A 70,265-nucleotide genomic window follows, 5' to 3' on the forward strand; every position below is an offset into this window, starting at 1 on the left:
TTGTAGTTGCTTTTTTTTACTCCTGTTATTGCTAATCCAGGTGTGTTTGTTGCCTGTAGTGGTAGGAAACTTGCTTATGCACTGGTAGAAAACATGCTTATGCAGTTATGCAGTTTTGCAGTGGTAGAAAATTTGCTTATGTAATTATAAAAATCAATACAACTCTGGGTTGAAGACCACCATCTAGGTTTGTTTATGCATATTGAAAACATGAGGCTATGTCTTCCTAGGTTCAAGTCTAAAACCAATCACACCTTATGAATTTTATTAGTTTTGATTCAGTTGTATATTGAAAATAAAGGCTAGAACCTATACTTGAGTTTTCTTATAGACTGAATGAAGAGTTGTATTGATTTTTATAATTTTGTATTTTTGTTTGTTGCTCAACTAGATTTTTTTTTTGTTGCCTTGTACTGCTATGTTTTTTTTTGTTGCCTGTAGTGATATGTTTGTTGCTCTAGTGCTATGTTTTGTTGCCTCTTGTGCTATTAAAGTTGATATGCAGAATGAATCTTTTTTGTTTTGCATAGTTTGCTTTTATTTGGGTTGTTATTGCTCAACTTTGCTATGTTTGTTGTCTGTAGTGCTAGTAAAGTTGCTATGTAGATTCAGTTCTTCCTCCTGTAATTTTCATGTTGATAAGGTTACCTACTTATCATTTGTTTTTTTAGCAAATAGGTGTGCTAAAATGGTAGGAACTGATCCGTCTGAAGTAGCTGGGTCTTCTTCAGGTCACCAGCAAGTTCAGGTTAGTTTTCCTTTTAATCTCTTGTTTTTTTGCTTTTCTGCATTTGTATTCACTTAAATGGTTGGGTCCTTTTTTCTCCTACAAACTTTTATATGTTTTTATATGTGTGTTGACTCCCCAATGCAGCCTACCAGTCATATTGCAATGAAACAGAAGGCTGCAGCCTGTCGAGGGCATCCTCCAAAAAGGAAGAAGAACAAGGAGGTACCACAAAAGACTGGGGATGCTGGAGTTCAGAAGAAGACAGCATCGAAACAGAAAGAAAAGGAAGTTAAGAAAAAAAAGGATAGCGCAGATGTAAGTTTACTGTACTCACGATGCATCATTTCTTACACAGAGCATTTTTGTATAATTGTCTGTTCTGGGTAGGTTCTTTTTGTAACATGCAGTAAATTTAAGAGTTGATTGGACTTTTAGGAGTAACTTTTTTTTCTTTTTTCTATTTTTTGTGCAACTTGGCTATGCAGGAAATAAGAAACAGGGCATCACCATCCCGTTTCTTTGCTCTAAATGGTGATCTTAATGCTGATCAAAGGATTGCCATACTAAAGATGGACTTAGGTGGTCTTCTCAACATCGGTGCATGCACTATGCCTATTGATCTCAGCCAATGGGTTATGAAGTGTTACAATCATAAGAATTCAGAGTTAGTGATACCCAACAGGGGGAAGATACCAGTTGACGCTGAAAGTGTTTCAAGAGTTTGGGGGCTACCAAATTCTGGGCTGAAAGTTTGTTACGAGATGAAGACGGACATCATCAAAGCAATCAATGAGGACTACGGTTTTCCTGGAACGAATGCTCCTGAAAAGACTGCATGGTGTAAGATGATAAGAGATATGAAAGGTGCTGCTGACGACCGATTTCTCCGAGCTTGGGCTATTGTTGCTTTTGATTGCTTCCTTGCGCCTACTACCGGCCTTAAAGTTAGCCCACGCTGCTACCCTGCTGTATATGATACCAAGCTTCTTCCTCAGACAAATATATGCCAGTTTGTTGCTGATCAGATTAGGGTTGCTTTCAGCGCCTTGGGAAATAAGAAGTCTGCATTCTTTGCGTATTTCATTTGGTGGTAAGTGTATTATTTCCTATGATGAACACAATACAGAGAATAGCATATATGAGGGAAATTATTGTTTACATTCAAACATTTTTAGTTGCTAGTTTTTGAGATATGACCAGCCTGTGTGTTAATTCATGGTTCCACTGTATTTAATCTATGCAGTTGCTTTTTGGTACATAGTTTTTGCACATGTACTGCTGTTAGTTGCCTTGTTCAAGTCATAAATTGCCTCCCAACTATGTATTGCATAATCCACCAAGAGCTCTTTTTCTGGTTTTTTATCAATGAATTTGTTGCCTTCAATCCATATTTAGTTGCTTAGAAATACAGTTTTTTAAGTTGCCTCACATGAAGTTTTTTGCTTTTTCTATTTTTTATGATGTTTTTGTGAGCCAACAAGATTTTTCGACAGATTTCATATATGATGTTTTTGTTGCCTATATTAGTTGTGAAGTTGCATGAATAGGAGCTGTAGTTGCCTATATTGGTTACAAAGTTGCTATTCACTTCAGATATCGATTATGAATTTTGCATGAAAATAGCTACTGTATTTGCCTTGAATTTTGCAGTCACTTTATAATCTCATGAAAATAGCTACTGTTTCTTGTTTCTCCAATGCTTCCAGACCTGGACCTCGGGAGTTTCATCTTATAATTCCCCTCACACATCCCTTTTTTTTGATGAGCAGATGCTGTACCTTGATTCACTAGAAGTTGATGAGGTTATAAGTGACTGCAATCCTCGTGTTGATGCCTGGGACAGCTCATTAATCAGCAAGGTGAAGAAGAAGGATAGGATTAGCCCTGGAGTTTTCGGCAAATTACAAGTATGCAATAGACCATAAACTTCTTTTTAATTTTGCTAAGATAACTTTTTCATTTCTTAGAAAGTTCACAGTCTTCTTTTTTATTGCCCTTACACTGATACATTTTTTCCAATTTTCTTTTATGAATTTAAAAACCAGCTGAAGGAGAAATACAGGGACACTCAACAGGGTGGTCTTTTTGGAGGATTGCTAAAGGCTGAATAGTTTACTGCGTCTAATCTGCCACGAGACTACGACCAAAGTGTGAGCACCTAAAACAATAATTATTTCTTAGTTGTAGCATAGTTTTTATATCATTCTTTTTCCACAGCTTATAATTGTTAAGAATTTTGTTTTCCTGATTTCAATTGTTACAGAAGAAAAGGAAAATTTCTGCGTTGCTTTATGGTCTGTGCTCTGAATTTGAAGAGTCGATGGCAAAGTTTGTCCAGGGGATTGGCAATCTTGAGCAACGTACTGCTGCTGGAAGCACTACTCGTGCCAATGTAGTACCGAAGGAAAAACCACAGAGGCCAAGGAAGAGGCAGCGTATGAGTCAAGAAGAAGAGGCAGCACTTCAAGATGATACTGATGACTCCGCAAATTCTGATGACGATGAAGCTGACAACCTGGTATTGAATGATGATGATAGCGACGATGACAGAAGGCAAGTAATTATCAAAACTCAAATGCAAAACATGAAACATTATAACAGGCAACTTCATGATCATTTAGATGCAATTTTAATTACTATTACAGGCAACTAAAAGTACAAAGCAGGCAACTTCATTACCATTTGTAGCAATTAATTTACCAGTACATGCAACTAGAACTGCATTTATCTGCAACTTTCCCAAATTTATTTTCCACTGCAATTATATTGTCTGCAAGTAAACTAATAAACACAGGCAACTTCATGACCATTTTCCAGCTATTTTTTTAATAGCCATTACATGCAACTACAACTGTTCAAACTGCAACTTTACCAAAATAAATAATCTATGCATAGTTTTTTGATTCCCCTTTTTCGTGTTAACAGGGAAGAAGATACCGAGGATGACAGTGAGAATGATAACAACGATGACAACCGAGCTGACGCTGAGGATGATGGGGAACAACGTGATGACGCTGATGAGGAGGAGGTTGAAGGGAATGGGGACGATGACGAAGAGGAAGAGGAAGATGAAGAGGAAGAGGAAGAGGAACAGGGAGATGATGATGAATTTGATGGTAAAGGAGGTGATGACGGAGATGATGACAGTGATGGTGATGGAGGCAACAATGCTGCAACTGGCGGTCAGGGGGGACAAAACGACGATATGTATGATGATGAAGCTAGTGACGATTCTTTGACCACTGCGCAGTACTATCTTAATACCAGGAGTAAAAGGGGCAGTACAGGTACGGGTGACAAGAGGAAAAAGAAGGATGATGCCGATGTTTTGCCAACAGCAACAATGGAGGATGCATCAGTGCCTGACTTGTGCAGATTTGAGAAAAAGAGTAAGCTTGCAGACATCCCTCCAACGGAAAAACATGTTGTTCTTGAGGAAAGGTCACATAATATCAAAGAAAATGTGTCCAAAGAACATTCAACCCCCAATGCTGCACATGAGGATGGATTGGCTTTCATCAATGATATGCAAGGTAGCCCGGGGGCATACATGGAGTTTCTTGGTCGAACTCCTAGTCACATGACAGAAGATGTGCAACATGATGAGCCCACATTGGGTAAACATGCAAGTGCCATGAAAAACATCAACAAACAGTCAGCTACTGAAGCTGTTCATGCAGGTTTGCAGGGAACACATTCAAATGCCGGACTGAAGGCAACATCAGTCACAGTTGTTGCAACTTCCAGTAGTATACAGGCAACTAATGCTGGAACTGAGGCAACTACAGCTAGCCCAGAGACAACTGCAAATCCAAGAGCCTTTCAAAGATGTTCGTCAGTCCAGCTGCATCATCCACCACAGCAGGCAACTCCTACCACCATGCAGGGGAATACACTGAGATGCCGCGCAACTCATGCTGCCAGGGAGGCAACAACACCTGGACCTGTTTGTACCTCACCAACTGATCATGCAACAAGTGTTGCAAACAAGGCAACTACCAGTTCACCTGCAACAACAAGCCCTTTGGAACATGCAACTCCAGCCCTACAGGTGCCAGTTGTGCCCAGCAATAGGGTGCAGTTTAGTCCTCCTACACGTCAAACATGCCCACCGCCATCTCCACACACAGCTCCTCGAGGGTCTTTGTCGCAGGATGAGGTATACAGTTTGATCAACAAGAGCATCGCGTCACCGGACATGCCCCAGCATATGCAGCGCAGCAAATCTGCTGAGACAAAGTGGAAGGAACAAGGGAATTATAAGATGAAACTCCCGAGGTCCAGGTCTGGAAGTGAGCTTCTGGAAGGGTATTGCAACGCGCCAACATTCAATCTTGGCCCGGAATTCGATTTGACTGAAAATCAAAAGGCTGCAACATGTGCATCCGCAGATGAAGAGTATGATGCTTTGGAAGGAATTGATCCTGCAGAGATTGAGAGGGTTTGTATTGCTGCCGAGCAAGCACGCAGACCTGTGCACGAGCAACAAAGAACTGAACAGAATTCAATATCTCCAAACAGCTTTCAAACACCTATGAAAGAAGCAGAGAATGTAGCAACTGAATCAATATCGGGTGGTACAGGAAGCTCAACAGTTCCTCATCAATTCCAGAGGAGGATAATCAAGCTTCCACCGTGCAAAAAATCTCCATTTGTCAATGTTGATAGCACCAAACAGTTCCAGTGCTCAGCTGAAGTGAACAAACTGTATGCTATGGTAATCCAGTATGCAGTAAGAAGCACTAGGCAACAGAATTCAGATGGCAAAAGGTTTCTCCTACCTACAACATGCACTAGTTTTCTTCCATGAATCAATGATGCATGCTTAGTTGCAAACACTTTTTTATTGCAACTTATCTAATTTGGGGTTGTCTTTCTCCCTTCAATTTCTTTACAGCCCTCATATCGTGGACTTTGGTGGATACCATATTACGGCCAAGGAACTCGCAAACTCAATGAAGCCAGGTGGTTGGCTACATAGTGCAGTTATGGAAGTGGGAATTCAGGCAATCACAAAGAACATGACACCATCATCTAACAAGGTCATCATGCCACTGAGGATAGGAGTAAGTACAAGTCATGTACAGTATGAGAAACTTTCTTTTGTGTTTTTGGACATGAAAATGCTGATTACTATTTTTGTTTTTTTTGTTTCGTTTGCAAAGACTTGGTTGCAGAACCTCGACTTTAACCGCCATGAAATGAAGGAGCTGTTCAGTTATGAAAGACGTTTAGATAAGAAAGACATGGTATAACTTCCTTTCTTTTCTCTGTTTTTTTAAAAAAAATCTATTGTTTTGCATTTTTTCATGGTTGCTGCTAACCATGCAATTCATGCTAAAAACATGCCATTCTATACTTCAGAAGCAACTTTCTTTACATACAAAGTAATTTCAATCCCATTCCAGGCAACACTCTACTGTTTAAGAAGCAACTACTTTTAGTGACTCCAGTATTATTTATCACCAACAAAAACATTTACAGGCAACATTCTTTTCTTTTGTATAGCAAATACTTCCAAACAATAAGTAATTTCAAACCATACCCATCCAACATCCTTATTACTACTATGTGTAATTTAGAACCAATTCAAGGCAAATACAGTAGCTATTTCCATGCAAACTCATAATAAATATGTGCAACTAATAATTTTTTTTAAACATGTTTTGTACTTCTGGTGTTAAGATAGAATGAAAAGAACTTTGTACTAAATTTCATGCAACTTCAAGGCAAATACAGGCAACTACAACTACTATTCATGCAACTTCACAACTAATACAGGCAACAAAGCACATGTCTTCTCATGAATAACCTTTTTTTTTACTAAATTTTTGCTCTGTTTTTATTTTAAGCTCTGACCAAACAGTAATTATATATGTCAAACTACCAGGTCGTGATACCTGTCTGCGAACCACTAAACAAGAAGACAAAAAATGAACCTCTCGTTAACCACTATTGGTTGTTAACTGTGAACATGAGGGACAAGAGGTATCAAGTGCTCGATTCATGGAGGTCATTCAATGACAAAGCTCTAAGGGAAACTTACAAGAAGATCCGCACTACTCTGTCCATTCTATGGGAGGAGAACTACAACAAGTCTAAAATCAAAATAGATGATTTCATCTTGCAAGAAATAGCAGTGCCAAAGCAAACCAATAAGTAAGCAATACCACTTGTTTTATAAACTATGTTTTTATGCTTTCTTTTCCACTTTGTGTTTAACATTCCATGGTCTTTTACTCACTGCCTTTTTATTTACTTGTTCTTTCTTTTGGTGGTAAGTGTATTTTTTTTCCTATGATGAACACAATACAGAGAATAGCATATATGAGGGAAATTATTGTTTACATTCAAACATTTTTAGTTGCTAGTTTTTGAGATATGACCAGCCTGTGTGTTAATTTATGGTTCCACTGTATTTAATCTATGCAGTTGCTTTTTGGTACATAGTTTTTGCACATGTACTGGTGTTAGTTGCCTTGTTCAAGTCATAAATTGCCTCCCAACTATGTATTGCATAATCCACCAAGAGCTCTTTTTTCTGGTTTTTTATCAATGAATTTGTTGCCTTCAATCCATATTTAGTTGCTTAGAAATACAGTTTTTTAAGTTGCCTCACATGAAGTTTTTTGCTTTTTCTTTTTTATGATGTTTTTGTGAGCCAATAAGATTTTTCAGGTAATTCAATTCTGTTTTGTGAGCCAACAAGATTTTCTCAGATTTTCATATATGTTTTTGTTGCCTATATTAGTTGTGAAGTTGCATGAATAGGAGCTGTAGTTGCCTATATTGGTTACAAAGTTGCTATTCATTTCAGATATCGATTATGAATTTTGCATGAAAATAGCTACTGTATTTGCCTTGAATTTTGCCTTGAAATAGCAGTGCCAAAGCAAACCAATAAGTAAGCAAATACCACTTGTTTTATAAACTATGTTTTTATGCTTTTTTTTCCACTTTGTGTTTAACATTCCATGGTCTTTTACTCACTGCCTTTTTATTTACTTGTTCTTTCTTTTCTGTCGCGTCTTATGGTGTTGCAGCCATGATTGTGGGGTTTGCACGCTCATGAATGCGGACGGCTGGGGAGGGAGATTGCCACCAGAATATAAAGCCGAGGATATCCCAAAGATAAGAAAGTTGCTGACGCACAGTTGGGTTACTTCAGAAGATAACAAAGGAAACTGGAGGCAAATTCTAAACATTTGAAGAACAAGTATGCAGACATCAATTCCTTTTTTTTGGTTTCTACTTTTTAATAAATGTTATCAGTGCATCATTTTTTCTACTTACATGTTATAATTCATCTCCTAATTCAGTTTTTCATACTCGCCAGTACATGTCTGATATCAATGTTCTCATAGTTGCTTCATTGTCATCACAATTTGCTTGCACTAGTACTGCATTTTGCATCGTTTTAACCTAAAAGTTGCCACAACACATAACAGCAAGGAAATTTTGTCATATTTTTCAGAGTTGCACACTAGACTACAATAAGGGAGGCAAAGACTTTTCTTTGATTTTTCAATAAGTCACAACTAATGTAGACAACTAAAAGAGAAAAAAAAATAAAGCTCGCGGAGAACTACAAAGGACTTGTGTTTCTGCAGTACTACAGAAACCTAAGCTTGCAAGTTGCAGAATTGTGCTCGAACGAACCACAAGTGTGACACTGAACTTTTTTCTTTGGATGCAACTCAAGAGCTGAAACTGTACGGTGCTCCTTAGTCCTCCCTTTAGTCGTTGTTTTTGCCGGGTCCCTAGGTTTCGTAGGCTGATCGTGTGCACTAGTGGACGGACCGCTTTGAGACATGCTTCTTCTTCTTGAGCGACTTGTTCAAGTGAGATATCTCTGTTGCTGCAGCTCTCAAATGTTTGTTAACAATGGCAGTAGCTGCGTCTGTTCTACTAGCAATACGGGCAAGTTTTGTGAATCCCATATTAAGGTTCGCGTGCCGCAATTGCACTTGTGATTCTGGAGGCATAACATCTGTCGTTTCAAAGAATCGCTGCTGGCACATAACCACTCAAAGCACCTTGAGTCCACCTTTTTAGGATATACCTATCTGGTATCTCATCAACACCAAGGTGGGTGAAGATCTTTAAGATGTGGCAACAAAGTATACCATCCCTGTCCATCTTGGAGCACTCACAGTAATACGTCCCTTCTTCCTTATTAGCGGTTACCAGGTAGGTCCTAGTACCATATTTTGCGCACCATCCCCTGTTTGGCTCAAGCTTGTAAAAGTTGCAACCAAATGGTAACACATTGTACCTCCCAATCAGCTCAAACTCGTTCCGGAACCTCAAATATATGTCTCTGCAGTAAACTTTGAAAGCATGTTCCTCAACAGGGAATGGTGACCATGGACGAAGTTCCAAACAATTCGTCCTGTAATCATTACCCCCTTCTTTCACAAGTACATGAGTCTGCAACTTCTCATACTGTTGTACAAAGTGTAGTATAGACTTTTTTGGGTTCGTATAGCGTTTGAGAATGGCATTAAAGCCCTCACTTCGTTGCGTGGACTGCAGGAATGGGAAGAATCTGTGCTTGAAGTAGCATGGTACCCACTTAGCACGATTAGCATAGAGAGTCGTAAAGTAAGAATTTGCACCACCAACAACTGGCCACTTGCCTACAAACAGAGCCCATTTTGCCTCAAACTCCTCTGGTGAAAAGCTGAAATCGATGCAATCATTGAAATCTTCAGCTAAACCAGGGTTCCTGCCTTGATGTAGGGCCACATTTCAACTGTGCGTTCTGCATTATGTGCCAGCGACAATTACGGTGAACAGAAGATGGGAACAATCTGCCAATCGACACCGCCATAGCACCATCTTGGTCTATGATAATATTGTCCGGGGCAAGACCATTCATGGCAATAAGGAAACTCTCAAACAACCAATCATAGCTTGTTGCCAATTCTTGCTTAACAAATCCACAACCCAGCATGATGGACTGCCCATGTTTATTTATCCCAATGAATGGTGCAAAAGGCATACTGTACTTATTTGTCAAGTAAGTTGCATCAAAGGAGACACAGTCATGGTAAGCCTCTGCATATGCCTTCCGGGCAGCTCCATCAACCCAGAAAATGTTTTCTACCTTGTCTTCGTCGTCCAATTTTAACCGGAAATAAAAGTCTGGATCCTTTTCTTCTTTAAGCTCTACAAAGTAGCTCACAACTTTAGCCAGATCCCCATCTTTTGTTTCTTCTCTAGTCAGAGTTGCACAGTAGTTGGTGATTGTTTTGGTTGTGTATGGCACAAGCAACTCTGAACCATAAAATTCTGACATGATTTCCATCATTTTACCTGTTAATGAAAAAAAGTAGGAAATGGTTAGTTGGTTGTATTATAGTCCACAACTATTTGCCTCACATTTTCGAGCATTACTTTCCAAACTATTTTCTACACGCATTTTCTCCAATGACAACTTGCACAACATATCCTGGAATTTGACAAATAAACCAGGCAACTACCTAAACAATCCATGAAATCATAAAACCTATCTAGGCTAGTACCAAATCAACTGTCTGCAAGTAAATTAATAAAACAGGCAACTTCATGGCCATTCGCAGCAACTTATTAACCATTACAAGCAACTAGTTATCATTTTCATGCAACTTTTACAAAATGCTACTGTATCATTCTTTTTTTACTTTTCCAAATGATTCTTACCAGCTGAATTTTATCTTTACACATGCAACATACAAATATTAGCAGTATCAAAACTGAAAAACTTACCAGCTGTCAAATTTGTATTGTGAAGATTCTTCACAAATTCCTTTTCCTCCTTTGGCATGCCTTGGTGTGACCTGAGATATTTTGTGAGAGATGGTTTGTGGATAAGCGGATGGTTATGCTCAGGCACAAAGTGGATAACCTCCCATCTTCCATCAATTAACTTCACAACCATCTGGGCCTTGCAAAACGTGTGCACAATATTTTCTCTTTTACGCTTCTTGGGCGCCTTTTCTTTTCGCCCTTGAGCAGCAAGATCAGCCACAACGGAAGCAAGCTCTGCATTTTCAATATCAGCCTCATCTTCAGACAAAGAATCAGGAATTGGCCCAACATCAACTTGCAACTCAGCCCCACCATCATCTTTCCTTGGTCTCCTGAATTTGTTGCAAGTGAACTGCTGTTTCTGTTTCTCTCCGGTGATTGTAGATCTCCTGCTACTATTTACTTTCACAGAGAAACCTTTCCTTGCAGCATGTGCATTGTAGTGCTCCTTAGCACCCTCCAACGTATCATAGCGCATGCCAACATGAGGGTCATTTGGCTGGGACGAAGCCTCATCCTCATTTCCATCTTGTGCTATTGTAGTAGTGTCTGTAGTAGCAACAAGAGGACCTGTGTATGTATTTGTTGCAGCAGGTTCTACATTAACAACCGGGGCATGAGTGTTCACAGGTGGCTGTGGTGACTCGTCAATTGCCTCATCCAACAGTTGTGTAAAATAATTGGGAGGTAAGATACCAGGTTCCTCATTGATATCAAAAGGAACCTCATTTAGATCAAGGAAATCCACTCCATGAGTACCAGGGACCTAGAACAAATGACCCATTAGCAAATACAACAAACACAAAATCTTAGGCAAATAGTCATCGAAAGCATGCAACTAACATGGGCATGGAAGCAACTAACATACACAAACAAAGCAACTAACAACCACAAACAAAGCAACTAACATGCACAAACATGTAGCAAAAAACAGGTGGGATTTGTAGGGAAGATGATGATGATGACAGTGAGTACTTTTTTGTTGCTATCAACATAATACTAATTTTTATGTTCATGCCTTACTACTTATGTATTACATCTGCAATATTTACTTCTTATAACTACATTTTTGACTTGGAACTAACACCTTGTTCTATAAACACATAGGCATCGTTGACAAAGAAGATATAAAGTGCAACAGGAATTGCAAAGGACAACATCATGACTTCCTCAACATCGATTGCTACTTTACATAGAACAGAGTACACTTTTCTTGGCTAGGTGCACGCTCTAGTTTGCAGATATGTAGATTTGTACATAGCATGGAGTTCTTCTAGATGTCAAGACCACTGTTGAATATGTGTTCCTTTTTCTGGGTTGATGGATCCTTACTTCTACTTTCTACTATGTGACGTAGTGCAGACCTGCAAATTACTTGTTGCCTGGAAACATTTACTTGTTGCTTCTATTAAGCATTGAATTTGCCTGCATGGTTTTACAAAAGTTACCTGCTTCTACTTTGTGTCATTCTACATTACTTTGTTGCCTGGGGAACATTTTTTTGTTGCTTCTCTAATGCATGAAAGTTGCATGCATAGGCTAAAAAGTTACTTACTCTAATATTTTCATCTTTTTTTTACAAGTTGCCAGTGAAACATTACTTGTTGCTTGTAATAGGCAAGGAATTTGCATGCATGGGTAACAAAAGTTGCTTCCTTTTGCTTGTTCATCCTAGAATTATTACCAGCTTCCTCATAGTACTTGCTTCAAATTGGTACCAGTTGCATATTTTTGCCCAGGTTTTTTGCCTACTGCTACGTGGGCACATAGTATGCAGGGCTAACAAGAACAAAAGTTGCCTGGTTGTTTTCCAATCTACATGGGAAACTTCAATCTAGATGCAGGAGCAAATCCTACTCATGTATAGGCAACAAAGTTCACAGACACTAGCAGGTATGTCCCATAGCTTCTCTTTGATGAAAAAAGAAGGCTATCAGGAGAGGAATAGGAGGATCTATAGGCAATTTCTGAAGGTTTCTGTTCAGTTTGTGTTACCTGATCTGAAGATCCCACTGGAAATCTTCCTGTTCTGGAGATGCCTGGTTCTTGGTTCGTAGACATGGAGAGCTGGGAGGTTGACGAAGGGATTTGGGGGAGCTTGACGAAGGGAGCTTGGAAGGATACGAAGGGAGATGGGGAGCTCGAGGCAGACGAACGGCCTGAACGGAGCTGGGAGCTCCAGGTTGACGAAGAACTGGTAGGTTTTTCGTTCTGTTTTTACGACAGATCTGGGCGTTATATTGGATCTGGGATCTGGGGGGAGCTAGGTTTGGGCGGGGATTGGAGGGAGGATCTCCCGCCCTGTTTTTTCGGGATCTGGTGCGTGCCAGAAAGAGCCAACCGGCACGCAGGTGGTGGACCAGGTGGCTTTCCTTTTTCAGCCAACCAGACAGGTACTTTCCTTTTTGGGCCGGCCGCTCGGTTTGACAATTGGGCATGCGGCCGCCCGCTAGTCGCGTCCTTAGAAAATTCGCCGAGGTGAAGCTTCACAGCCATGTAAAACCCGTGGCAATTTTCTATGGAAATTTATGTCTATCGAGGACGAGGGAGTGTGTGTGGTGAACTAGCGTACAATGGGCCTAAGCAGGTGCTGGACTCGGTGTTCTTGACCTCGTCATGTTCAACAGGGTGCTTCCCCTTTGTCGGTGAAGATACATATACACAGACATTGAATGAACCGTGGATTGGGACTATGGTACATTGTGATCACTCGAACAATTCACATTCTGTTGCTTGTATTACTGCAACGATTTCGAATGGCTCCATGACTAAGTGGCTCAACGGGAAGGCCTGACATAGATTGCCTATTCTCTATTCAATCAACATCACTATGAAAATAATTTGACAGTAGCTCTAGCCCTAAACATGGACCAACAGATGACTAACTTTCACCACATTTCTACTCATGCCCTCGTCTATGCGTTCTTTGACATGGTGACACTACAACTCTGACAGATCCGATGGGGTGCTCGTGGATACATTGCCCCGTCAGGGCTTGTTTGGTTGCAAAGGGCAGATGACCCCGAAAACCGAACTCCCATCGGGGATTTCGCAATTGGGATCCCCTCCCATCTTGGGGAAAATGGAGAGTGGGGTTTGTTCCGTGCACAAAATCTACATGTTTTCTTTGCGTGCTAATTAGTGTTGGATTCTGAAAGGAAAAAAGTCTATTTTAAACCCTGAATTCATAGAGGTTTGACGAATCAAATCCTAAACTCAAAATTCATGTCGTTTGTACCCTGAACTAATCAATCCCGGTCTAAATCAAACCCTAGATATGTTTGGTGCACCGGGAAAGGAAAGATCCCGGCCGGGATTTTAGATGACCCTCACTCATATTCATCTTCCTTCCCCAATTTATCTCTTTTATTCGCTAGCAGCCAGTTAGAGACCACCCGCACGGACGCCAGGGCGCCACAAATGTCACGCAGGGAGACATGACGCGTGTCGCTGCTGCTCATCTCCAGCCTCGATCCTCTTGGTCTAGAACGGACGGCCTCCGTGGGTACCTCGCCGCCGTTCTACTGGTGCCCCTCTCCTGGTGCCCCTCTCCTGGTGCTCGCCATGGCCGCGGCGCTCTGCCACGCCCGCCCGGGGGAGGGCGAGACGAATTGGTACGTGACCACCTTGTTTTGCAGCGCCCGGCCATGAGATCGCCCAGAGGGAGCAAGCGATGGACTCCGGGAGGGGCAGCAGGTGGTTGAGGAGCGCGACGGCCTCCGCGCGGCCCTTCCTTCCCTGGTCGGAAGCGGCCACACCGGCGCGCAGGAAGATCCATAACAGCAGCAACACCTAGCCTCGTGCCAACCCTCACGACGGAATTGTTTGACTTTGGAAGGATATTGGAGGTGGAAGATGCGTATGGCACGTGGGCCACCTTTATCAGTGAGGGGCCACAATTATTTTATATGAATTTTTCATTTATTTTTTCATGCAAAATACATCTGGGGTTCAATTTAGACCGGGAATAAATAGTTCAGGGTACAAACGGCAGGGATTTCGAGTTCAGGGTTTGATTCGCCAACCTCTACCAATGCAGGGTTCAGAATAGACTTTTTCCATTCTGGTAACATGATGAAACTGAATGATATCTAGCAAGATAGATTTAAATTGGTAACATGATGAAACTGAATGATATCTAGCAAGATAGATTTAAATCGTGGAGCAGCGTGGATCGGACCACACAAACATGCACGGTACGGTTCCGTGCATGGAACAAAGACATTTCTGGAAAATTGACCCACCCCATGTTGACATTTGGTATAAATAGGGACGGGGAAGAAGTGAAGGCACAAAAGTATAAGAAAGTTTGAAAAATCATGGGAACTAAAATATACAACAAAAAGTTCTGAATTTCTACATCTTCCCCAAATAAATAAATGAAAAGGAAAATAAATATTTCTTTTTGAGAAATCAAAATAAAAAAATCACCAAAATCAAAAGAACCAAAAAAAAATCTTTGATAGTAGAATAAGACATGATGTTGTAGTGTCAGTGTTGTGTACCACGATGTACCCCCAACGAGGTAGTGACTCACTTCCGCACCCGCCCCACCAATGGGAAGCCCACCGTCTCCCTGTTCTTCAGAGGCTTCTTGTCCCACTTAAGGCATACTCCCTCTGTTCTCAAATAATCTACATTATATCTTCAAAATTTGTTCTAAATAATCTACATTCTAGCTTTTAGTAAACAATTAACAATACTGAAAATGAAGTGGTTTTGCTATTTTTATTGAACATTGTTATTTTCAATGTAGTTTGGATTGGTTGTTCACATATATAATTAGTACTGATAAATGCAACACTAGCTTAGAGTTTGGAGGCGATTTGCACAAAAATAACCCAAAAGTGAAAGAAAAGCACAGACTGACCCTCCGGCGAAACTATTTCACCAATCTAACCCTTTTGTGTGGCGCCCCTCCCATGGGCGCCACACATGCCCATGTGTCGCCCCTCCTGCCGGCGCCACACTCCCAGCCGACGTGGCCCCCTCGCCGCTGAGCTGGTGCGCCCATCCGACGTGGCAGCATGTGTGGCGCCACTCCCAACGGCGCCACACATGCACTTGTAATTGCCCCAAACATACTGTGAGACAATTCGTCTGGGACTTAGCCGTTTTGCGAGGCTCGATGTGTGGCGCCGATGCCACGGGCGCCACACTAGCCTGTGTGGCGCCGATGCCACGGGCGCCACACATAGAGGCTCACACATACATTCATATCTAGGCATTCCTAACAAATATGAGTTATTCCATCAAGAATACTAGGCATATGTAACACATTTGAATGCATTTGCTAGGCAAATATTAGACATTTCAACACATACATACATAGAATTTGAACAAATCTAGGGTTCATATCCAAATCCACTAACATATCTAGGGTTCCTACACATACACATTCAACACATACATACCCATTTCAACACATACATAGCCATTTCAAACATCTTTGGTTCAAACACAACCAACATTTCAACACATACATACATAGGATTTCAACACATACATGTCAAATTTCATATCTAGGGTTCCAACAAATCTTTGGTTCAAACACATATACTACAATGTAGATTCCACCAACATAAATTTCCACACATCCAAATCCAAGAAATCTACCAAATCTAGGGTTCATACCCAAATCTACCATATCCACCAACACTATTGGATGAATCGGAGGGAATCGAAGGGGAATACCTTGAGGAATGGAGGAGGAAGGAGTTGGCCGGATAGATCTGATGATTCCTTGGTTGATTTGGTGGGGGGCGAAGGGGAGGCGTGCGGCGGCGGCGGTTGGGGAGGAGAAGGAGAGAGGAAGAGAAAGAAGAAAGAAGGGTCGGGCTGGGCGCGGGCGCGGGCGCCACACTTAAGTGGGCGCCCGTGGCATCGGGGCCACACATCGAGCCTCGCAAAACGGCTAAGTCCCAGACGAATTGTCTCACAGTATGTTTGGGGCAATTACAAGTGCATGTGTGGCGCCGTTGGGAGTGGCGCCACACATGCTGCCACGTCGGATGGGCGCACCAGCTCAGCGGCGGGGGGAGGGGGGGGGGCACGTCGGCTGGGAGTGTGGCGCCGGTAGGAGGGGCGCCACATGGGCATGTGTGGCGCCCATGGGAGGGGCGCCACACAAAAGGGTTAGATTGGTGAAATAGTTTCGCCGGAGGGTCAGTCTGTGCTTTTCTTTCACTTTTGGGTTATTTTTGTGCAAATCGCCGAGTTTGGAGTGGTCTGTAGTCCCTATAATTTACAAAAAAGGACCATAAAATCAGTAGTGAAACGTCATCAGGTCCTTCACCACCGGCAATGTCGATGAGTTTGACGCCATAACCACCCGCACCATCTATGGGGATGGCACCACTTTGAGATGGGCTGGTGTTGCTTGCCGCAACAGTGCTTCAAAAGACCCTCCCCATTTGGCATGCCGACCAGGAGGAAGAATAAGCGATGCCACCAGCACCAGGTTAGCACCACGGCTTGGAGATGCTGTTGGAGATATGCCCAAGAGGCAATAATAAAAGTGGTTATTATATATCTTTATGTTTATGATAAATGTTTATATACCATGCTATAATTGTATTAACCGAAACATTGATACATGTGTGATATGTAAACAACAAAGAGTCCCTAGTATGCCTCTTAACTAGCTTGTTGATTAATGGATGATTAGTTTCATAATCATGAACATTGGATGTTATTAATAACAAGGTTATATCATTGTATGAATGATGTAATGGACACACCCAATTAAGCGGAGCATAAGATCACGTCATTAAGTTATTTGCTATAAGCTTTCGATACATAGTTACCTAGTCCTTATGACCATGAGATCATGTAAATCACTTATACCGGAAAGGTACTTTGATTACATCAAACACCACTGCGTAAATGGGTGGTTATAATGGTGGGATTAAGTATCCGGAAAGTATGAGTTGAGGCATATGGATCAATAGTGGGATTTGTCCATCCCGATGACGGATAGATATACTCTGGGCCCTCTCGGTGGAATGTCGTCTAATGTCTTGCAAGCATATGAATAAGTTCATAAGAGACCACATACCATGGTACGAGTAAAGAGTACTTGTCAGGAGACGAGGTTGAACAAGGTATAGAGTGATACCGATGATCAAACCTCGGACAAGTAAAATATCGTGTGACAAAGGGAATTGGTATCGTATGTGAATGGTTCATTCGATCACTGAAGTCATCGTTGAATATGTGGGAGCCATTATGGATCTCCAGATCCCGCTATTGGTTATTGGTCGGAGAGAGTACTCAACCATGTCCACATAGTTCGTGAACCGTAGGGTGACACACTTAATGTTTGATGTTGAAATGGTAGAACTTGAATATTGAATGGAGTTCGAAGATTTGTTCGAAGTCCCGGATGGGATCCCGGACATCACGAGGAGTTCCGGAATGGTCCGGAGAATAAGATTCATATATAGGAAGTCATTTTATAAGATTTAAAATGATCCGGAAGATTTTATGGAAGGTTCTAGAAGGTTCTAGAAAAGTCCGGAAGAAATCACTAAGGAAGGAGGAGTCCCGGAGGGACTCCACCTCCCCATGGCCGGCCAACCCTAGAGGGGGGAGTCCACCTTGGACTCCACCAAGGGGGCCGGCCACCCCCCCACATGGAAGGGGGGAATCCCACCCCAAGTGGGATTCCCACCTTGGATAGGTTTCCCTACTACATGGAAGATTTTGGGTTGGGGTCTTATTCGAAGACTTGTAGTCCAACGCTTGGAGCTTCCACCTATATAATGAGGGGCCAAGGGGAGGGGGCCGGCCACCCCAAGACCAGAAGGTGGCCGCACCCCCTAGTGGCCGGCGCCCCCTCTCCCAAACCCTAGCCGCCCCTCTCTCCTCCACCACTCCCGCACGCTTAGCGAAGCTCCGCCGGAGTTCTCCACCACCACCGCCACCACGCCGTCGTGCTGCCGGATTCAAGGAGAAGCTACTACTTCCGCTGCCCGCTGGAACAGGGAGGTGGACGTCGACTTCATCAACACCGAACGTGTGACCGAGTACGGAGGTGCTGCCCGATCGTGGCACCGTGATCAAGATCTTCTACGCGCTTTTGCAAGCGGCAAGTGATCGTCTACCGCAGCAACAAGAGCCTCATCTTGTAGGCTTTGGAAATCTTCAAGGGTGAGTCTCGATCATCCCCTCGTTGCTACCGTCTTCTAGATTGCATCTTGGCTTGGATTGCGTTCTCGCGGTAGGAAATTTTTTGTTTTCTATGCAACGAATCCCTTCAGATGCTGCCCTACGACCAGTACGGTCAGCAGCTGAACGGAAGAACTCTGTCGAAGAACTACTGAGGATGAGCTCCAGATGATTCGTTGCAGCCTTGATTCCCTGTCCACCAGATTTGGCCAAGACTAGTGCCACGGTCGCCTCTACTTTGCCCCCACCTCGACGACAAAGAAAGAGGAGAACTAGAGCGCAAGAAGTATCCAAATATGAAGGCCCTAAGAGCTTATTTAGAGGACATGGCACGAGAACCTCACTCACCAACCACCGCCAGCATCCACAGAGAGCTGCTCGTTTGCTCCCGAATAAACAACCTGTTTATTAGAAGAAAAAAAAGGAGTGAACGGGCACGCAACTTGGACAGAGAGACCACCAGAACGAGGCGACGGACGGAGACCACAACCGCCGATTTTGTTCACACCACACCATCGTCGTCGTCGACCGATCTCCCCCTGCCTCGTTGTCGCCGTCGTCGTCGCCGCCGTTTATTTATCCGCCCCTCCGCCACCGAGCGTCCTCTGTTCCGTCCCCGCCGCGTCCTCGCTCCCCGTCCCGCTCCGACTACGTGCGCGCGCCCGGCGGCGGCGACGATCCGGCGACACAGAGGTGAGTGACCGACCGCCCTGGGCGGGCCCCACCTACCTTCCATAGATATCTCCGCCCTCCTCCGCCGGCTGGGTCTGGTCTTGATAGCCTATCCATCAGATTTTGCCAAGACTAGTGCCACGGCCGCCTCTATTTAATTTGCTCCCACCTCGACGACAAAGAAAGAGGATAACGAGAGCGCAAGAAGTATCCAAATATGAAGGCCCTAAGAGCTTATTTAGAGGACATGTCAAGATAACCTCGTTCACCATCTTCGGCTCAAACCACTAGAGCGCCATCGATAGGAGAACCACCGCCAGCATCCGCAGAGAGCTGGTCGTTTGCTCCAACGACCATGTGCCTTAGAACATAACGCCAGACTCCACTAAGGGAAACAAAATACAAAAAGGAAAACCTACTACCAGTACTATGAACAAGGGGAGACCGGCCTACCCTCCCCTTCCCACTCCGGCTGGCGAGGCTGCTGGAGGAGATGAGTCGGAAGGAAGCTGGTGACTCTCAAACCGGATAGCAGAGAGAGGGTGTAAGAGAAGAACATTATCTGTAACGTGTTGGTACCCCCGGACAGGTTCATGCACAAATCGTTGAAGAGATGACGTGTATGTGCACTCTATCCATCTTAAATTTTGGCAGGAGTACACCTTATCCTAACCAGAGCTGCGGTTGAGTTGGTGAGGGATGGAGATGGACACCGGCACGGTTCGAATGCCATCGGTTTCTCCTGCCGGAGTTTGATGACCCCAACGCTCCACACGGACCGTCGATTGGCCCCGTCTCAACATCCACGCCGTTGACCACACGTGGCACGCCTCCCGAATAAACAACCTGTTTATTATAGAAGAAAAAAAAGGGAGCGAACGGGCACGCAACTTGGCTCGTCACGACACCAGAGAGACCGAGGCGACGGACGGAGACCACGACCGCCGATTTTGTTCACACCACACCATCGTCGTCGTCGACCGATCTCTCCCCGCCCCCGCCTCGCCGCCGTCGTCGCCGCCGCCGTTTATTTATCCGCCCCTCCGCCACCGAGCGTCCTCCGTTCCGTCCCCGCCGCGTCCTCGCTCCCCGACTACGCGCGCGCGCGCGGCGGCGCCGACGATCCGGCGACACCGAGGTGAGTGACCGACCGCGCCGGGCGAGCCCCACCTACCTTCCATAGATATCTCCGCCCTCCTCGGGTGGCTGGGTCTGGGCTCCGGCCGCTCGAACTCGCCGATCCCCGCCAGTTGCCCTGGCCTAGGCTGCGTTGTGGTTTCGTGCTCCTCGCTCGCTCCCTCTTGCGTACCGTACTTCGCTTGCTTGCCTGCCTGCCCGCCTGCCTTTTTTGTGTGCGCGCCGATCGTGATGCTAATAGTAAGGGGCGGGTCCGATTGATTAAGCTCGGGCGGCGGCGCCATTGCTGCGCTCCACATAGATTCCCCAGTCAGTAATAAACTCTGCAGCGTCAGTCGTCAGGAACCTGCTCTCTCCATGTGGAGTTGGGCGCAGTAAATTGCTCGTCATGTACTGTAACTACTTGGTCCAGGGGCGGATTAACTGAGCCATCTGTTACTGCACTTGGGATCATTGAATGGTAGTAGGGAAGTGGTGCTATCAGGAACGGTACTTGTTGGGGCGCACAGGGTGGGTGGGGGAGGGGATGCGCACCGCAATTCTCACATTATTATGCTGCTCTTGCTCCTCTGCAGCTGCCCCGCTCCCTCTACTGCGACAGCGGGCAGATTTGGGGTTGGGCGAGCTGGATGTCGCACCTGCTTCTCATTACGTACCGGTTTATTTGTGGGGCTTGTAGTCTGCTGATGATGCTAACTGCACCATTGTATTGGCTGCTAGGGAGCAGGGGAATTTGCAGGGTGCTCACTGCTCAGTTGCTGCACTCGGTTTGCATACTGGCTAGGTCCTGTGGGCATGGGCAACATGCAGGCATGCAGCTCCTTACCAGCGTTCTTCATGATTGAGGGCAGGGCGTAGAGCTCAGGTTACATTACCCTGTTGAAGATATCAGTTGTTTCCCCTCCCAAAACTTTCCCAACATGTTGTGTTCAGCTAGCTTTATGGGCTGTTTAGATCTTCTCGGTTGTCAAGCCGTCTTCACATTTTCCTAGCAAACATATCTGCAATGCAATCCACTATGGATCGCTGTATAACTGTGGCCTTTTAATTTTTGCAGATTCAAATTGGATTCATCTATGCTGTACTGCGACAGGCGGCACCCTTGCTTGCCAACATTTCTGTCCTGTTGATCGTCAAGATATCCATACAGCTTAGCCTTCTAGTTTTCGCTGTCTATTTCTCTGCTTCGAGGGGGCAATCTCGCAGAAATGTCATCGCTTCAGCTGCTGCAACTAACAGAGCATGGGCGAAACCTCTTGTCTACAAGAAGGTGTGCTGATCACCAAAACAGTTTCTCTGGATTCAGTTAACCAATTTCTAGTTCTTATTAAGTTATCTTATGCTTCTTCCTCTCAAACCACATTCAGGAGAACGCTTGCAGTTGTTTCTGGCGCACTACTTGCTGGTGGAACTTTAGCATATGCACAGTCAAGTCGACGGAGGAAACATAAGGAAGAAAAGTCTTGTACTGATGCAAATGGACATACTGGGAGTAAAGCCAGCACTAGTCAAAATGGCGTTGATGGTAAAGTGGTAAAACCAAGGAAAAAGAAGAATCTATTGAAATCGTTACATTTCCTGGCTGCAATTTTAGTCAAGAAGATTGGTCCAAGTGGAACGAATTACCTTCTCGGCTTAATGTTAACAGCAGTAAGTTCTTAAATCTCTCCAGTCTGCCCGTTTCCTTCCTTGACATATCGATAGTGCTTCTCTGAGTATCAGAATTTGTATGGTCCGTAGGTACTATTTGAAGATCCCCCCTAGCATATTCTATTTGAAGATTCCCCCTAGCATATTTTGATGTTTAGTGCATTCCCAATTGTAGTCTATCATCGCCGATGTTGTAGAGTTTAATAATATTTTTTTTGTAGCTTACTAGATCTCTGACTATTTATAATAAGTTGTATCATAGTTCAGTCATTACGGAGCTTATCTGTATAAAGTGATACTGTATCCAGGCTTGTGCAACTGCATGCAGAGCATTTTTAACCAGTGAACTTTCTGCAGGTGTTGCGGACAGCCATCGGTCACAGATTAGCAAAAGTTCAAGGATATTTGTTCAAATCCGCGTTTCTTCGGCGTGTTCCGACCTTCACACGCCTTATTATTGAAAATCTTCTATTATGCTTCCTTCAGTCCACGATATATCAGACCTCAAAGTATTTGACAGGGTCCTTAGGCTTGCGCTTCAAGAAAATTTTGACAGATCTCATCCATGCTGATTACTTTGAGGTATATTGCTTATAAAGTTGAAATATCCGTACTATATGCACTGTCATATGTACTGCAAACCTTTGTTACCCTCTGAGATGAGCCGACATAATTCAGTTTGTCTGTGGAGCATTATTGGTGAATTATGAGATCATAGACTTGCAACCAGCAACTAGTGCTACACATGACAGCTGAAAGGACTAATATTTCTATTGGCCATGATATACCTGATCATGCAAAAATAATATAGTGCTGAAGTATATGGACCTGGGATGTACATTGACATCTTTTTTAGCTCTGTAAACTCTCCCTCCTAGGAGGAATGTAACAAACTCTTTCTATTCAATGAAATGAAACACAAAGGTCCTTTGCGTTTTCTCGAAAGGAAAAGAAAAGTATATGGAGGCTATGTAACTCAAGAGTTAAGTGAAGTCACTTGTCTTTCTGCAATTCACAGAAAAAAGTGAATGAAGCGTTCTATGCAATCATCGTATCTGTTCATTACCTCTTATTCTAGAGATTATCATGTGAAATTCGATAACTTTATTAGTTCATAGTTTATTCAATTGCTGATTTTTCCTGCTTTGAACCACATATTTCCTATAACTTACTGATTTTCCTTCTTTTGTCCAGAATATGGTTTACTACAAGATCTCTCATGTAGATCATCGGATCTCAAACCCAGAACAGAGGATTGCTAGTGATATTCCAAAGTTCTGCTCAGGACTGAGTGAACTTGTACAGGATGATCTGATTGCAGTTGCAGATGGGTTAATATACATCTGGCGCATCAGTTCTTATGCAAGTCCGAAATATGTTCTCTGGATTCTGGTAAATAAATTCAGTTTGAATGGCTGTTGGCCTTATTGATTTTAGTATGATGTGGAAATTCTTATGGTTAAAGAAAAATGCTCATCTATTCAGAGGGCACTATGCTGCCCTAATGTTAGTGTATAGTGTGATATTATGGCAACTAGCCTACTCCTTAAATAGATACAGTGTTAATATCCAATTGCTTTCAGGCATATGTACTTGGTGCGGGTGGCTTAATTAGAAAGTTTTCTCCTGCTTTTGGGAAGTTGAAAGGCATGGAACAACAGCTAGAAGGGGAATATCGGCAGGTTCATTCACGACTGAGAACTCATGCTGAGAGTGTGGCATTTTATGGTGGTGAGAATAGAGAAGAATCACACATTATGCAGCGGTTCCAGGCTCTTGTGCGGCACTTGAATATTGTTCTTCATGAGAACTGGTGGTTTGGCATGATTCAAGATTTTCTTCTGAAGTATCTTGGTGCCACTGTGGGAGTTATCTTGATTGTTGAACCATTCTTTGCGGGTCATCTTAAACCTTCTGATTCATCTACCTTAGGACGGGCAGAGATGTTGAGCAATCTTCGATATCACACAAGTGTGATAATATCATTATTTCAGTCTCTTGGTACCCTTTCTACCAGTTCAAGGCGTTTAAATCTTCTCAGGTAAATGTACTATCCCCTTGGGCACCTATGTCAAGGTTGATATTTTTCCAAGCTAGTAGCTGTAAATTTCTGTAATTTCATTGTTGTGAATGATCTAATGTATTAATGTTTGCATATACATGTTCATGGCTTCCATTGACTGTTTGCGCACAATATTTTATAATTCTTATGACATCATTTGACTCATATTTCGTATCTTTAACTTTTATTTACGCTTGAGATGATATTTGTTTATTTAAAGTAGTTATCTATTCACCAGTCACGTCATCAGTAAGAATCTCTCTAGTACTTTGCTATCCAGAATTGGTCTCTAGGCCCCTCTTAGGTACTTTCCTGGAATTAAATATAAAAATATTAGTTTCTGGCTTTTAAGTACTCCTTCCGTCCCATATAGGACTATACTGGTTATTATAACATCTTGTATTATAGGATGGAGGGAATACATTGGTAATTTGCTTTTATGTTTCTCAACAGTGTTAAAAATTAGAGCATTAGGCAACTTAAGGTTGTGTTTTCTCTTCAGTTAGACTTCCATCCTGCTAGTATATATAAGTTCATGCTGATAAACTCTCTGCTTGACAGTGGCTATGCAGACCGTATACATGAGTTACTGGATGTTTCACGTGAGCTATCTGGGGTTCGCGACAAATCGTTGAGTCAAAATTCTTCTGCCAAAAATTATATTAGTGAGGCAAACTATATAGAATTTTCAGGTGTTAAGGTAAGTATGATGTTGGGAGCATATACCGATTCTTATGTCTGTTCGATACCAAGATATAAATAACTGTTTCTTACAGGTGGTGACACCCTCTGGGAATGTCTTGGTTGACGATTTAACTCTCCGGGTGGAGTCGGGTTCTAATCTTTTGATCACTGGTAACGTCTCTAATTATCTATCAAATATTTGCCCCCCGAAATCTGTTCTGGAATCATGGCTGTAATGGGAACTTAATCTTGTTATGTGTCTGCTGTTATTTCAGGCCCCAATGGTAGTGGAAAAAGCTCTCTTTTCCGTGTTCTTGGTGGCCTGTGGCCACTTGTGTCTGGCCACATTGTCAAACCTGGTGTTGGTTCTAATCTTAACAAGGAAATCTTTTATGTCCCGCAGCGACCATATACAGCTGTTGGAACACTTCGTGACCAGCTAATCTATCCACTTACAGCAGATCAGGAAACCGAACCACTTAGCTACGGTGGTATGGTGGATCTTCTAAAGAATGTAATCATACTTAAACTAATATGCTGGCCGAGCTATATCCCATTCATTTTGTTTGTGTGCTTTCTTTATCCTGAGTAAGTAGTTAATAAACTTTTCTGGAGACTTACTGTTGCCTTTTTCTTTCTCAGGTTGATTTGGAATACTTGCTAGAGCGCTACCCTCTCGACAAGGAAGTTAACTGGGGTGATGAGTTGTCTCTCGGTGAGCAGCAAAGATTGGGAATGGCCAGATTGTTCTACCATAAGCCCAAGTTTGCCATCCTGGATGAGTGTACTAGTGCTGTAACAACTGATATGGAAGAACGATTCTGCAAAAGGGTTCGAGCAATGGGCACATCATGCATAACAATATCTCATCGTCCAGCATTAGTTGCATTTCATGACGTCGTTTTGTCCTTGGATGGTGAAGGAGGGTGGACAGTTCAACATAACAGGTTATATTCATGAAAGTTTGATTTCCTTTTTGTTTCTTTGACATGATGGTTTTAAAAATCTTAATTTTCTGTGATCCTCTTGTTTTTGTAGAAATGGCTCCTTCCTTCGTACTGATTCCGAGGTTGATATATTGAAGTCATCAGAAACTGAGCGCAAATCTGATGCACTTGCTGTTCAAAGGGCTTTTAGGTCCAATTCGAAGGTAGTTATGATTTCATATTGTCTGTTCTGCTATTGTTGTTCTTTGACTTGTCACTCTTTAACACATTTCATTTGCCAGGGAAATTCTTTATCGGGTCCAAAGGAACATTCTTATTCAACACAGGTCATAGCTACTTCCCCTAATACGGAAATAGAATCCACAGAACAACCACATCTGATCCCACAGTTACAGTGCTCACCGAGACCTTTGCCTGCCAGAGTTGCCGCAATGTCTAAAATACTGGTACACTGTTACATTTCCTAATCTATTGATGATTTTTATTTGACATTTCATTCTAATGATATTCTTGATTATTTGTCAGGTTCCTAAAATAATTGATAAGCAAGGGGGTCAATTGCTTGCTGTTGCAGTACTTGTACTCTCCCGGACTTGGATATCAGATCGTATAGCTTCACTAAATGGTTTGCTCTTTGTGTGTCTTCCATTACTTCAAGAGCTGGAACTTCTAGTGTACCATTAATTTACATTGTGCACATCTTGACAGGAACTAGTGTTAAGTATGTCCTGGAGCAGGACAAGGCTGCCTTCATTCGGTTGATTGGGATCAGTGTAATGCAAAGTGCTGCAAATTCAATTGTGGCACCATCACTGAGGTAAATTTTGGTTTCACGATTTTGAAGTTTGTTCCCAGGAAGCTTTGAACTTTGATAATGATAATGCGCCCGTCACAATGTTTTCTTCTAACTAAGCATCCAGACTTTTTTATATTTACTATCCATTTGACAATAATACTCCCTCCGTACTAAAAAGGATGTCTCAACTTTGTCTAAATTCCCATGTATCGACACAAGTATCTAGACAAAGTTGAGACATCCTTTTGTGGACAATGGGAGTATTATGCTTTCTGAAGCATAATTGTATGTTACCTCATGTGGTCTTGCTACAAGAACCAGCACCACTTTCATGGTCACATTTATTTTACCATTTTCTTACATTGGTAGTTGTTTTCACACAATTGATTACATGGCCTGATTAATTATTTCCTTACAGAAACCTTACCTCAAAGATTGCTCTTGGATGGCGAATTCGCATGACCAACCACCTACTTGCATATTATTTGAGAAGAAATGCTTTTTACAAGGTAAATTGCCCCAATAGAATGTACTATTTACAAGTCATGTTGTTCCAATCTGTAGCAGTGTTTCCCCTTTAATTGATGCTAGTATTTCTGTCATGATGCGTAATAGCTGAGTAGCTTGATCTCACTTTTGCAGGTATTTAACATGACAGGCGTAGATATTGATGCAGACCAAAGAATAACACGTGATGTGGAGAAATTGACCAATGATCTTGCTGGCTTAGTTACTGGAATGGTGAAACCACTAGTTGACATTCTTTGGTGAGTACTCCGTGGACTTTTGTGTTGCTTAGGTGTTCTTCTGTTAATCAGTTTTTCATAGTTAAGCTACTGCCGTTCGCCAGGTTTACATGGAGAATGAAGGTTTTATCTGGGAGAAGAGGAGTTGCAATTCTGTACGCATACATGTTGCTAGGGCTTGGTTTTCTAAGAGCCGTTTCCCCTGACTTTGGTGATCTTTCAAACCAAGAACAAGAGCTTGAAGGTTCTTTCAGGTTAGTCTCATAGTTCGTTGGATATCTGCGAATTTGGTTTCTTGTAACATAATGAGCTCCCATTATTGACCTTGTAATATGTGTACAAGGTTCATGCATGCAAGACTGCGGACACATGCTGAGTCAATTGCATTCTTTGGTGGCGGATCAAGGGAAAGAGCTGTGAGTTATTCATGCTCCTTAAGATTTGTGCACTTAATGTATTCTGATTCTTGTAAATATTATGTTTATTTTTATTTGTTGTGAAACTTGGAATCTTTATTCTAAATGACTCATATGTAGTTCAATCACCAATATCTTCTGCAAATAGATGTGAATAAAAACTGAACTCTGTAGCTTCATCTCCACATCTGGCATGTGTTAGTAAAATTATATGCCCTCACTTTGTTATTATTTTCTTATAAATCAGATGGTTGAAGCTAAATTCAACACATTGCTTAACCACTCGAAGATTCTTTTGAGGAAAAGATGGCTTTATGGTATTTTTGATGATTTCGTGACGAAGCAGTTGCCTCATAATGTGACATGGGGACTGAGTATGTTATATGCTTTGGAACACAAGGGGGACCGAGCTTTGACTTCAACTCAAGGTTGATAAATCTTGAAATGGATCCATTTTTTCGAAATTTTGCATATATAATTTTACAATATCTCATTTTGAAATTACAGGAGAGTTAGCACATGCACTGCGGTTCTTGGCATCTGTAGTGTCACAAAGCTTCATAGCTTTTGGTGACATTCTCGAGTTGCATAAGAAATTTCTTGAACTTTCTGGTGGTATTAATAGGATCTTTGAACTCGAGGAGCTTCTACAGGCATCACAAAGCAGTAAGTTTCAGTGGACTGAACTTCATTGCCAGTGTGATGTCATGCCAATGATCTAATTTTTATTTTAAATATTCTAATTTATTACCAACCTGTTGTATACCCACAGCATATGTTTGGGTCAGTAAGCTATGCCATTTGAATATAAACTGATCTTACATATCAACAGGATAACTCCTATTTTGGTTAACCATTGTGTATTTTGCCACATTCCCTTGAACTGAAATTATGAGCACTAACCGTCCATACGATAAATTTCATTTGAGCATGTTCAGTCTAGTATCATTTGATCATGTTCAGTCTAGTATCATTTGAGCATGTTCAGTCTAGTGTTATATTTGTAAACTTCGTCCAACTATGAAAAATTGTCAGTGTAGATTCCAATATGATAAATTCGTGATTGGAGGTAAAAGAAATTAAAATTCGGTGTATGTACATGGAATTTCTCTAGACACTGCAAAAACCCGTCAGTTTTTCTACCATTTGCTGGCTATTTGATATCCTTCAGTGCAACATCTCTGCTCCTTTAAAACAATTAAGTTCCATAACTGTCTAAGAAGTACCAGCATTACTGATTGTAGAAACCCTGGTACTCCAGTGATTACTCATTATCAAGGTTCTGTTAAGCGCTGAGCGAGCGTTTTGCCTCTGCCTTTTCCTTTTCTGAATGATTAAAGCGCTAAGCGCAATTACGTGATAGGCATTTTGCTTCCGCTCGGCGCCTAGGCGCACTTAAGCGTGCGTTTAGTAGCGCTTAATTTAACCCTGCCCAACCTCTTAGGAGGCGTGTAACAAGTTCTATCTTTTCAATGAAATGAAACTCAAAGATTCCTTTGAGTTTTCTCGAAAAGTATTGTTGACCACCTTGACATTGCCTGGAAGTCTGTTCATCAAATTTATCAGCTGCTGAATTATTATGTTAATACTCAGTTGATGAATTTATCAAAGTTAAAGCTTTTGCCTTGTGGTATCTTGAGGCTATGAATTGCACCTGAATATGACTGTTGTTTTTCTAGATGCTGTCATGCCTTCAAATGTTATCAGTGTGGCATCTGAAGAAACTATTTCATTCCGTGATGTTGATATTGTGACCCCATCGCAAAAGCTATTGGCTAGCCAATTGTCTTGTGATGTGTCTCAAGGAAAAAGCCTTCTTGTTACTGGTATGTCATCTGACAGCTTCTGTTTGACCTTGTATTTAGCAGCACGTCAACAATGTGTTTCTAATATCAATTAAAATAACAATGTGTTTCTAATATCTGCGATGATGTCTTCTGAAGGTCCAAATGGCAGTGGAAAGAGTTCCATTTTTAGGGTGCTTCAAGGCTTGTGGCCTGTAGCTTCTGGAAGACTCACCGTGCCGTCTGAAGGGATATTTCATGTTCCTCAGCGTCCATATACTTGTCTTGGAACCTTGAGGGATCAAATCATCTATCCTCTCTCACGTAAGGAGGCAGAGGCGAAGATGGTTACATTATTCAAAACAAGTAAGTGCGACCTAACTCTGCAATGGCAAACATCTAAGTGTCGCATTTAGATTATGTATCTTAACCTGTGGAACAGACATTTATAAACCTCCTATACTAAATTTGAAAGATGCATCAAATGTAAAATTGGTATTTCAAACAAAGTTTTAGTACGCTGACCTTCTCCTGTACTGCTATGAGCAAGGTTTGAAATTTATTTCTAGTAACATGATACTATAAATCTCGGTGATGCAGGTGGCGGGTCTGCTGCTTCCGGGTTGTTGGATGATCACCTGAGGACAATTCTAGAGAGTGTGCGTTTGGTCTATCTTCTCGAAAGAGAAGGCTGGGATGCTACCCCCAATTGGGAAGATATTTTGTCGTTGGGAGAACAGCAGCGGCTAGGCATGGTCAGTGGTTAACACTTACAGTGTGTTTCAACCTAATCTCTATACCTTCTCATGAACTAAATTGGGTGTTAACTGGGAATATTTACTTGCTTTCCAGGCTCGTTTGTTCTTTCACCGTCCCAAATTCGGTATCCTTGACGAGTGCACCAAGTACGTTTTGTATGCCAATATTTGCTGTACCTACATTTCGTTTATGAACCCCTGTGCTTAAAACCATATACTTGCTGCAGTGCCACAAGTGTCGATGTCGAGGAGCATTTGTACAGGCTAGCAACTGACATGGGTATAACTGTGGTTACTTCCTCACAAGTAAGTACTCTATTCATAATTTATCCCCAGCCTCTCGCGTCGAGACAACAATGGCGAATTGGGGTTTATTTGTTGTTTGCATTTTTCTTATTGTGAAGTGTGTGTTGCTGAAGTTTTCTCTCATGTACCTGTTTCACAGAGGCCTGCTCTCATACCCTTCCATTCACTGGAGCTGAAACTCATTGACGGCGAAGGAAAGTGGGAGCTGTGTGCAATCAACCAGTAGTCGGTGGCTGCGCCTTTAGCCACTCTCAAATGTATACTAACTTACAGTAAAATAGTCATCAGCTGCTGCCTATAAAGCCAGGACGGCAGCATCCGATTGGAGATAGAGCAGGAAAAATATACATGGGTCGTAGAAGGGAAATGTTGTTATTTTGGCAGGATAGCATGGTACATAATATTGTTGGTCTCATACAGAACACACTGTGAGATGACATTTGCCACCAAAAATGACTGGTGGCGTGTAGCAATTATTTTTATACACACGGGCACGAAGTGTGCCCTTGTAAACGGTGGCTAGTATAATTCCATCTTCCTGATGTCAGTTGCCTTGCACTGTTCTTGCTCTATTTTCTGCGAGTTGGATGTTGATTCTGAAACTGTTGTTTTGGCATCAACTCTGGGACTTTTCTTTTTTAATATTAATAGTAATCCACTGAGTAGTGGTTGCAATCCCAACTCTGGGACTTGCTGTGTCGATTTCGTATACTCTGGGATTATACGAATTAAATTGGACCGTTTTCACAACTCCTATTTTAAGGCCACCTGTTGCAACTTGTGCATATTTCTTCTTGGCAACAAAAGGCAACTCCTTTTCATTTTGTTTCAGCTGGGAATGTGCAGCTTTGCTGCTAGTCTCCGAGACTGGGGATGAGTCGAGAAACAGTTCAGCCCAGCTCCTGCAGGTTCTCATTCCCACTCAACTAAGCTGAACTGTTTCTTATGGAAAAGTTCAAACTCAAATTCGAACTAGCAAGCTATTACAGAACTGTTATCTTTCCCCTCTGTTGAAACGATCGTACACACACGAGCTCATTTACATCGGCCAGAGAATGTATAGAAACAAAAATACAGTGCTTTCCTAAGCTAAAAGCTACTTGGAGACCTGCTGGGAGAGGAGGACGAGGAGGCCCTGCGGCCCGACGAGGATCTCGCTGAGGAAGCTGACGAGTCCGAACCAGACTACCGGCGTGACGTCGACGCCGCCGAGCGGCGGGATGAGCTTCCTGGTGGCGGCGAGGATGGGCTCGGTGGGCGCGTACGCCAGCACGTAGGGGAACTTGGTGACCGGCAGCCTCGGGTACCACGACATGACGATCCGCGCGATGAACAGGAACCCCAGCGCCGACAGCGCCGGCCCCGCCACCCCGATCACCACCTTCGCCGTCGCCGGGTCCAGGTCGCCCAGCACCACCATCGCCGCCCCGTAGTGTAGCTGCGTTGGCTCGTACGCCGCCGGTGCGGCGTGGCACGGCAGGGCGGCCGTGCTCGTAATGGCCGCCGCCGTTGTGGCCATGGATAGCAGGTGGCCGTGAGCTCCTCTGGTGATCGGCTTGCACGGCGTGCCCTCGCTTCTTGCTTCCGGCCGCGTCTCCATGTCCTGATCGAAAGGATAATGAATGTAAAAAATAACAGGGCGAAATCCAGGTACTACCTCGATCCTCTGACTAGGATTTCCAAGAAGAGGAAGTAAGCGAGCACTCAACCAACCTTAGCGCGGCCGCCGGCGCCGGCAACGGCGCAGCACCTCGTGGACGGCCCGCCCCTCGCCGGCGAGAACAGCAGGGAAGGCTGCGGAGCCACGAGCATGGCGGCCTCCATGAGAGCCGGAGAAGAGGAAAAAACAGTGGAGAGCGAGAGCAGCGGTCCGTGGCCTTCGTCTGCTGCTCCGAGGATAAGGCGGCGACGAAGAACCATGAATTCTCTTGGGCTCTTTCTGCCAGGCCCAAGATAGGTTCAGGCCCAGTGGAGGAGCACTAATAACCCTACGGCCCAGCAAACCAAATCGAACCCAAACTATTCTTTTCCCCTTCTTCCCCTCCTCCACGGCAGCAGCTGCTCCCCCTCCTCGCCGGCGGCTCCCTCCTCCACCCGCCGCCGCGATGCTCCGGCTGCGCTCCTCCGCTCGCCTGCTCAGGAAGGTGCCAACCGCCTCCCGCTTCTCTATCTGTACGGGTTAGTCGTCTTCGCCCCCTTGCCTGCCTGCTCGTCTCACGGTTGCGCGGATGGATTGCAGCTATGCGAGGCGTCGCGGCCGCTGGGGCGGCGCGAGGTCCAAGGCGCGCCGACGCGACGGCTCTCCGGCGCCGCCTCGGCCGCGCGGACGACCTCGCTGCTGCGCCCTCTGCCGGGGCTGGACCTCCCGCCGAGCCTCCCCGACAAGCTCACGCGCCTCCCGACCCGCGTCACCACGCTCCCCAACGGCGTGCGCGTCGCCTCCGAGGACCTCCCGGTACGACCACAACCCCCTCCCCCTTCCAATCCCACACCATCTCCTCCCGCAACCGCTGACGCTCCGTGCCGCGGCAGGGCCCGTCGGCGTGCGTGGGGGTGTTCGTGGCGTCGGGCTCGATCCACGAGTCAGCAGAGTCCGCCGGCGTCACGCACCTGCTGGAGAAGCTGGCGTTCAAGGACACGGCGCACCGGAGCCACATGCGGATCGTGCAGGAGGTGGAGGCCACGGGGGGAAACGTCGGCGCCTCCGCGTCCCGGGAGCAGATGGTGTACAGCTACGACACGCTCAAGGCGTACATACCCCAGGCCGTCGAGCTGCTCCTCGACTCGGTCCGCAACCCGCTCTTCCTCCAGGAGGAGGTGGACCGGCAGGTACTGAACATTTTCATGGGTACAGTGTCTCTGTCACAACCTGTAACTGGTTTGTTGTGGGCGCTGATTATTGTGGTTGATGTGCTGCTTGCTTTTCAGCTGGCCCTCGCTCGAGAAGATGTCCAGGAGATGCAGAAGAACCCCGAGAGGTTTCTCCAGGAAGTGCTTAACCTTGTTGGATACGAGGGCGCTATTGCAAACCCGCTTATATGCCCCGAGGAGGCTCTTGAGACAATCAATGCCGATATTATTAAAAAGTTTTATCACGTAATGCTTCTGACTTTTGACTTCTGCATTCGTATCATGGACATGACTTTGCTCCTTAGCTGCTCGCATTTACATAGTTTTTGCTAGAATGACCATGTATCTGAATATCTGTATGATAACAACATGCTCGTGACCATGTAACATCATTTGCTCACTTTGCTTCGTATACTTTTCTCACTACTCTGTATATGTAGTTTCCAAGGTTTCTTTATATTTTTCTAGTTATCACATAATAAATTATAGTAACTGATTTGTATACAACTGATCCAGTGCCAGGCTGCCAGCCACAGCGATAGAATTTAAAATAATAAACAGGATTGTGCTAACTCTACAACTTTATGTACAGACTACAAATCATGATTGTTTGTAGAGCATGCCGAAACCGTGCATGCTGCTGTCTCGCAATACCTTAGATACCATAGGATTGTTTTGACATACTCTACAATTCGATGAATATGCTTCGTTCAAAAAACGTGAAGAGTTGCTATTTCTATACAGGAAAACTTCACTGCTGATCGTTTGGTTCTAGCAGCGTCAGGTGTTGACCATCAACACTTGTTGGATGTTGCAGAACCTTTGATGTCTGATTGGCACAAGGGATCCCCTATGGAAACACCAAAGTCGACATATACAGGTGGTGATTTCAGGCACTCAGCAGAATCAGATGTAATGTATTTTCTAACCGAATGTTCCCTTTTGAGTTTTGAGGTCCCCTTATGTTCTAGCTTGAAATTTTCTTCATCTCTTTGCCTGCAGATGACACATGTTGCGTTGGCATTTGAAGTGCCAGGTGGCTGGCTTCAAGAGAGAGATGTTACAACTATGACCGTCATACAGGTATAGCTAAGGATTGAGTATTTGATAGTAATGATCTGGTTTATATTGACATCTGCATCTTCATATTCTAACAATTAATTCCTGAATATTCTTATGCAACGACAATCATATGTTGAAGACCTTAATGGGTGGTGGTGGCTCATTTTCTTCTGGTGGTCCTGGAAAAGGGATGCATTCACGACTTTGTAAGTCATGAACACACTGCATTGTTTATCTCTAGTAGGTTTGCCGTAGTGTAAACTAATTAGATTGTGGTTGTTCCAGTAACTGTTTTTTAGATTTCAGCATAGTGCCAATGACTGAACTATCTAGTTTATCTTTTGCAGTTTGGTTATTTAATCTTTTAAGGGGGCGAATGCTTTATGGAAAAGGCTAAGTTTGACTGTTGTTTCCTTGCAGACTTGAGAGTCCTGACTAAATATCACGAAGTCCAAGCATTTTCAGCATTTAGTAATGTATATGATACCAGTGGCCTCTTTGGCATCTACTTGACAACGGTGAGCTAATCCATCGACGTCAATTTGTGGACTTAAGTATTGCTTTCCTGTGTTGTGCATCAGGACCTTTCCTACATCTACTTTTATTATCGTGTTAGCATGCCTGCTTTTCCCCCAACATGACTTCCACTCTCTAGTGACTTCCTGCTGGTGATATATGATTGTGAAACAACCCAGTAGAAGCTGAAGAGAACTTAGATGTGAATTAGTGTTTGTACACAATTACATGATGATTTCCTTAAAAAAGTTAACGTGATGATTGTATATTTCATGTGAGCTCTATTTGTTTTTTTTGCTTTCTCATAGGGAAGCTATGATGCTAATACGTATCAATGTATGCCATCTTATAATGGTTAATTCTAGCATGAAACATGGTGGTTTGGATTTTGATATTTTAATGTCGCTGGCTTTGGCTTTTCGTTTTTGATAGGATGTTTAATGTTATTTCTTGTCCATTTTTAATTGTTCCAGCCACCAGATTTTGTGGCAAAGGCTGTTGATGTCGCGATAAAGGAACTGACTGCTATCGCAACGCCTGGACAAGGTATGAGCCACTCTGTCTGGTAAATTTGTCAGAGGATTCACTGAACCACGTGTTCTAAAATATGATTTGATTTGCATGTATTCAGTGACAGAGGTTGAACTGACACGCGCGAAAAACTCAACGATTTCATCTGTTTTAATGAATCTTGAATCTAGAGTAAGTTTGGAGCCAAAAACCAGCTTGTTTCTTGTCAGGTATCATATATGATTTAAAAAAGTTTATATCCCTCTCTGAACTTTGTACTGCAGGTAATTGTTGCAGAAGATATAGGGCGGCAGCTTTTGACTTATGGTTGCAGGTAAGTCAATTTTCATCAGTTGAAACCATATTTCACGATATTGTCTCACAGAAACTCACTGATCCTGCTTTTTGTTTGTTGGCATCACCACAGGAAGCCTATTGATTCTTTTCTGAAGTGTATGGATGAATTGACCCTAGACGATGTTACAGTGTTTGCTAAGAAGTTGTTATCTTCCCAACCCACAATGGCTAGCTATGGAGATGGTATGCCCCTTAATTTCCTTTTCCTCTAGGTTTCAAATATTTCTGGCAAGACAAAATTCAGCTTATGAATTAATGTGGATTCCTCCTTGTCTTGCTCCTTGTGCAGTTGATAAAGTCCCTCCATATGAATTTGTTAGCAAGCGGTTCCAAGCGTTCAGATAGTGCCCTACCCTAACACAAAGACTTGCAGCTTCCCCTCAATTACAGCTCTCCCTGGCGATGTACTCGGAAATTTCTTTGTTTTTTACTCATATGAACCAATGATGTTAGGTCTGTAGCGACTATGTTCAAATACCGCATGCAGATGAAATGTATCATGTAGTCAGGAACACAATTTTTTGAAGTTCGTATGGGAATTTTGCCTGCTGATCTGACTATGTGGTCTCGTTGCCATGTTGAATGTTCAGTACTTATTTCATGACGATAATATACATCAGTGGCGACGTTCCAAACACTTGTTACTGAATAATTGACAAGTTCTGTCACAGGTTATCTTTGTATTTTACACCTTAATTTTGCTGGATAATTGACTAGTATGTTATAATTTGTAGCTTTGCTAACTACTACTAGCATAAATCTCTACTACTTATAAAGGCACGAAGTGCCGATGGAAAATCGAATCGAGACCGTCTATTCACTTGCATCACACGGTCCACGGTCCTTCGTTCTCCCCTCCCTACGCCAGAGTTCCGCGCCTCTCTTCACGCTAACCTTCCATAGGAGTACATCTCATCCCCTCGCACCCGACGCACACAAACCCATCCGGCCATCCTTTGGCATCGCACGAGCCCCGCGCGGCCGCCGCCATCCACATTAGTGTTGTATCCCGCGATGCAGAGCGGAGCTCTGCTAAGATGTTGTCTCTGCTCGCGTCGGCGGCCACAATCCTGAAGCGCTCGCCCTCATTCAACCCACCGCCATCATGTATGCGATGTCCCTGGACTGGCGCGCCCTCCCGTAGCTTCGTGGGAGCCGGCGCTTTCTCTCCGTATTAATCCACTGGTCCAGCACGTCCGCCAAGGTTAGCATACCCCATGCCAGGGACTTCGACTCCGCCCGGATAATCAATCAGTAAGCGCCATCTGAGACAGGTTGTTTTGATTTTTCCAGATGTTCGACGAATTTCCTCCCAAGACAGAGGCGTGTATTTTCGCTGTATATGGATTAGACATGGGAGATGGAAAAGCAGATGGGGTTTCGATGGGAGAAGCAGGAGATCATGCACGCATGACGCATCTCATGGTGTGACATTCCTGAGTGCTCAGCACCTTGTTTTCTATTTCCGTATTGCGATGTGGCATGCGTGATGTATGGCTGAATTGCTCAGATGGCTTTTCGGCAACAAGACGCAGGCTTTTCTGGATTGTCGGCGAAGACTTGCAAGGTTAGTGTACTTTGTCGTCTTTGTTTCTCACAGGGGCGTTGTATAAATTTTGTTTCCATGGGTTTTAATTATTTGTTATGAGGTTATTTCTGAAACCAGGTCATGTCTTACTAGACTTAATATCGTTTCTAGATTTAAGTATTGTGGAATCTCCTTTCGATTTGTAGGTCAGGACTCCTCATTGTTCTGGTTTGTTTGTAGTTTGCACATGAGATTTGTGCTTTGGTTATTTCCATGTTATAATCTTTTTTTTAAGAGAGTTGATGTGTTGCAATCATTTATGACCTTAACTGCTGTATATTTGCCCCCTCACAACCTTCTATCATTATTATATTAGTGGACAATTGCAAAGTAACTGCCATCAATGAGTGTCTTCAATGGAAGCTAAACTTATTTTTGGTCATGCTTGTAATATTACAGGGGTGGCTGATAACCCACAAGTATAGTGGATCGCAGCAGTCTTCGAGGGAAGTAAAACCCAATTTATTGATTCGACACAAGGGGAGGTAAAGAATACTTATAAGCCTTAACAACTGAGTTGTCAATTCAGCTGCACCTGGAAAAGCACTAGTAACAGGGGTGATGTGAAAGTAGCAGTGATATGAGAGCAATAGTAACAGTAACTCAGCAACAGTAGTAGTAACACAGGAGTAATGGCACCAGAAAATAGTTGATACTACTTCCAATGACATATAGAACGAGTATATGATGATGAGAGATGGACCGGGATTCCCAGCGATCTATACTAGTGGTAACTCTCCAATAACAAGTGACAAGTGTTGGGTGAATAAATTACAGTTGGGCAATTGATAGGATTCAAAGCATTAAGACAGAACATCCAGATTATTAATCATGTAGGCATGTTTTCCATATATAGTCATACGTGCTCGCAATGAGAAACCTGTACAACATCTTTTGTCCTACCAGCCGGTGGAGCCGGGCCTCAAGGGAATCTACTGGATATTAAGGTACTCCTTTTAATAGAGTACCGGAACAAAGCATTAACACTCCGTGAAAACATGTGATCCTCATATCTAAGCCTTCCCCTCCAGTTGTCCCAATTTCTGTCACTTTGGGGCCTTTGGTTCCGGACATAGACATGTGCATACAACTTGTAGATACAATCTAAGCAATAATTATAGAGCTTAAATCTAAGATCATGCCACTCGGGCCCTAGTGACAAGCATTAAGCATAACAAGATTGCAGCAACAATAACTTCACAAACTTTATAGATAGACTAATCATAATGTATCATCCATCGGATTCCAACAAACACAACACCGATTACATCAGATGGATCTCAATCATGTAAGGCAGCTCATGAGATCATTGTATTGAAGTACATGGGATAGAGAGTACCAACTAGCTACTGGTAGAACCCGTAGTCCATGGGGGAACTACTCACGGAGCATGATGGAGGCGGTGGCGTCGATGGAGATGGCTTCCGGGGGCACTTCCCCGTCCCGGCAGGGTGCCGGAACAGAGACTTCTGTCCCCCGAATTGGAGTTTCGCGATGGCGGCGGCGCCCCTGGAGTCTTTCTGGAGTTTCGTCAAAAGGTATCGCGTTTTTAGGTCGAAAGGGCTTATATAGGCGAAGAGGCGGCGCAGGAGGGGCAACAGGGTGCCCTCCCCATAGGTCGGCGCGGCCAGGGGCTGGCCCGCGCGACCCTATGGTGTGGGGGGCCCAGGCCTCCCCTCTGACTCCCCTTCGGTGTCCTGGTCCGTCTCGGTGAATTATGATGTTTGGTCTTCGTTTCGTCGAATTCCGAGAATATTGCCCGAACAGCCTTTCTGGAACCAAAAACAGCAGAAAACAGGAACTGGCACTGTGGCAACTTGTTAATAGGTTAGTTCCGGAAAATGCATGAAATCATCATAAAGTGCAAGCAAAACATGTAAGTATTGTCATAAAACAAGCATGGAACGTCAGAAATTATGGATACATTGGAGACGTATCAGCATCCCCAAGCTTAGTTCCTACTCGTCCTCGAGTAGGTAAACGATAAAAAGAATAATTTCTGTAGTGACATGCTACTTACATAACCTTGATCATACTATTACAAAGCATATGAGATGAATGAAGTGACTCAAGGCAATGATCTATAGTTGCTAACAAATAAATAACATATAGCAAAACTTTTCTGAAGAGTACTTTCAAGACAAGCATCAAAAGCCTTGCATAAGAGTTAACTCATAAAGCAATAGATTCAAAGTAATGCATCGAAGCAACACAAAGGAAGATATAAGTTTCAGCGGTTGCTTTCAACTTTCAACATGCATATCTCATGGACATTGTCAACATAAAGTAATATGATGAATGCAAATAAGCAAGTATGTAAGAATCAATGCACAGTTGACACAAGTGTTTGCTTCTAAGATGGAAGGAAGTAGGTAAACTGACTCAACATAAAGTAAAAGAATGGCCCTTCGCAGAGGGAAGCATTGATTGCTATATTTGTGCTAGAGCTTTGGTTTTGAAAACATAAAGAGAGCATAAAAAGTAAAATTTTGAGAGGTGCTTGTTGTTGTCAACGAATGGTAGTGGGCACTCTAACCCCCTCGCCAGACAAACCTTCAAAGAGCGGCTCCCATGAATTATTTTTATTTTTGGGAGGCACTCCTTCCAACCTTTCTTTCACAAACCATGGCTAACCGAATCCTCGGGTGCCTGCCAACAATCTCATACCATGAAGGAGTGCCTTTTTATTTTAGTTTTATTACGATGACACTCCTCCCCACCTTTGCTTTCTCAAGCCATGGCCAACCGAATCCTCGGGTGCCGTCCAACAATCACATACCATGGAGGAGTGTCTATTTAGGTTAATTAATTTGGGACTGGGAATCCCATTGCTAGCTCTTTTTGCAAAATTATTGGATAAGCGGATGAAGCCACTAGTCCATTGGTGAAAGTTGCCCAACAAGATTGAAAGATAAACACCACATACTTCCTCATGAGCTATAAAACATTGACACAAATTGAGAAGCATTTTGAATTGTTTAAAGGTAGCACATGAAGTATTTACTTGGAATGGCAGGAAATACCACATAGTAGGTAGGTATGGTGGACACACATGGCATAGGTTTTGGCTCAAAGATTTGGATGCACGAGAAGCATTCCCTCTCAGTACAAGGCTTAGGCTAGCAAGGTTGTTTGAAGCAAACACAAGTATGAACCGGTACAGCAAAACTTACATAAGAACATATTGCAAGCATTATAATACTCTACACTGTCTTCCTTGTTGCTCAAACACTTTTACCAGAAAATATCTAGACCTTAAGAGAGACCAATCATGCAAACCAATTTCAACAAGCTCTACGGTAGTTCTCCACTAATAGGTTTAAACTCCATGAAAAAACTTAATCATGATCTACTTGAGAGCTCAAAACAATTGCCAAGTGTCAAATTATCCAAGACATTATGAGGCATTTTCTGTTTCCAACCAAATAACAATAAGTATTGTAGCTTCCAACTTTTTTCATTGAACATTAATAAGTAAAACGAAGAACAAGTGTTCATATGAAAAAGCGGAGCGTGTCTCTCTCCCAAACAAGGATTGCTAGGATCCGATCTTATTCAAACAAAAACAAAAATAAAAGCACACAGACGCTCCAAGTAAAGCACATATGATGTGACCGAATAAAAATATAGTTTCAATAGAAGTGACCTGATAAGTTGATGAAGAAGGGGATGCCTTGGGCATCCCCAAGCTTAGACGCTTGAGTCTTCTTGAAATATGCAGGGATGAACCACGGGGGCATCCCCAAGGTTAGACTTTTCACTCTTCTTGATCATATATCATCCTCCTCTCTTGACCCTTGAAAACTTCCTTCACACCAAACTTCTCATAAACTTCATTAGAGGGGTTAGTACTCAAAAAACTTGAATCCACTTTTAGTCCTGTAGTGACACATTGCAAGAACTCAATAAAACATTAGCTACAGCTCTCCACGTCTAGAAAGCCTTGCTTAAAGTCCACAAGAGACAATGCAAAAAACAGAGACAGAATCTGCCGAAACAGAACAGATGGTAAAGACAAATTTTAAAGAGGTACTTCCGTTGCTCAAATCAGAAAACTCAAAACTAATGAAAGTTGCGTACATATCTGAGGAACACGCACGTAAATTGGCAGATTTTTCTGAGTTACCTACAGAGAATCTGACCCAAATTCGTGACAGATAGAAATCTGTTTCTGCGCAGAAATCCAAATCTAGTATCAACCTTCTATTAGAGACTTACTTGGCACAACATTGCAATAAAATAAAGATAAGAAGAGGTTGCTACAGTAGTAAGAACTTCCAAGACACAACAAAACAGTAGCAAAATAAAGACATGGGTTATCTCCCAAGAAGTGCTTTCTTTATAGCCATTAAGATGGGCTCAGCAATTTTAAAGATGCACTCGCAAGAAATAAGAGTTGAAGCAAAAGAGAGCATCAAAAAGCAAATTCAAAACATATTTAAGTCTAACCCACTTCCTATGCATAGGAATCTTGTACACAAATAAATTTATGAAGAACAAAGTGACAAGCATAAGAAGATAAAACAAGAGTAACTTCAAAATTTTCAGCATATAGAGAGGTGTTTTTGTACCATGAAAATTTCTACAACCATATTTTCCTCTCTCATAATAATTTTCAGTAGCTTCATGAATAAACTCAACAATATAACTATCACATAAAGCATGTTTTTCATGATCCATAAACACATAATTTTTATCAAGCTCAAAAATAGTGGAATTAAAACTTTCAAACTCACTTTTATCAATAATATAACAAGATGATTGATCATTCTCAGTAGATATGGGACTCATAGATAAAGTCAAGAACTCTCCAATCCCATTTTCATTAGTAGTACAATTAATATTATCAAGTAACATAGGACCATCATCTAGAGCTTTATCATACACATTTGCCAAGCAAAATTCTTTAGTACCATGCATTTCGACAGCAGGCACAAACAAAGCATTATCATAAAATTTATCAAAGTAGCATGGATTATCATAGATAACAGTAGCATAATTATTCTCACAAGTTTTACTCATAGGTAATATTTCAAGAGAATCCACAGGAACATAACATTCAACCTCTTTCGGCAAGCATGGAGGACAATCAAAAAGTGTAAGAGATAAAGAGTTACTCTCATTAGAAGGTTGGCATGGGTAGCTAATCCATTCTTCCTCCTTTTGTTCATCACTCTCCTCTTCTTTTTCATCCAATGAGCTTTCAGGTTCATCAATTTCCTCCTCTTTTTCATCCAATGAGCTTTCAGGTTCATCAATTTCTTCTTCCACAGGTTCCTGCAAATTGTGAGTGCATTCTTGTGCATTAATGAGTCTCTCTTTATAATTAATGATATAAGGATTATCACTGTAACTTTCATTGCAAAAATTAAGGATAGAAGAGACATAATCTTTAAGGTCCTTACAAACAACACAAGTTTCATAATTCTTAGACATGAAGGATTCTATCTCAGAGGCTCCCATAAATATGACAAATTGTTCTACTTCTTCGAACCCAAGATGAATATAGTTATTCCAATTATAGTTCTTAATTAAAACTTCTTCACTAAAGCCACATTGAAATTTAAGATGTTTAGTATCCTCTTTAGAGCAACAATTTATATCATGACGTTTAAGCAAGATTTTAGCAATTGTATTCAATTTTTCTATCATAGCACTCATTACTTTACCCGTTCTTGATTCTCTATAATTATTATAATATTCTATAAGCTCCAAGTAGGTTGTGGGTTCTCCCATGACATCAGTTTTTAATTTTTAGGTTTTTCAAATTTTTATGGATTTTTGGGTATATAAGAAAAGTAAAACAAGACAAAAAGAAACTAGACAAAAGTAAACTAAGCAAAATAATACTAGACAGAAATAAACTAAGCACAAATAAACTAGGCAAAAGTAAACTAAGCAAAACAAAATAAAATAAAATAAAAACAGAGAGAGAGGTAGAGTGTACTCCCCAGGTGAACTTATGAGTAGAGCTATGCCTCCCCGGCAACGGCGCCAGAAAACAGTCTTGATAACCCACAAGTATAGGGGATCGCAGCAGTCTTCGAGGGAAGTAAAACCCAATTTATTGATTCAACATAAGGGGAGGTAAAGAATACTTATAAGCCTTAACAACTGAGTTGTCAATTCAGCTGCACCTGGAAAAGCACTAGTAACAGGGGTGATGTGAAAGTAGCAGTGATATGAGAGCAATAGTAACAGTAACTCAGTGTTATCACCAGAATTTGACCGGATTAGAGGTGGGCCGCGATCAAGATTGGGCTTGAAGAATATACATGGAAGAAATACATGAACCGGCCTTGTACACGAAGTTTGGGCAGTTTGCCCTTGTATCTGTAAATATAATAGGATACGTGTCGGTAAGTTAGAGTTTGGCTCGTGCACGGTTGGGATTATTCCCACGTTAGAAAGTCTACGGACTATAAATATGTATCTAGGGTTATCAAGAAAGACAACAATCACGTTCATCACAAACCAATCTTGGCGCATCGCCGACCCCTTGTTTCGAGGGTTTCTTCCGGGTAAGCATCATGCTGCCTAGATCGCATCTTGCGATCTAGGCAGTATACGTTTATTCGTTATCCATGCGTTGCTCGTGCTAAAGCCTTGTTGATGGCGAGCAACGTAGTTATCATAGATGTGTTAGGGTTAGCATTGCTTTACCGTGCTACATGTTTTCGTCCATGCAACCCTTAGACGTCTAGCCGTCCTTACACCTTTCTTAGGTGTAAGGGCGGCACCTTGCTTGATAATTGTTTAGTAGATCTGATCCGTTATGATCGCTCCTTGATTCATCAAGGATTAGTTTAATATCTGCATAGTTAGGCCTTACAAACGGGTTGAATGATCCAGTAGCACGTAGGGTGTAGTTTGCTAACCCTAGACAAGATGTTCCGGGGATCAACTTAATGTTGGTTTTTAGGCCTTGTCTAGGGTCGGTTTATTATCACCGTGCGTGGCTGCCAGGCTCAATCACGAGTAGGATGTTCCGATTATGTGGTGAAAACCCTAGATCGTCGTAGGTCGTTTTAGCTTTGTTTTGATCAAGCAGGACCACCATGCAATCGTAAACCCCATACGAGTCATGGGTGGATCGGCTCCTTGAGCCGATTCACAGGACAACCTGAGAGCCGATCGAGGCTCGTATTTAATGTTTACGTGTATGCCATGCAGGAAACTAAGCGAAGCAAATCCATCACCTTCCTGATCAGGTATAGATCAGGTGGCACGCCCTTGCACCAGCATCGGGACGTGCGTACCAGGAGCTTTGCGGGCCGTCGCTCGGAGGGACCAGGGCCAGCCGCAGCCCTAAGGTTGTTACCGGCTCTTCGTGTTGCCAGCCGTAGCTCGCCGGTGGGTTTCGGACGCCAACACATTCTGGCACGCCCGGTGGGACAGTCTTCGACATCAACTGCATCGCCATCTACTTCTGAGATGGCGGAAGGTACTCCAGTCACGTACGAGGATCTGCCTGAGGAGCTCAAGAAGAGGTATGACGACGTCAAGGCTATCCTCGAGGCCGACCTCATCGGCTCTTTCCACAGGACTCGCTCGCATGGCATCAGGTGGAGAGGGTTCACACCTGAAGGCGCGCTCGATGGAGTGGACCTGTCCACCCCTTCAGAAGAACGCACCAGGTCCTTGCGTCAGGAGATCAATTTCATGGTAGCTCATTCGCTACACCGCCATTCTGAGAGCCTGGTGAACACTTTGGAGCGTGTCGCCCTTCGGGTGCTCCATGAAATCTTGAGGCATCAGTACTCTCCGTCAGGACCTGCTCTAGGGACTCACCAAGGAGAGCTACCACTCCAGAGCCGACCACCGCTGCCGTTCGCGCTGGCAGCACCAGAGGTGCCGAGTACACCGGCATTCGTCGTCTACAAGATCGGTGGCGATCCTAGCGATTACCAGTTCTTGTATGAGGCGCCTAAGGAGATCCCTCGCGGATACACGTGCACATACGTGCCAGATAGCAGTAACTGGGCACTCATGAACCAGGCTGCAACAGCAGGGACTTCTGGAACAGCAGGAGGAGCCTCTGGATCAGATCTTGAGAAGCAGACGTGGCTAGCTAAGTACGCCACTCCGACGAACGTCCAGAGCTCAACTCCTGCAGCTAGCTCAGATTTTGAGAAGCAAGCGTGGCTAGCTAAGTATGCCACGCCAGCGAATCTTCAGAGCTCCACTCCTGCAGCTAGCACTGCGGATCAGATCAGCACGATCTTGAGAGACCAGTTCGGCATGGTGCCGAAAAGGAGGGCAATCGGCTATTCCAAGCCGTACCCCAACGACTACGATTTGATCCCACTACCACCCAAATATCGGCTCCCTGAGTTCTCCAAGTTTAGTGGGTCAGATGGCTCCAGCTCTATCGAGCATGTAAGCCGATATTTGGCGCAGTTGGGCACGATCTCAGCTGCAGATGCACTACGCGTGAGGTTCTTCGCACAGTCCCTCACAGGATCGGCTTTTGGGTGGTACACATCACTGCCACCAGATTCGATCCGGACTTGGAAGCAGTTGGAGGAACAATTCCACATGCAGTATCACTCAGAAGCTTCCGAGGCTGGCATAGCCGATCTAGCACAAGTACGTCAGAAGCGCGGAGAAATAGTGTCAGAGTACATCCAGCGCTTCAGGACCGTGAGGAACCGATGTTATTCGGCTCGTTTGACTGAAAAAGAAGCAGTCGAGTTGGCGGTGGTGGGTCTCGCATCACCGATCAAGGATATGGCTTCCCAAGCAGACTGCCCTTCACTGGCGCACATGGTTCAGAAACTGTCATTATATGAACAGCGCCACCCAGAGCTGTACCAGGACAAGTTCAAGCGTGCAGTAGTCCTGGTTGAGACAGAGGAAGATGAAGGGTCTGCGGGAGATCAAGAGGTAGCAGTGGCTGAATGGACTCGGGGGGCAACCACCGTGTCCTGCAAATGGGTTAAGCCACAAGGTCCTCCAAGAGGGTTTGATTTTGACGTAACTAAAGCTGAGAAAATTTTCGACCTCTTACTTAAGGAGAAGTAGCTGAAGTTACCCGAAGGCCTCAAAATCCCCACGGTACAGGAGCTGAACGGAAAGCCATACTGCAAATGGCATAACACGTTCTCCCATACCACCAACGACTGCAGGGTGTGGCGTCAGCAGATCCAAATGGCGATAGAACAAGGACGTCTAATTTTCAACCAATACGCCATGAAAGTCGACACACACCCCTTCCCCGCCGTTAACACGGTGGAGTACGCTTACCTCGAAGGGTGCCAGCCAGGTTTCTCGTTGAGCATTAACATGGTCGAGCCTGGGCACCACTCTGGTAAGGACAAAGGCGAGGGCAGCCGCTCTCGTACCAAGGATAAAGAAGAAGCCGCTCCACGCGATCGGCTCCGGCACGATGGCAAACGCTACATCACAGAGGGAGAAGTAAAGAATGTGCGATATCAACGACCTCTCTCTGATCATCTCCTCAACAAATATGTAAGTCAGTACGACCAGCGCCGGCGGTACAATAGCGACGATGAAAGGGATCGTCTAGCTAGCAGGGACGCCAGGAGACATCATCGGCATCATCGCAATGAGGAGAGATACGAGCGCCGTGCCAAGAAAAGGTCAAGAGAACAAGACGACGTGGACAAGCACTGGGACTGTCCTTTCTTCAAACACTGCTGGGATTCAGGAATGAGCCGATTGCCCACAATCGGCAACTGCCCATAATGTGGACAGAAGAAGAAGGGTGCAACAGACGTGTCAGTGTTCAAACGTCTAGGGCCTCTCCCATCTAGGAACAAGCAAACTGAGTCCTCTCGGGAAGAAGACCTCGAGGAGTTAGAAGATGACTACGAAGAAGAAGGGGACAGGTACCACCGGCCAAGGTGGTGCCCTGATGGACTCAGCCGTTCCCAAAAGCGTAGGGTTCAGCGACTGCGTGGCTTGGAGGAAGCCGAAAGGTTATACCTGCACACGCTAAGGAAGGCGCGGCCCGATCTGGCCGCGAAAATTCAACGAACCTTGGACGAAGAGGGTCGACCACAAAGGAAAGTGTGGCGCTGATGCGTGTGGTTGACACGTCCGTTGGGAACCCCAAGAGGAAGGTGTGATGCGCACAGCGGCAAGTTTCCCTCAGTAAGAAACCAAGGTTTAATCGAACCAGTAGGAGTCAAGAAGCACGTTGAAGGTTGATGGCGGCGGGATGTAGTGCGGCGCAACACCAGAGATTCCGGCGCCAACGTGGAACCTGCACAACACAACCAAAGTACTTTGCCCCAACGAAACAGTGAGGTTGTCAATCTCACCGGCTTGCTGTAACAAAGGATTAACCGTATTGTGTGGAAGATGATTGTTTGCAGAAAACAGTAGAACAAGTATTGCAGTAGATTGTATTTCAGTATAGAGAATTGGACCGGGGTCCACAGTTCACTAGAGGTGTCTCTCCCATAAGATAAACAGCATGTTGGGTGAACAAATTACAGTTGGGCAATTGACAAATAAAGAGGGCATGACCATGCACATACATATCATGATGAGTATAGTGAGATTTAATTGGGCATTACGACAAAGTACATAGACCGCCATCCAGCATGCATCTATGCCTAAAAAGTCCACCTTCAGGTTATCATCCGAACCCCCTCCAGTATTAAGTTGCTAACAACAGACAATTGCATTAAGTATTGCGCGTAATGTAATTAGTAACTACATCCTTGAACATAGCACTAATGTTTTATCCCTAGTGGCAACAGCACATCCACAACCTTAGAACTTTCTCACATCGTCCCGAGATATCAATGGAGGCATGAACCCACTATCGAGCATAAATACTCCCTCTTGGAGTTACAAGCATCTACTTGGCCAGAGCATCTACTAGTAACGGAGAGCATGCAAGATCATAAACAACACATAGACATAACTTTGATAATCAACATAACAAGTATTCTCTATTCATCGGATCCCAACAAACGCAACATATAGAATTACAGATAGATGATCTTGATCATGTTAGGCAGCTCACAAGATCCGACAATGAAGCACAATGGGGAGAAGACAACCATCTAGCTACTGCTATGGACCCATAGTCCAGGGGTAGACTACTCACACATCACTCCGGAGGCGACCATGGCGGCGTAGAGTCCTCCGGGAGATGAATCCCCTCTCCGGCAGGGTGCCGGAGGCGATCTCTGGATCCCCCGAGATGGGATCGGCGGCGGCGGCGTCTCGATGGGTTTTCCGTATCGTGGCTCTCGGCATCGGGGGTTTCGCGACGGAGGCTTTAAGTAGGCGGAAGGGCAGGTCAGGAGGCGGCACGAGGGCCCCACACCACAGGGCCGCGCGGCCAAGGGGGGCCGCGCCGCCCTAGGGTTTGGGCACCTCGTGGCCCCACTTCGTCTCCTCTTCGGTCTTCTGGAAGCTTCGTGGCAAAATAGGACCCTGGGCGTTGATTTCGTCCAATTCCGAGAATATTTCGTTACTAGGATTTCTGAAACCAAAAACAGCAGACAAAGAATCGGCACTTCGGCATCTTGTTAATAGGTTAGTTCCAGAAAATGCACGAATATGACATAAAGTGTGCATAAAACATGTAGATAACATCAATAATGTGGCATGGAACATAAGAAATTATCGATACGTCGGAGACGTATCAGCATCCCCGAGCTTAGTTCTGCTCGTCCCGAGCAGGTAAAACGATAACACAGATAATTTCTGGAGTGACATGCCATCATAACCTTGATCATACTATTTGTAAAACATATGTAGTGAATGCAGCGATCAAAACAATGTATATGACATGAGTAAACAAGTGAATCATATAGCAAAGACTTTTCATGAATAGCATTTCAAGACAAGCATCAATAAGTCTTGCATAAGAGTTAACTCATAAAGCAATAATTCAAAGTAAAAGTATTGAAGCAACACAAAGGAAGATTAAGTTTCAGCGGTTGCTTTCAACTTATAACATGTATATCTCATGGATATTGTCAACATAGAGTAATATAATAAGTGCAATAAGCAAGTATGTAGGAATCAATGCACAGTTCACACAAGTGTTTGCTTCTTGAGGTGGAGAGAAATAGGTGAACTGACTCAACATTGAAAGTAAAAGAATTGTCCTCCATAGAGGAAAAGCATCGATTGCTATATTTGTGCTAGAGCTTTGATTTTGAAAACATGAAACAATTTTGTCAACGGTAGTAATAAAGCATATGTATCATGTAAATTATATCTTACAAGTTGCAAGCCTCATGCATAGTATACTAATAGTGCCCGCACCTTGTCCTAATTAGCTTGGACTACCGGATCATCACAATGCACATGTTTTAACCAAGTGTCACAAAGGGGTACCTCTATGCCGCCTGTACAAAGGTCTAAGGAGAAAGCTCGCATTGGATTTCTCGCTATTGATTATTCTCAACTTAGACATTCATACCGGGACAACATAGACAACAGATAATGGACTCCTCTTTTATGCATAAGCATGTAACAAAAATTAATAATTTTCTCATATGAGATTGAGGATATTTGTCCAAAACTGAAACTTCCACCATGGATCATGGCTTTAGTTAGCGGCCCAATGTTCTTCTCTAACAATATGCATGCTTAATCATAAGGTGGTAGATCGCTCTTACTTCAGACAAGACGAACATGCATAGCAACTCACATGAAATTCAACAAAGAATAGTTGATGGCGTCCCCAGTGAACATGGTTATCGCACAACAAGCAACTTAATAAGAGATAAAGTGCATAATTACATATTCAATACCACAATAGTTTTTAAGCTATTTGTCCCATGAGCTATATATTGCAAAGGTGAATGATGGAATTTTAAAGGTAGCACTCAAGCAATTTACTTTGGAATGGCGGAAAATACCATGTAGTAGGTAGGTATGGTGGACACAAATGGCATAGTGGTTGGCTCAAGTATTTTGGATGCATGAGAAGTATTCCCTCTCGATACAAGGTTTAGGCTAGCAAGGCTTATTTGAAACAAACACAAGGATGAACCGGTGCAGCAAAACTCACATAAAAGATATATTGAAAACATTATAAGACTCTACACCGTCGTCCTTGTTGTTCAAACTCAATACTAGAAATTATCTAGACCTTAGAGAAACCAAATATGCAAACCAAATTTTAGCATGCTCTATGTATTTCTTCATTAATGGGTGCAAAGCATATGATGCAAGAGCTTAAACATGAGCACAACAATTGCCAAGTATCACATTACCCAAGACATTATAGCAATTTACTACATGTATCATTTTCCAATTCCAACCATATAACAATTTAACGAAGAAGAAACTTCGCCATGAATACTATGAGTAGAAACTAAGGACATACTTGTCCATATGCTACAGCGGAGCGTGTCTCTCTCCCATAAAGTGAATGCTAGGATCCATTTTATTCAAACAAAACAAGAACAAAAACAAACCGACGCTCCAAGCAAAGCACATAAGATGTGATGGAATAAAAATATAGTTTCAGGGGAGGAACCTGATAATGTTGTCGATGAAGAAGGGGATGCCTTGGGCATCCCCAAGCTTAGACGCTTGAGTCTTCTTAGAATATGCAGGGGTGAACCACCGGGGCATCCCCAAGCTTAGAGCTTTCACTCTCCTTGATCATGTTGCATCATACTCCTCTCTTGATCCTTGAAAACTTCCTCCACACCAAACTTAGAACAACTCATTAGAGGGTTAGCGACAATAAAAATTAACATGTTCAGAGGTGACACAATCATTCTTAACACTTCTGGACATTGCATAAAGCTACTGGACATTAATGGATCAAAGAAATTCATCCAACATAGCAAAAGAGGCAATGCGAAATAAAAGGCAGAATCTGTCAAAACAGAACAGTTCGTATTGACGAATTTTATCGAGGCACCAGACTTGCTCAAATGAAAATGCTCAAATTGAATGAAAGTTGCGTACATATCTAAGGATCACTCACGTAAATTGGCATAATTTTCTGAGTTACCTACAGGGAAAACAGCCCAGATTCGTGACAGCAAAGAAATCTGTTTCTGCGCAGTAATCCAAATCTAGTATGAACTTTTCTATCAACGACTTTACTTGGCACAACAAAACACTAAACTAAGATAAGGAGAGGTTGCTACAGTAGTAAACAACTTCCAAGACACAAAATAAAAACAAAGTACTGTAGGTAAAAACATGGGTTGTCTCCCATAAGCGCTTTTCTTTAACGCCTTTCAGCTAGGCGCAGAAAGTGTGTATCTAGTATTATCAAGAGATGGTGCATCGTTATCATGAGCTCCCCCATCCATAGTGGTACTAAGGGCTTTGTCAATTTTAGGCCTATAATAATACTTCTTTGGTCTAGGCGCTTTAGAGACATACATAAACTTTTGCTCCTTACCCACATAAGCTTTCTCCTTATATTTAAGAGAAGAAAATGTTGAACCCAAGGTTCCCATAGCTTTTTCAAGTTCGTCAATCCTATTGCTTTGATCGTCATGGATAACACAAGTTCCTAGGACACTAATTCTTTCATCAATTCCTCCTAAGGATTTATCAAGTTCATCAGTTTTATCAAGTAACATTTCCAATTTAGCTTCAATACTTGGAAAATTTTTCTCTATGGTTTCCAATTTTTTCATAACATCTTCAAGAGAGATTTCAGTTTTAACTTCATCAACAGGAGGTATTCCAAATAGACTCTCAATAATGCAACTAGCCTCTAATGCAGGAGTACTTAGGAAGTTACCTTTTGCGAGACTATCAAGAACATACCTATTCCAGCTAGAGATACCAACATAAAAATTCCTGAGTAAGACAGTGGTGGAGTGTTTCTTAGTGCACCTATTATGGGCATCACTAATTCTATACCAAGCATCTCTTAAACATTCTCCCCCTCGTTGCTTAAACGTACGAACTTCAACTTCAGGATTACTCATTTTAACAACAGTAAGTAAAGCAAACTAGATAAAGTAAATGCAAGTAACTAATTTTTTTTTATGTTTTTGATATAGCAAACAAGATAACAAATAAAGTAAAACTAGCAACTAATTTTTTTTGTATTTTGATATAGTGCAGCAAACAAAGTAGTAAATAAAACTAAGCAAGACAAAAACAAAGTAAAGAGATTGGGAAGTGGAGACTCCCCTTGCAGCGTGTCTTGATCTCCCCGGCAACGACGCCAGAAATTTGCTTGATGCGTGTGGTTGACACGTCCGTTGGGAACCCCAAGAGGAAGGTGTGATGCGCACAGCGGCAAGTTTCCCTCAGTAAGAAACCAAGGTTTAATCGAACCAGTAGGAGTCAAGAAGCACGTTGAAGGTTGATGGCGGTGGGATGTAGTGCGGCGCAACACCAGAGATTCCGGCGCCAACGTGGAACCTGCACAACACAACCAAAGTACTTTGCCCCAACGAAACAGTGAGGTTGTCAATCTCACCGGCTTGCTGTAACAAAGGATTAACCGTATTGTGTGGAAGATGATTGTTTGCAGAAAATAGTAGAACAAGTATTGCAGTAGATTGTATTTCAGTATAGAGAATTGGACCGGGGTCCACAGTTCACTAGAGGTGTCTCTCCCATAAGATAAACAGCATGTTGGGTGAACAAATTACAGTTGGGCAATTGACAAATAAAGAGGGCATGACCATGCACATACATATCATGATGAGTATAGTGAGATTTAATTGGGCATTACGACAAAGTACATAGACCGCCATCCAGCATGCATCTATGCCTAAAAAGTCCACCTTCAGGTTATCATCCGAACCCCCTCCAGTATTAAGTTGCTAACAACAGACAATTGCATTAAGTATTGCGCGTAATGTAATTAGTAACTACATCCTTGAACATAGCACTAATGTTTTATCCCTAGTGACAACAGCACATCCACAACCTTAGAACTTTCTGTCACTGTCCCAGATATCAATGGAGGCATGAACCCACTATCGAGCATAAATACTCCCTCTTGGAGTTACAAGCATCTACTTGGCCAGAGCATCTACTAGTAACGGAGAGCATGCAAGATCATAAACAACACATAGATATAACTTTGATAATCAACATAACAAGTATTCTCTATTCATCGGATCCCAACAAACGCAACATATAGAATTACAGATAGATGATCTTGATCATGTTAGGCAGCTCACAAGATCCGACAATGAAGCACAATGGGGAGAAGACAACCATCTAGCTACTGCTATGGACCCATAGTCTAGGGGTAGACTACTCACACATCACTCCGGAGGTGACCATGGCGGCGTAGAGTCCTCCGGGAGATGAATCCCCTCTCCGGCAGGGTGCCGGAGGCGATCTCCTGGATCCCCCGAGATGGGATCGGCGGCGGCGACGTCTCAGTAAGGTTTTCCGTATCGTGGCTCTCGGTACTGGGGGTTTCGCGACGGAGGCTTTAAGTAGGCGGAAGGGCAGGTCAGGAGGCGGCACGGGGGCCCCACACCACAGGGCCGCGCGGCCAAGGGGGGGGGCGCGCCGCCCTAGGGTTTGGGCACCTCGTGGCCCCACTTCGTCTCCTCTTCGGTCTTCTGGAAGCTTCGTGGCAAAATAGGACCCTGGGCGTTGATTTCGTCCAATTCCGAGAATATTTCGTTACTAGGATTTCTGAAACCAAAAACAGCAATGAAACAAAGAATCGGCACTTCGGCATCTTGTTAATAGGTTAGTTCCAGAAAATGCACGAATATGACATAAAGTGTGCATAAAACATGTAGATAACATCAATAATGTGGCATGGAACATAAGAAATTATCGATACGTCGGAGACGTATCAGGCGCCCCAAACAAAGGAAAGCCGATGATGAGACATCGGCTGACACAAGCGAGATGTAAACCTCTCTTAAGCAATGCAATCAAAAGAAGGGCCGATTCCAGCAATCGGCCCATATTATCTTTACCACACGTTTTCCCTGTGTTCAGTGTCGATCTAACAGGTGACGGAAAGCTAGGGTACGGGTTTACATCGGCTTGTGAGTTCAAAGAAATCGGCATTGGTCATGTCTGCAGAGCCGATGTTCAGGGCTAGTTCTTTGGATAACTGCATAGCCGATATCTGCAGTAACCTGACAGATTCGGCTCGGAGGGCACATAATCAGAGGAACATGTGTGATACATGGGCAGTGAAATGTGAGGGGCCGATAGAAAAATCGGCCAGTAAAAAAAAATCGGCCAGTGAAATGTGAGGGGCCGATAGAAAAATCGGCCAGTAAATTTTTTTTTTTGTTTTGTACATGTAAGGAGATGCACGAAGACAACAGCATACAAGTACAGCCGATGCAAAGACATCGACTTCAGAATAAAAAGCCGATGCATAGTCATCGACTTTAGAGGTACAAGTTCAGCAAAACATTTGACAGTTTACACAGAAAGGCTCTACTGAAGAAACACGTTGAGGGCGTGAAGAGCATCAGCACGGATACGATCCACCTCGGCGATCTCAGCCTCGTCATCCTCGTCTTTGCCCGTCACCAACTGACTGCTTAGGGCACGGATTTCAGCCAGATCGGTCTTCAGATCGGCTGTGAGACCCTTTGCTTCCTCGTGAGAGCGGGCAATAAGGGCTTCCTTGTCTTGAATAAGCTGCTTGGTCACTCTGACCCTCTCTTCAAGGCTCTCCAGTTCCTTACGCAGGGTCTCGAGCTCGGCATTATTGGCAGAAGTGTCAGTTTTGGCGTCTAAAGCAGCCTTTTTCTCGTTGAGCCGTTGACACTTGTATGCAATATCGGCCCTCAATGGAAGCTGGGCGTGGCGAAGATTAATTCTTTGACGAGCCGACTGTACCCTTGACTTGAAGACCGACAGGGTCACAGCTGGCCAAAGCTTCACCTGCAGTGTCACAGGGAGATGGGGCTGAATATCTTCGAGGATGCCCTTGACTTCCTCGGGATTTTCAACCAGGGTCTCAATTGAGGAAGATAGCAAAGCCTTGAGATGCTGGAGTGGACCATCGACCGTGCTGGGACTGGGCTCTTCACTTGCCTTGGAAGTAGCTGGTTCGATGGATTCAGGATCGAACGTCAGCAAGCTTGAAAGGTCACCACCCTGACAAGATGAACAAAAGTGGTATTAGTATACAACGAAGAAAGGGATAGAGCCAAGGAAGTGGAGTGTACCTCTCCCAAGGTAGGAGGAGCAGCCGATGTTGTGATAATCGGCTTTTCCGTGGGCTTGGCTAGGTTAGCCACTTGGTCAGCTACGATCGTCGAGGTGGCTAGGTTTAGCGCGGCGGACGGCATCCGTACCTCCTCGACGTCTCCGCTAGAGGTATCATTGATCTGCAAAAGGAAGTAATTAGCCGATCCAAGTGGCAATGGGTTAGCATGAAAGATAAACCAGGAAGATAATTACATTTGAGACCTCCTGGCTTGATGGAGAAGCTTGTAGGTCTTTGCGAGCCCTTTTGACGCATCGACGCTTCACGCGTGACCCTGTTTTGATCGGGGCTTGGGGAGCAGGAGGCTCGGGAGTCGACCTTTTCTTAGAAGCCGGCGCTGGCGAGGCCGTCTGGCTCTGTGTGGTGGACCTCTCGGAGTTGCCCGAGCTCGAATCCCCCTGGCTGGACTCTGCGTCCCCGCTGGAGTTCTCTTCGGTGGAAGTCTGTAGAAAGAAGTACAAGCATGTTGCAAAAGACTGGGAAGGCAGATAAATGTGGTCAAGGCACAAGTCAACTTACGTGCAAGCTTTCTTGGGCAGGAGCTTTGCGCTTCAGGGTCTTTCTGGCAGCCACTTTCCTCACTGCCGTCCTCGCCTGAGTTGAGGCTCGGGGGGCAACTGGCCCCGAGGATGTTTTACTCTTGGGAGCCGATTTCGGTGAAATCGGCTGACTCTGCATTATGACTTTCTTCAGGGGTGGCGAGCTCTGGCAGAAGAGAACCACTGGGGCCGGAGGAAGGAATTCGAAGGGGGAGCCATCGGCTTGCGTGGGCTCTGGGCCATCTTGTTGCTGCCAGGAGATAGAGTCAGGTTACAGAAAATTACCATGAGCCATTGCAAGAAACTTATAAGTAATGGTACCTGGGCTGCAGGAACGTCATACTCGGCATCAAGTTGTCTCAGCAACGGTCCTAGAGCTTTTCTGAAGGCATGGGTCTTCCACATGGACCACCAAGTCTCGAAACCATCGGTAGTGGAGGTGAAACGGAGGTTGTGGGGAATTGGAACGGCTAGAGCATCGAAGAAGGTATAGCACCTTTGGCCAGTGAGGATGTCAGGCAGTTCAGCTCTGCTTGCTGTCAGGTGGTGTAGGAAGAAGTGTGGAGGCACCTGCCCGAGACCAAGCTATCGGGCCACTACTACCGGTTGGTAAGACTCATAACCAGGCTTGATGATCCGGTTTGAGGTACTCATGCCAACTGGGAGAAATCAAGGACGAATCATGATAGAGTACAAATGCCGGGTGCTAGCGTCATCGGCAAAGTTATCCAATCGGAAGGAGACTGGGTTCTCAAAGTTCTCCGATTCAGCATAAGGAAAGAACAGGGGGTTGTCCAAGCCTTGGAAGAAAATCTTGAACCACCCTGCTGCTTCCTTAGGGATCAGCCTGCTGCCTGGGAGACCATACAAAGCTTGGCCATAGCTGGTGCATCGGATCTCCTTTCCATTAGCATCTGGGAAGGTGCAGGTGGCCAAAGATGGGAAGTGCAGGATCCGGTTACGAAAGTGCTGGTGAGCCCATAACTGAATAAACCACCAGGGGCCTCCAGTTTTAACTGTCTTTTGAGAGAACAGTTTGACAGACATCAGTTGAAGAGATCGATAGACCTCTCCAAGAAACAGTTTACCAAGGCCAAGTTGGGTGCCTTTGGCAAGTTCATAGGCCAGGGAAAGGTAATTCTTGGTTGGGGCGAGTGATGGGCCACAGAATATGAAGTGCTCCAACCAGAAGTTCAGGAAGGCTGTGTGTTCTCTCTCTGTCACAGGGCCTTTGGTTTTCATATAACGATTGAGGTAGGCACCCCAGCTGGTACACTCTTTTTTAGAGGAAAGGGTGAAAGGAACTTTCGGCAGCTTGAATGCAGAGGGGCTTGGGGATGCAATGTCTAGGCCTGTGATCATGGCCACATCCAGCAGAGTTGGTGTCATAGGGCCATGGCCAAACATGAAGCAGTTCAGTGCATCAGACCAGAAGTAGCAGATGGTTTTCAGAATATTTTCATTCTTTTCAAGGGGAGACAATGATAATGACAAGGCATCGGCTATCCCTATGGCTTTCCAAGTGGCATAGTGGGTTTTGGACACTCTATTGTACCATGCCACCCAACCCTCAGGAGGATTAGGCCAGGCTCGCAGGCAGTCGGCCCAGGAAGACAGATCTAAGTTCTGGTTCACGAAGGGGATTCTGTTAGCCTCGCATGAAATTAAGAGAGCGAGACTCTCGGAAGAACGGGGACCGAGGCACGTAGAATTTGCGAGAGAAGGATGTGGTAGCAGGATGTCTGAAACCTAAAATTAATAACGGAACAGAACATTAATTCAGGTGTTTGCTATTAATCCTAACGTTGATTCGAATGGCGAGAGGCGATTAAGGATTACCTTCAGACCGGAGACCATGGCGTTGGTATTGGATGATTCCGCCATTGGATGCGCTGTGGAGTTGGGGCGGCGCGGTCGAGATCTGAGATGCGGGTGGCCGTGAGTTGGAACTGCTCGGGCGGCGATTTGGGGATCTGAGTTTGCTTTCTCAGATGGAGGTCGCAGGTTACCGTTTGGAGGGGCAACTGGGTTGGCCTTGCTCGCGTTTTATGGTAGAGGCCGATGCGATGCCATCGGCTCTTTTTTTGGGGGTTGTTTGACTTTGACTATCGGCAAAAAAATTGATTGGGAACACTTCTTCATTAATAAAAGGGGATTCTTACAATGAAGAGCCGATTGCTCAAGAAAGGAGGAACAAAAGAAGAGCCGATTGCTCAGGAACTACTAATCCTACACTACTAATCCTCGCTGGCTTCGTCGTCGGCATCGTAGCTGCCGTCGGCGCTGCTTCCGGAGAGTTCCTCGTCGCTGCTACCCCAGCCCTCGGCCGGAGCTTCTTCCTCCTCGTCATCATCATCGTCCTCGCTGTCCGCCCAAGCGCGGAAGCGCTTCGCCGGTGGATACCCGATGGAGGAAGAGGAGTCATCCTCCTCCTCTTCTTCCTGTTCCTTCTCTTCTTCCTCTTCTTCTTCTTCCTCCGCCTTGTCGGAAGAGGTGGAGTTCGCCCAGGAGTGGAGGTCGTCCTCGCTCTCGCTCTTCAGCTCCCCTTCGATGAGGAACTGGAGGTCGTCCTCCCCATCGGTTAGGGGCAGGTCACCATCTGACCCGACGAGGGCCTCGGGTGGGCCATCTGGCACAAAGTCGAAGTCCCACTCCTGCTCACTCGAGGAAGAAGATTGGAAAGAAAGGCCTGATGAGACGGAGGAAGAGGAAGACATTGCTACAGGGAAAGAGGGTTTTTTGGTGCCGATAGCTAGAACAGAGGAGGGGGATGAAGAGGCGAATCGTTCGGCACGGTTAAATAAGGGGGAGCATAGTGGAGATTTAATGCCATTGCAGTTTCCGAGGAAGTGATGCTAAAGCTATCAAATCTCGCAGAGAAGTTGAGAAGGCAAGACATCATGATGAAGAATACTGCGACGGTTCTGCTCTGCCACGACATGACCCGACGAAGAAAAAGCAGAGTGATTTTGGAATTATCAATTCCAAAACCAGGGGGGCATGTGTTATCACCAGAATTTGACCGGATTAGATGTGGGCCGCGATCAAGATTGGGCTTGAAGAATATACATGGAAGAAATACGTGAACCGGCCTTGTACACGAAGTTTGGGCAGTTTGCCCTTGTATCTGTAAATATAATAGGATACGTGTCGGTTAGTTAGAGTTTGGCTCGTGCACGGTTGGGATTATTCCCACGTTAGAAAGTCTACGGACTATAAATATGTATCTAGGGTTATCAAGAAAGACAACAATCACGTTCATCACAATTCACAAACCAATCTTGGCGCATCACCGACCCCTTGTTTCGAGGGTTTCTTCCGGGTAAGCATCATGCTGCCTAGATCGCATCTTGCGATCTAGGCAGTATACGTTTATTCGTTATCCATGCGTTGCTCGTGCTGAAGCCTTGTTGATGGCGAGCAACGTAGTTATCATAGATGTGTTAGGGTTAGCATTGCTTTACCGTGCTACATGTTTTCGTCCATGCAACCCTTAGACGTCTAGCCGTCCTTACACCTTTCTTAGGTGTAAGGGCGGCACCTTGCTTGATTATTGTTTAGTAGATCTGATCCGTTATGATCGCTCCTTGATTCATCAAGGATTAGTTTAATATCTGCATAGTTAGGCCTTACAAACGGGTTGAATGATCCAGTAGCACGTAGGGTGTAGTTTGCTAACCCTAGACAAGATGTTCCGGGGATCAACTTAATGTTGGTTTTTAGGCCTTGTCTAGGGTCGGTTTATTATCACCGTGCGTGGCTGCCAGGCTCAATCACGAGTAAGATGTTCCGATTATGTGGTGAAAACCCTAGATCGTCGTAGGTCGTTTTAGCTTTGTTTTGATCAAGCAGGACCACCATGCAATCGTAAACCCCATACGAGTCATGGGTGGATCGGCTCCTTGAGCCGATTCACAGGACAACCTGAGAGCCGATCGAGGCTCGTATTTAATGTTTACGTGTATGCCATGCAGGAAACTAAGCGAAGCAAATCCATCACCTTCCTGATCAGGTATAGATCAGGTGGCACGCCCTTGCACCAGCATCGGGACGTGCGTACCAGGAGCTTTGCGGGCCGTCGCTCGGAGGGACCAGGGCCAGCCGCAGCCCTAAGGTTGTTCCCGGCTCTTCGTGTTGCCAGCCGTAGCTCGCCGGTGGGTTTCGGACGCCAACACTCAGCAACAGTAATAGTAACACAGGAGCAATGGCACCAGAAAATAGTTGATACTACTTCCAATGACATATAGAACGAGTATATGATGATGAGAGATGGACCGGGGTTCCCAGTGATCTACACTAGTGGTAACTCTCCAATAACAAGTGACAAGTGTTGGGTGAACAAATTACAGTTGGGCAATTGATAGGATTCAAAGCATTAAGACAGAACATCCAGATTATTAATCATGTAGCCATGTTTTCCATATATAGTCATACGTGCTCGCAATGAGAAACTTGTACAACATCTTTTGTCCTACCAGCCGGTGGCAGCCGGGCCTCAAGGGAATCTACTGGATATTAAGGTACTCCTTTTAATAGAGTACCGGAGCAAAGCATTAACACTCCGTGAAAACATGTGATCCTCATATCTAAGCCTTCCCCTCCAATTGTCCCAATTTCTGTCACTTTGGGGCCTTTGGTTCCGGACATAGACATGTGCATACAACTTGTAGATACAATCTAAGCAATAATTATAGAGCTTAAATCTAAGATCATGCCACTCGGGCCCTAGTGACAAGCATTAAGCATAACAAGATTGCAGCAGCAATAACTTCACAAACTTTATAGATAGACTAATCATAATGTATCATCCATCGTCCCAACAAACACAACACCGATTACATTAGATGGATCTCAATCATGTAAGGCAGCTCATGAGATCATTGTATTGAAGTACATGGGATAGAGAGTACCAACTAGCTACTGGTAGAACCCGTAGTCCATGGGGGAACTACTCACGGAGCATGATGGAGGCGGTGGCGTCGATGGAGATGGCTTCCGGGGGCACTTCCCCGTCCCGGCAGGGTGCCGGAACAGAGACTTCTGTCCCCCGAATCGGAGTTTCGCGATGGCGGCGGCGCCCCTGGAGTCTTTCTGGAGTTTCGTCAAAAGGTATCGCGTTTTTAGGTCGAAAGGGCTTATATAGGCGAAGAGGCGGCGCAGGAGGGGCAACAGGGTGCCCTCCCCATAGGCCGGCGCGGCCAGGGGCTGGCCCGCGCGGCCCTATGGTGTGGGGGCCCCAGGCCTCCCCTCTGACTCCCCTTCGGTGTCCTGGTCCGTCTCGGTGAATTATGATGTTTGGTCTTCGTTTCGTCGAATTCCGAGAATATTGCCCGAACAGCCTTTCTGGAACAAAAAACAGCAGAAAACAGGAACTGGCACTGTGGCAACTTGTTAATAGGTTAGTTCCGGAAAATGCATGAAATCATCATAAAGTGCAAGCAAAACATGTAAGTATTGTCATAAAACAAGCATGTAACGTCAGAAATTATGGATACGTTGGAGACGTATCAGTGGCCATACTGTTGACAAGGTCAGAAGGTCCTTGTTCTCGCTGAGACAGAAAATCCACAATGGTCTGGATCAGGTACCGAAAATTTAGCATTTATTCATCTAATTACATAGTACATATTTTCGGTGAAGAAAATTACATTGTGCATGTGTGTTTTGTTATTCTTATGGTAAAATCCAACCTCTCAAACTTGTCCTGCAAGCTGTCCGGTGATGTTTCGACAAACCCATTTTCATTTGGATAACAGAGAGACAACAAGTCCCTCTCTGAGATATTTCGTTTGGAATGTTGAATTCACTTTACCGCATAGAAATAAAAATGTTAATACCATCAGATTGACTTAAGATTGCAAGTACCATTTTCTTTCTCACTTGGATTAGTGGGCACTTAGGATTCATCATTTGCACATCGTTTTGGTTGAATTGTTAACAGAGTAAATGGTTCATTGATTAGTATAAAATATTTACACATAAGTTTCCTCAGCCAACAATCTCATACCATATAGTATGGTTCATAGTATTTGGTTGTCGAAAAGCGTTGACGCAAACTTCTGCTGTGTTCTGTTGTGATATCCGATTGCGATGCTAACTTTTTTGGGATTTAAGTTGCGCAATTTGTAGACGACGTGTGTCACTATACTGACGAAGCGGTTGGGCATTGATATCTTATTCTCTTTGTTCTTATCAACGTGACTCGGTTTAGAATTTGGGGCTTCCTTACATTTCCTCTTCAAACCGAGTGATTGGGGATTGACATGAATAATTGCAATATTGCAATCAGCTGTTCATCTGGAGCAATTTTTTACTGCATCATTGATAGTCTTCTCATTTATTTTCCTGTACGGATCCAGCAGAGTAGACATCACCTCTGCGTCATTGAACTTCGGAGGCGGAGTCTGCCGACGCAAGTGGTGGCTATCTATCAAGAGACAACAATGACACATCGGTGCCTCAACACGGCAGGAGCCAGGTCATGGCCCGATGGCCATTGAAGATCAAACAGTGGAAGGGAACACTTGGAGAGAGTAGTTGGCGACAGGAAGCATCTCCGTACACCTGCGAGGAGGGGGTGAGGCTGGTGCGCAGTTGGAGGCAAAGAAGTCATCATTCTGGGAGGAGTTTTTTGAATCATATGTTCAGTTAATAAGTTCAAGTAACTTTATCTCTTAAATTATACAGTCCTGGAGATCTCAAGCCAGACCTAGATGTTTCTTTTTTTGATATCAACTTACTTTTTTTTCATTTATGTTTACCAGTTTATTTTTGTTAAATTTCAATCCAATTAAATTTGTTGATCTGTTACTTTTGCTTCCCTTTGTTGGGCTGTCATAGCACTGCAGTAGGTTTCTTACGGACATGGTTTTTATGTTGGTACGTTAATCAGACATGTCAACTGAAGGATTTAAAAATACTTCCTAAATACCATGACATAGCTTGGCTTTCATTTGTGCTGATTCAACAATTTGACATCTGGATCGGACGTGTTAATATGAGGATATTATGATCTAGATAAACTCCAGTTATGTTCTAACAATTCATATTGCTAGAATTTGCAGCAACGACGAGTTGAAATACTTTGACCATGCTGTTGATATATGGATAACATGATCTAGACAAACTTTAATCATTCTTTCTGCATTGCAAGGCACTGACATTATGTTTAAATTGTGCAGCACCAAGATCCTTTTTAATCTAATTTTCCAAGTCTCACTGATGAGGAAATTAATTCATGCTCACATGTCTTGGGGCTTTACTATTTACTAAAATCTTGACCATCCTTGCAGGTGACAGAATTTTCTTTTAGGCAGCGTGGTGGAGAAGGGAGTGGAAAGGATACGGAGAGGATGTGCAGTTCACTTGTAGGCATGGCCAGGTGGAATTAGAGGTTTTGTTTGTTTAGGGGTTGCAAAGTAATTTTAAAGAGCAATTTTTAATTTGTTAAGAATCTCAGTGAATAAGTAAAATACAAGTTGTAGTTTGTGCACGTGTGAATTTCACCAAACACCCTTATTTCAGCTAACATGGTTTATGAATTTATTTGGACAAGCTAACGGGTGCCGCCGTCGCATAATTGCAAGTACCGGTGACAGAGGTGTCACTTCTGCACGTACCACTGGAATATCTAAAAAAAATGCCGGTGTGAGAGATGTCACTTCGGCAAGTAGGTGTGACTTCAAAAATACCAAACTGTTTTATGATACAGACCATATAGTAAACGGAGATTGCATAGACGCACGTGCTGTCTTACTAGTGGTTGGAAAACTGAAGAATCTGTTTCTAAGCATCTCAATTTTCACCTAATCGTAACAAACAACATTTTCAAGTCAGGTTACAATTTTCAAGTGCCAAAGACCCGTAGAAAGAAATTTGGATGCTGCCTACAAGGGCTATCCTTGCAAAGAGATGAAGCTGTCCTCACTTCACCCTATATTGCGTGCTGTACTTGGAAAATTCTTCATTTATAACAGAATACATTTTTTTAAAGTTCGTGAGGAAATTTTGCCTGCTGATCCAACTATGTGGTTTCGTTACCATGTTGAATGTTCAGTACTTGTATTCATGGCTATAATATACAGCAATGGTGACTTTTAAAATACTGCTTACTGCATAATTGGCAAGTTCTGTCTCAGGTATATCTTTGTATTTTATTGGTCTTGGTCACCTTAATTTTGCTAAGTAGATCCCTCAAACTTTTGTTTTGCTAACTAGAAGCTTAAAATGATTGAAAATTAATAACTGTGAATACAGAGGAAACTGGAGAATCTGTTTCTAACCATCTCAAGTCTCATAGATCTGTAACAAACAACATTTTCATGTCTGGTTACATATTTCAGGTGCCAAAGAAATTTAGAAAGAAATTCAGAAGATGGGGCACATTGCAATGAGACCCTAGAGCAGGGTTTTAGTAACACTAATGGCGAGGCATAAATCACTTGTCAAGCCCACTAGGCATTACGACTAATCCCACCCAGACAGTCCACCCACACCCACCTCAGGCACAGAGGAAAGCAGCTTAAGATCCGACGCATCAAGAAAAGTCCCTTGCGACTTCTTCCTCTTCTTGGTGTGATCAATCACCAGGCCTCCGACAAATTTCCCACCGGGAGCAATTCCCTGGGTTTTCTCCTCCAGCGCAGGCTCTGGACAGGCAGCCTCTCTTGAAAACACAAAGTCTGCAAATGACACTTCGGTGTCATCCATTCCATCCACATCTTTATCTTCTTTGTTGACAAGTTTCTTCTTCTTGGATTCCTTCTTGGCCCTCCCGTCGGTATCATCGGAAGGAGCTTTATCATCCTTGCCTTTTGGTTTACTGTTCTTGTCATGCTCTAGGACTACCTTCTCCCTTTTCTTTTTCTTACTATCCAGTAGTACAGATTTAACTGGGGTAGCAATGGTGACATCTGGAGGAGTATCTTTGGCTGCAGGTTTTTCAGGGCTCTGCACTTGTTGTTTTGACCGTTTCCTTTTATCGTTCTTTTTCACATCTTTGGGATCATGAGCAAGCATATCTTCATCCTTGTTCAGCATACCCACTTTCTTAGAGTTATCATTCTGGGAGCTGGCTTCTATGGGCTTTGCGTTGAATATGCGTACGGTCGGCACAATTTTCATGACCTGAGAGAAACACCCAAAGTTACTCAAGAATGACAATACATACTGGAAGGAAGAGATGCCAGAGAAATCACCTTTTTAGCTAGACCGTCTTTCTCAGCAATAGGATTTCCCTGCAGATTTAGGTTCCTCAAGTAGCGTAGTTCAGAAAGGACCTAGCAAACAAACAAACGATTGAAGCAATCTAAGCAAATCATGGTGTTAAACATCTGGGGAGAAACTAATCAGATGCAAACCTTCAAATCTGTCACCCTCTCAATTAAGTTATTTCCCAAGTCAAGGTTCAAGAGTTTGGTATTTTTGGCCAAGTCCGATGGAATTGTCTGCAAGTCAGAAATGAAACAAGACCACGTTAACAAGTAACAGTAGCAATAAATGTACAGAAGAGGAAGAAATAAAATTTCCCTCGATGTACATACAGTGATCTGATTGTGAGCAAGCCTAAGTTCCTTCAATTCCACACATGCAGCAAGAGAAGATCCAATACTCTCTATTTGACAGTGAGACATGGATATCTGAAACGATAATACAATAGTCAAGTACGATTAGAAATGCTACATAATAAAGCCATCAGAACATAGTTTAGATTTTGCTGCAATACAAAGAATGAGTACCTTTTTGATAGACTTTGCATTGACCAAAGCATCACCAATAGTAACAATTGGATTCTTAGAGAGAACTGTGGCAGAGCAAACATTCAGTATTAATTAAGTTGAGGGAAGACAGAAAAGCAGGATCATAATATACATAAATTAGTATTTAATAACTTATTTGGAATTTACTAAAGCATTATGAATTTCTTGTAGATAATTTAGTTAGTATTTACTATGCGAATTTTCTTCTAGTTCTAACATGAACGTTAAATTGTGTTATATATTGCATTTGACAAAAAAGAAGTTACTCTTTTTTAACAGCCATTGAATCTTTCAATCTCATCAGCAAACTCTGACAAAAAAAACTGAAAGTATGCAACAACATACCTAAGGTCTATTCTAATAAACGAGTAGTATATCAAAATGCATACCAAGGGTATTCAACTGATGATGGGGATCAAGCTTGCAGATGGAAGAAATGTTGTTATCTGCATGAACGATCACAAAGATCCAACATGATCAAATCAAGAAGCTACCAACAGGGGAGAAGAGTACGTGCTAGTGCATAGCAGTCATGAACTACCGTACCGTTCAGAATCAACGCTCCGAGGCTTGTCAAAGATCTGACCTCGTCGATCTTTGTCAACTTATTTTTGCCAGCATTCAGTACCTGCATAGTCAGGGATAAGGAAAACTCCTGAGTATTATAAGCCAACCGGTGAGCTAAGGTTCAGTGCTGGATTCACGGTAAATGAAAACGACGGGTTGGGACAGTATCTCGCCTGCAGGTTTGAGAGGACTTCCACACCTTTCAGGCTCACGAGCTTGTTCTCGATAACCGAAAGCCACTTCAGGTTGGTGCAGGAGGACAGACCCTTCAACATGTAAGATATGGTTATAGGTGACGATCGGAAGACACGCACACCGAGGGTCAAATGATAACAACCGCTGGAGGTACCGTTGCAGAAAACAAGCTTAACCAAGTATATATCTATCTTCCAGAAGCCACAATCTCTAGCCAAATCCTAATTCGAACGCGTGATGGAATTAGCTTACTTTGGCGCCGTTTTACAGCACCTTGGCTGTTAGAGTACCGTTGCTTGCGATGATATTTTCAGACAATAATAACAGTGTTAGCAGATATCCATTCCTATAAACAACAGAAAAGGAAGCTTGCATCTTTCCAAAGGGGTGACATGTCAGCAATCTACATCGAGGATGCTGTACTTCTCAGGAACATGGTGTTGCTGTCCATTGAGCAGCGTGGCAATGATAGTAATAATACATGTAATGCGTACCTCGAGCGTGACGAGGCAGTTGTGGCCGAGGTCGAGGCGCTCCAGGTTCTTGAAGTTCCCCAGGCACGACACCTGCGCACCCACGACACAGCACGGCAACAAGATTAGATGAGCAAGCGGCCGGGACAAAGCAGGAAGCTTAGCCGAGTAGAAGAAAGGGGGGAGCTAAGCTCCCGCTCTACGTACGTCGGAGAAGGAGCGGTGGGACAGGTCGAGGAACGTGGCCAGGCACCCGGCGGGCGCCGCCTCCCTCGCCGTCTGCTCCAGCGTCAGCCGCGTCATGGCTCCCTCCGCCGCCGCCGCCGCCCAAACCCTCTCTGCCCGCCTCGAGATGGAGATGCCCTAGAAGTCCAAATCGAAGGAGGCCTTGATTACTTACAGGTGGGCCCGGCCCACCAACATGACAGGGCCCACGAGCCAGCGTCGCATCGATAACACGACTCGGCTTCGTGACTCCGTCGGTCAGAGAGAGCGGAAAGGAGGAGGAGGAGGAGACGGCAACAGGTGCTCGCCGGGGAGATTTCGCGCCGCCGCCCGCCCCCTCGCCGGAGATGGCGATGACCGTGGAAGGTGAGCGATCCCTTCCGCTCCTCTCTCGACCCAGCTTGTTCGATCGATCCCCGCGCCGCCGCCGTTTGAGCTCGAATTCGGGGGTTGCCGCGGCGATCGAGGGGATCGGCCGCGCTAGGGTTCCCGCGGGTGACGAATTGGCGGGTGGCTTTCGCGGATTAGGGGTGCGCGGAGCTCCGGTTGGCTGTGAATTGCGCGCTGTATGGTCAGGAGCTCTGGTGCTGCGCTGCCCTGTGGGAGAGGCTGACATCGGGGGAACTAGTTAGGGGATAGTGCTGGGAGCTAGTCTCGGGGATCATGATTTGCCCTGAGAAACCGTGTCGCGTTCGTGGGAATCCAGAGCGGGTTATGTGCATGATGTTTGTGTGCTGATGTTGGGTCTTGTGTGTTGCCAAAAAACTTCGGTATGTCTACAACAAGTCCGTATTGCATGTATATCCTTCAGTATTGGTTGCTTCGGTCGTAGCTTTTCAAACAGAGTAAAGCGGTACCTGGAAATTCCGCCTTTGCCATATGGATTGTTCTTTCAGCCAGTAGGCTCATTACTGAGCTCCTCCTAAGATGACATAAACTCTGACCTTGAGAATGCTAGTAGGCTGTTTGTAAGCTCTAAATGCGGGCTATAGCAATTTAATTCTGACCTTGTTTGGAATAAGTTTAGGACAGATCTTGGTGTGGTAATATGCAATGCTCACCTTATGAAACAGTTTGAGATATGTTTATGAATAAGTTTGATAGATACGTACGCACTTTCTTGGAAATTGATGTTGAGGCCATGCTGAGGACACACGACCTTGCTTAGCCGGAAAAGTCAAAGATTTCGATTAATCAAAGAATAAATAATTCCTAGCACCGGAAATGCTGAGTAAAATTGTATATTTGTTTTGCGTCTACCTCATGTGTAATAAGCAACTATTAATACCTTTAGAGGGTCTCTATCTATAATAGTGAGAGAGGGTTCAATTAAATTCAAATACAATATGGCTAATCCATTTCATGACTTATTGTCCTGTAATGAACGACTAACCACCTGCTGACACAATCCAGTTACACTCATGCACTCTGAGTATTTCGAAATATATATCTTTGTGCTCCTTCAAATTGCTTCAAGTACTTGACTAACTTGTATGTTCCTTGTTTTCTTTTGCTTTCGTCCATTGTGCTGGGTCATTGCTGTCAACTTACTCTTGGACGCGTTTATTTACAGTGTAAGTTCATGATCAAAATGTTTCTAGCTATTGTTTGGCATTTGAACAAGTGTCACCTGATTAATTTCTGCTGTTACAGGCTCGCTGGACTTGCGTGTATGTTCTCCACGAGCATTCTTTTGCAAATCCTGGTAAGCTATGTTCACTGGTCTATAGCTGTATCTTATACTCTCTTATAACTGAGGTAGGTTTATGAAGCTTATACAGTAGCAATCACTAACACTGTTCTACTCAATGGGTGATTCCGTAATTTTGAGGAGTGGGAACCCGGCAGTTTTATTTCACATCTCGTTTCTACAACTCATCATGCCCGTTAGTAAAAAGCAGAGTAATATTCTGGTATAGTTGCTGGTCAAGGTTACAGTAGAAGCATAATATTCAGTTAGGAGCTGCACATGCTTATCAGGCATAGTTGATGCACCCAAAGATTGTTTCGAATGTATTTACCTTCAATCCTACTATTTTTCCAAGAACGATCAATCACCTATTGTAATGACCTGCAATCCTATTATAGTATTTTCGCATGAAGACTAAAGAGCAGCATAGGATTTCCATGCTCTTGTTATCTGACCAAGTTATTACTATTTCTTGATCAAACTTACAGTAGAAGCATCATGTTCAGTTAGGTGCTGCACATGCTGGTTAGGCTTAGTTGATGGCTTGATGCACACAAAGATTGCTCTGACACCTGCAATCCTACTACAGTATTTCTATATGAAGATCAAAGAAGCAGCATTACATTGCCACGCTCTTGTTATCTGACCAAGCTGTTACTATTTCTGGATTCCCTGATTCTTATCTTCGTGGTGCAGGCATGTGCTTTGTACAACAACTGGTGGCCTATGTTAGCAGGTGACTGTTTATTTTGATATCCTCCCCAATCACCGTGACAAGTCCCTGTGGCCTTTCTGCTGACGTTCTTATACCTGTGCTGCAGCACTCATGTACATCATTGTGCCCATGCCATGCCTGTTCTTCGGTGATGGATCCACACGGTTCTTGAGTAGCGGAGAGGGTGGAGCGTAAGTTGTAAATTTGATGATGTTCTTTCGTTCAGAGAAGTAGTAAACTATAACGTGCACATTGGCACAGATACACATAATAGGCAAGCCATCACTTAGGATACACATTCATGCATTTGCTATCACAAAGGTGGTGAACTGTAAAATCATGCGTATTGGCACAGATACGCATAATAGGCAAGCCATCACTTAGGATACCCATCCATGCATTTACTATCAGAACAGCGGCAATCAGGCTGGGCGTCTCATA

General features: G+C 43.9%; 5 protein-coding genes and 1 pseudogene across 5 annotated transcripts in view; 3 read left to right on the top strand and 3 right to left on the bottom strand.

Moving 5' to 3' along the window:
• Positions 1-8,285: 8,285 nt before the first annotated feature.
• On the bottom strand, positions 8,286-20,784 carry LOC127340514 (uncharacterized; annotated as a pseudogene).
• A 773-nt stretch (positions 20,785-21,557) lies between these two features.
• Positions 21,558-31,199, top strand: LOC127346039 (ABC transporter D family member 1). The gene is made up of 25 exons (XM_051372569.1): positions 21,558-21,770; positions 21,868-22,150; positions 22,508-22,732; positions 23,345-23,542; positions 23,734-24,191; positions 24,774-24,912; positions 24,989-25,067; positions 25,172-25,410; positions 25,539-25,843; positions 25,935-26,046; positions 26,125-26,289; positions 26,369-26,468; positions 26,552-26,660; positions 27,058-27,148; positions 27,282-27,406; positions 27,490-27,639; positions 27,729-27,801; positions 28,049-28,229; positions 28,309-28,467; positions 29,481-29,627; positions 29,745-29,951; positions 30,186-30,340; positions 30,438-30,490; positions 30,571-30,649; positions 30,789-31,199. Exons 1-25 carry the CDS (start codon positions 21,709-21,711, stop codon positions 30,873-30,875), a joined length of 3,981 nt encoding a protein of 1,326 aa, XP_051228529.1. The 5' UTR covers positions 21,558-21,708; the 3' UTR covers positions 30,876-31,199.
• Positions 31,200-31,632: 433 nt separating this feature from the next.
• On the bottom strand, positions 31,633-32,537 carry LOC127346041 (protein COFACTOR ASSEMBLY OF COMPLEX C SUBUNIT B CCB3, chloroplastic). The gene is made up of 2 exons (XM_051372571.2): positions 32,363-32,537; positions 31,633-32,252 (listed from the first exon to the last, which is right to left on the bottom strand). Exons 1-2 carry the CDS (start codon positions 32,471-32,473, stop codon positions 31,746-31,748), a joined length of 618 nt encoding a protein of 205 aa, XP_051228531.1. The 5' UTR covers positions 32,474-32,537; the 3' UTR covers positions 31,633-31,745.
• Positions 32,538-32,637: 100 nt separating this feature from the next.
• LOC127346040 (mitochondrial-processing peptidase subunit alpha) lies at positions 32,638-36,581 on the top strand. Its single transcript, XM_051372570.2, has 13 exons — positions 32,638-32,793; positions 32,889-33,104; positions 33,182-33,478; positions 33,578-33,745; positions 34,244-34,411; positions 34,502-34,582; positions 34,701-34,767; positions 34,982-35,079; positions 35,551-35,623; positions 35,709-35,779; positions 35,872-35,921; positions 36,015-36,127; positions 36,234-36,581. Exons 1-13 carry the CDS (start codon positions 32,755-32,757, stop codon positions 36,287-36,289), a joined length of 1,497 nt encoding a protein of 498 aa, XP_051228530.1. The 5' UTR covers positions 32,638-32,754; the 3' UTR covers positions 36,290-36,581.
• Positions 36,582-64,473: 27,892 nt separating this feature from the next.
• Positions 64,474-68,134, bottom strand: LOC127346044 (uncharacterized). Its single transcript, XM_051372574.2, has 10 exons — positions 67,402-68,134; positions 67,216-67,287; positions 66,700-66,792; positions 66,506-66,587; positions 66,349-66,405; positions 65,939-66,003; positions 65,744-65,839; positions 65,561-65,647; positions 65,399-65,479; positions 64,474-65,327 (listed from the first exon to the last, which is right to left on the bottom strand). Exons 1-10 carry the CDS (start codon positions 67,495-67,497, stop codon positions 64,668-64,670), a joined length of 1,389 nt encoding a protein of 462 aa, XP_051228534.1. The 5' UTR covers positions 67,498-68,134; the 3' UTR covers positions 64,474-64,667.
• Positions 68,135-68,974: 840 nt separating this feature from the next.
• LOC127346046 (vacuolar protein sorting-associated protein 55 homolog) overlaps positions 68,975-70,265 on the top strand; it is a 1,732-nt gene continuing 441 nt past the window's right edge. Inside the window, exons 1-4 of the mRNA XM_051372576.2 lie at positions 68,975-68,993; positions 69,073-69,124; positions 69,806-69,845; positions 69,931-70,015. Of these exons, the coding sequence (XP_051228536.1) occupies positions 69,092-69,124; positions 69,806-69,845; positions 69,931-70,015 (158 nt within the window). The 5' untranslated portion in view covers positions 68,975-68,993; positions 69,073-69,091. The remainder of the gene's footprint in view (positions 68,994-69,072; positions 69,125-69,805; positions 69,846-69,930; positions 70,016-70,265) is intronic.

This window comes from Lolium perenne, chromosome 3 (assembly GCF_019359855.2).
Source record: "Lolium perenne isolate Kyuss_39 chromosome 3, Kyuss_2.0, whole genome shotgun sequence".
NCBI classification, from domain to species: domain Eukaryota; kingdom Viridiplantae; phylum Streptophyta; class Magnoliopsida; order Poales; family Poaceae; genus Lolium; species Lolium perenne.

Excerpts from the sequence above, each read along its gene's own strand:
- LOC127346039 (XM_051372569.1), top strand. The coding sequence starts at position 21,709 with ATGTCATCGCTTCAGCTGCTGCAACTAACAGAGCATGGGCGAAACCTC. Across the intron at positions 26,290-26,368 it reads CCGCAATGTCTAAAATACTG|GTTCCTAAAATAATTGATAA; the intron begins GTACACTGTTAC and ends ATTATTTGTCAG. Across the intron at positions 30,650-30,788 it reads CTGTGGTTACTTCCTCACAA|AGGCCTGCTCTCATACCCTT; the intron begins GTAAGTACTCTA and ends CCTGTTTCACAG.
- LOC127346041 (XM_051372571.2), bottom strand. The coding sequence starts at position 32,473 with ATGGAGGCCGCCATGCTCGTGGCTCCGCAGCCTTCCCTGCTGTTCTCG. Across the intron at positions 32,253-32,362 it reads GCGCCGGCGGCCGCGCTAAG|GACATGGAGACGCGGCCGGA; the intron begins GTTGGTTGAGTG and ends CCTTTCGATCAG.
- LOC127346040 (XM_051372570.2), top strand. The coding sequence starts at position 32,755 with ATGCTCCGGCTGCGCTCCTCCGCTCGCCTGCTCAGGAAG. Across the intron at positions 32,794-32,888 it reads CCGCTCGCCTGCTCAGGAAG|CTATGCGAGGCGTCGCGGCC; the intron begins GTGCCAACCGCC and ends GATGGATTGCAG. Across the intron at positions 35,624-35,708 it reads TATCGCAACGCCTGGACAAG|TGACAGAGGTTGAACTGACA; the intron begins GTATGAGCCACT and ends GCATGTATTCAG.
- LOC127346044 (XM_051372574.2), bottom strand. The coding sequence starts at position 67,497 with ATGACGCGGCTGACGCTGGAGCAGACGGCGAGGGAGGCGGCGCCCGCC. Across the intron at positions 66,406-66,505 it reads CGGAGCGTTGATTCTGAACG|ATAACAACATTTCTTCCATC; the intron begins GTACGGTAGTTC and ends TCGTTCATGCAG. Across the intron at positions 65,328-65,398 it reads AAGACGGTCTAGCTAAAAAG|GTCATGAAAATTGTGCCGAC; the intron begins GTGATTTCTCTG and ends TGTTTCTCTCAG.